At 39.8% G+C, this 72,089-nt stretch overlaps 2 protein-coding genes and 1 long non-coding RNA gene across 3 annotated transcripts; 2 read left to right on the top strand and 1 right to left on the bottom strand.

Moving 5' to 3' along the window:
• Nucleotides 1-9,808: 9,808 nt before the first annotated feature.
• On the top strand, nucleotides 9,809-44,593 carry tars1 (threonyl-tRNA synthetase 1). Its single transcript, XM_012865628.3, has 19 exons — nucleotides 9,809-9,976; nucleotides 10,594-10,671; nucleotides 12,873-13,063; nucleotides 13,996-14,119; nucleotides 14,928-15,052; nucleotides 16,074-16,191; nucleotides 16,275-16,339; nucleotides 16,551-16,629; nucleotides 16,813-16,959; nucleotides 30,544-30,642; nucleotides 34,983-35,149; nucleotides 35,465-35,627; nucleotides 37,147-37,284; nucleotides 38,914-38,991; nucleotides 39,079-39,179; nucleotides 40,947-41,051; nucleotides 41,281-41,353; nucleotides 43,717-43,831; nucleotides 43,983-44,593. The coding sequence occupies exons 1-19, from the start codon at nucleotides 9,917-9,919 to the stop codon at nucleotides 44,129-44,131; spliced, it is 2,175 nt and encodes a 724-aa protein (XP_012721082.2). The 5' UTR covers nucleotides 9,809-9,916; the 3' UTR covers nucleotides 44,132-44,593.
• LOC118564822 lies at nucleotides 20,840-21,345 on the top strand. Its single transcript, XR_004932052.1, has 2 exons — nucleotides 20,840-21,058; nucleotides 21,163-21,345. It is a non-coding gene; the product is annotated as an uncharacterized LOC118564822 (long non-coding RNA).
• Nucleotides 27,811-28,767, bottom strand: LOC118564821 (protein IQ-DOMAIN 14-like). Its single transcript, XM_036144028.1, has 2 exons — nucleotides 28,513-28,767; nucleotides 27,811-28,452 (listed from the first exon to the last, which is right to left on the bottom strand). The coding sequence occupies exons 1-2, from the start codon at nucleotides 28,734-28,736 to the stop codon at nucleotides 27,834-27,836; spliced, it is 843 nt and encodes a 280-aa protein (XP_035999921.1). The 5' UTR covers nucleotides 28,737-28,767; the 3' UTR covers nucleotides 27,811-27,833.
• Nucleotides 44,594-72,089: the final 27,496 nt, after the last annotated feature.

The following is a 72,089-nucleotide window of genomic DNA, read 5'->3' on the forward strand; positions in this document are numbered from 1 at the left end:
CTAAACATGTCATCACTGGTCAGATCAGGCAGGGGACCAGAGAAAATTACAGAGTCCGACATAGTTTTAGCAAACTCACAAACCGAAGCAACACCAACTTTGGTGACCTCTGATCGGCGTGACCGGGTGTCATTACCGCCAGCGTGAATAACAATTTTGCGGTATTTACGCTTATCCTTAGCCAGTAGTTTTAGGTAGGATTCTATGTCGCCTGTTCTGGCCCCTGGCAGGCATTTAACTATGGTCCCTGGTTTCTTTAGTGCCACATTTCTCATTATGGAGCTGCCAATAATTAAGGTCGGCTCCTCGGCGAGATTGTCGCTCAGAGGGGAAAATTTATTAGAAACGCAGATGGGTTGGTGGTGATCTGGGGTCTGTAATCTAGAGCTATGCTTCCTACGAACTGTCACCCAGCCTGGTTACCAGGCTGGCTGCTACTGCTTTAGGTTCGCTACGTGAAGTTACTCTATGCGGCTCCGCGCTAGCAAAAGAGCGGCTATCAGCTGGTTTTTCAACAGCACGGAGCCGGGTCTCCAATTCTGACACCCTCGCCTCCAAAGCTACAAAAACACTACATTTATTACATGTACCATCATCACTAAAGGAGGCAGAGGAATAACTGAACATCTGACACAGAGAGCAGCAGATAGGAGACTTAGTCAGAGCCGGAGAAGCCATTATGAGGCTAAGGCTTGGCTAGCGCTAGGCTAACGCTAGGCTAAAGCTAGGCTAACGCCCTATTATCACGCCAAAGAACAAACCGTGTGAAACACGAGGAGTTCCCAAACGTGATGAGCAGCCACAGACAATGTTTTAAAAGTGCTTATGTTTGGAAACAGATGTTACAGCAAAGAGGTTTAAAGATAAAAAGCGAGAGAGCCTGGAGCAAAGCTCCGTCGTTCACACAGCAACAACAGGAAGTGACGCAATACGCCTTACCGCAAACAGGAAGTCAATGCGAGGAAGAGTTTCATGTTCAAAAGAAACTAAGAATAATAATTAATTTGTGATTAAGGCATAAAGTATTCAGTTCAATTACATTTATTTCGATTTTATTTTTTTTATATAGTACCAATTCACAATATATGTCATCTCAAGGCACTTTGCGAAGTTAATGCTATTGAATCACTGACAAATTGGTTAAAGGTTTTCTATCTAAGGAAATCCAGCAGATTGCATCAGTTCATTGACTCATTCATTTATTCATGCATTTACTCCTTGATGAGCATGCAGCCACAGTGGACAGTCGCTTGCATTGTGTCGTTGACTTTGCAATAATCTGTAGACTTAATAATTTGGATTAAATTCATTTTGATTGGCCTTTAAACATTTTACCTGACAACCCAAACTGTGTACTGAAGGCCTTAGGCTTAAGAAGAAGCTCACAATGGTAGAAAGTTTGACGTTAGCATTGGCACTGTGGCTAAACTAGCTAAAGCAGGAAAAAAAATTTAATTCTGGCTTCAACAGCAAACCATCCTCGATTCACAAATCTTTTAACTAAATTTTGCTTAGTGAAGATATTCATTCAGGAGGTGGATCGGCGGGTCAACTGGTGCAGTCAGAACCGCCTGGAGATTAAACTGCTCCAGATTAAGATGACAGTGGACTTCAGAAGAACAGCGCCCACATTGCCTCCCCTCATCCTTCCTCAACAACACGGTGGATCACTTCAGATTCCTAGGAACCACCTTTTTTCAGGACCCGAGCTTGTCCTCACACATAGACTCTTTAGGAAAGAAGACCCAGCAGAGGCTCTGCCCCCTGCAGCGACTCAAGAAGTACAACCTTCCACAGGAGTGTATTGTTTATTCTGTTTTGTGCACATCCATCACTTTGTGGTTTGGCTCATCCCCAAAACAGGACAGGTTTAAACTACACCAAACAATTAGGGCTGCAAAAAGGATGGTCAGGGCTGATTTTCCTTCCCTTCAGAAATTGTACGGCTCTAGGTTCAGGAAAAGGGCAGCTAACCCCACACTACAGAGGGTGATTTACAAAAGACCAGCAGTCATGGAGATAGATTTTTACTGTTAGGCTTAACACTTAACAGAGTGCACAGATTGATGTCATGCTTGTTTCCACCAATCTTGCCATATCTTCCTAATATGCAGAAATGTCTATAAATACATATTTACAAAGAATCCTCTATTTTAATTTTTTGTATATTTGCACTCAAAATGTTCTTTATTGAGGGGGGGAAAGTGTAACCAAAAGTCAAATAAGTCATTGTTTGTATGCACAAACATGCCAATCAAAGCTGATTCTGATAAACTTTACCATTTTCTGATGAACAGGTTTAGAGAACAAGGGAGAGAAATGGTTGACATCCTAATCAAAAGGTTTAGACAGGATTTGTTACTATAACAGTAGTTTATTGAATAAGAATTGAAGGATGCCTGAATGTAAAATCTACAAACTGATATACTTAAATTAAATCAAGAATCTTTATTGTCATTGTGTGCTGCCATTATGAAATTTTAGTGAGACACGGGTCAGAATGTATATAGATTCCATATAACACGCAGACAAAACAAGATATAATGTTTCCATATAATGTTTTTATCGCACCAAACACACTTCTTGAGAAGCTTAAAGCCTGCAAATAGAAAATATATTTAAGGGTTAACATCCAGTAGTATAACAATCTCCAAAGTTCTTTGTCTAGTCCCATACCGCCCTTAAAATTTTAGCATTTAGTTTCTGTAAACCAGAGTGAGCCGGCACTTCTAGGCAGCGTGAAACGGCTTAATCTAGGTGTGTGGTAAACAGCAATATGCACAAAGTCAAAAGTGTTTAGATTATTGTTGGAAGAAACGTAGCGGCTCAGACAAGAAGCCTGGAGCATGGATCACGCATGTCGGAGCAGATGGTTGTCTGCCTGTTTGGGGTGAGCTATGCACCCTTGTCTCTGACCTGGTGTCATCATTTTCCACCACAGAGGCCAGTTGAAGGCCAAAATTATTTCATACGAGAGTTTGCCTTTGAAAGGCAAACACAGTTGCTGCTTTGGATTGGTCGTAGGAATGCTATTATTTTCTGACTTCTATTACATTTAAAATTGCTCTGAGGCACTTGGCGATCCTGACAAGATATCCTTCACCCTGTGCTTCTTCCTCTGGCAGCCAATCTCGTCGCTTCCTTTTATTTGCTCCATCTCCAGATTTTACATCTTTGTTGCATCATCCATCCATTGTTTTGCAGATACTACCCATGAGTGAAAAATGAGAGAGGTTGTTTTACTAGGAATTCCCCAACATCTACAAATTCCTCTTATTTGAAATATTGCTTCATGTAATGCACACGATATCTGCAAACAATGACTTCACAGACGGTGGTTGAAAAAGGATGTGAACACTGCATAAAATATTCATGATGCATTTGGACCGAATCCCATCATATATTTGCTTCTGTAATTTCCTCTGACTGTTGAGCGAGGAGAGAAGAGCCGGAGCTGCTGCCTGCTGTCTCCAGAGATGCCTGTTGACAAATTCTGCCTGTATCAAAACTTCTGTGAGGGAGGTGACAATGTCAGGTGCTGCATTGTGGGGGAGTGAAAACTGCAGGCTGAAAACACTATCTGAGACCTGCTGTTATTTGGTCTGAAGCTTTTTAGGGCTTCTCTACTGACACCTAATGGCTACAGATATATTGAAGAATATCCAGCATAAAACAGGACGGATTGGGTTGGACAAGGCACATAAATCTTATCCTCAGTGGAGTTGGAATACATCCACTTTTGTGGAGTCTTTCATTGTGTTGCTTATTTATTTATTTCTGCTTCTACTTCTTCAACGTGAATAAACTATTTTACATTTTCTCACACCCTTTTATCCTTTCTGAGTGCTGCTTTATTTATTATTTACCCATGGTATTTTACGTGTTTTTATGATGCATTTTTAAACTGGTGACCTTTTTTTTTCTATTGACGATGCCCTGTTTCCTTTAGATTAATAAAAACAAATACATTTAAAAGTTATGTAAATATGACCTGATTCTCGTTGTTTGCTTGTATTTTTTTAAAACTGGTGTCAGAGCTGGAGCCTTGCATTTCTGAGAGGGTAGTTTTTAAAATACTTATTTTAGTCTTGCATTTCCTTGCATTTCCTTACACACCTCTATTTATTTTATCTGGATTGCATGTCCATTGCTGCAAGGTGAAGGGTGTTAATTTTTTTTCAGTCTTTAATAGAAATATCAAAAGCTTTTCATATTTATTCACCTTGCAAAAAATAACTTTGCAAAACTCATATTTTTAACTGTAATTACCATATTTTTTGGACTATAATAATAATCCTTTTAAAAAATTCTTAAAACCTATTTTCTCAAAAATCGACTGTGCACCTTATAATCCGGTGTGCCTTATGGTCCGAAAAATACAGTATTTATGGCATGTCTACATAAGCTTTGTTCATCCAGCGAAGGAAATTGTTGCCCAGTCTTCCTTGGATAATTCCTCACGTTCAGTCGGGGTAGAGAGCATCTTTGAAAATCAGTTTGCAAGCTGTTCCACATATTCTCAGTTGATTTAGATCTGGATTTTGACTGTTCCTTCTATAACCGCACTCTGCTTTGATTTAAACCACTCCATTGCAGATCTGGCTCAATGATGGGGGTCATTGTCTTTAAGGAAGGTGAACCTCACCCCACTCTAGTCTTTTGCACCTTTTACCAGATTTTTGCACATCTACCCATGAACTTTGAACAGCTTTCTTGTGGCAGCTGAAATAAAACACTCCTAGTAAACCTTGAGTGGGACATCTTATTGCTATCTACAAAAATGCCTCTTACTAATCTGTGCAATATACTGCTCTGACAATCAGTGAGCTATTGACAATCAGTGAATGAAAATGTTTTATACATATTTACATAACCTATGTATGTTTCTTTTTTTATAGTTTCATTTATTGTTATTGACTCACTTTTTGACATTTAGATAGCAGCTATGCACTGTCAGTGTCTTTGTAGTTTGTTTATTTTTGTACAATGGCAATAAGGATTCTGATCTGGATTCTTCGATTCAAATTCCTGTTGCTCCTCTTCCACAAAAGGAAAGATTTGACCTACATGGTGCTGTTTGTTCACCCAATGCCCTCTGAGGATTTCACAGAACAGCTTTTTTTTTTTACACTACAACCAAAATGCTGGTGACTTCTAAAGGCCCTTTGTTGCATCGTATTTTTTTCAGGGCCCCATGATTAAAAGGGGTTGAATAAAAAATTCATTATTTATCTTTGTCCTTTGGATTCAGAGCTGTGTGTAACTGTTTGCTGGTCTATCATATAAAGTTCCAAGACAATACACTAAATTTCTTTACTGTCATTTGCAAAAATGTGAATAAGTTCAGTGAATTAATGTTTGTGCAAATAAATATTTTTAATCGGATTTTATGTAACTATTTTACGTCTGTATTTAGCATTTAAAAGTAAATATTCCTTCAATATTCATAGATCTTTGATCTATTGTTTGTAGTCTAGGTGTGAGATATCAACAGCGCCAGTATTCTAAAGTCTAAAACAGTACCAAGGATTGAAATATGGGGCCTGACTTTTCAAGCGCTTGAAGGTTAATTATTCAAGACTTTCCTCGACTCACAACAAGCCAAGAAACAGCAAGGATAACGTGCCGAGCAGAAGTTGCTTCTGCTTTATTCCCTCGGAGAGTGCCACAAGTTTAAACCAAGTGTTCCGCTTTAATTGAGATGCACAAATTGTCTAGAGTCTGGCGCGTTCGATCACGGCAGAAGGAGATATAGGACAGACATGACCCCGGTTATTCTCCGTACTCAGTGAAGCAATCAACTATATGATTTGAATCAGGAACGAGAATAATCTGTAATATCTTATAGTGATGAATTGTGAGTGTGAACTATTTGCTGGTACATCTGTTTGATGATTAAAAATATGCACTTGCTCTCCACGATGAATGAGCAACACATGAATGCATGTTGGTGTAATTAAAGTTTTGCATAATTAGGTATCCATCATATTAAAAAGCAATTAAAAAACACAAATTGGCTGAAAAAAAAAAACTGCCTTTGCATAAAGACGCAGCATATTAACTGGATTTAGAGAGGAATATGGAGTACAATGCAAACAGCAAAATGACCCAAAAAATGATGTCAATAACAGCAAATCCATTTTGGCAATAATGACATGTTTTTTTTTTCATTTTCCATCATTAGCCGGGAAAATGTGGAGCCAGATATCCACTTTGACCTCGACCAAATTCTCCCTAGTTTTAGATAGTTTGGACTAATTATCAACATTATTCTTGAAAATCAACACTAACAGCTTACAGTATGTATAGTTTCATTTACATATCAAATCAAATTGTTAGTAAAAATCAATGAAAATATCTTGAATATGCTCTTGTCACTGTTTTTGTTTTGCCTGCATAAGAAGGAGTTAACATACAGAAGATCAGTGTGGAAGACTATCAATGTAAAATACAAAGACACGCTTTGCAGACGATGAGACGTCAATTTCCCCATATTTCAGGTCATGTCTACAGCAGGTTACACCCACTCAGTTTGTGAGAGGAAATATAGCTACAGGGAGAATCGATTGAACGACCTTCCACTTGGAAAACAGCTACCTCAAAGAAAGAACCAGGAGGAGGCTTTACTCTAATTCTAATTTTAGAATAACATAAACTTGCTCTTATCGCCGTGTCTTTAGGGGTTTTGTTGGCAGTGGAACGCTTATACACTGTAGGGCCAGATGTGTTTCATTTTGACAGGATAAATTGCTTTTTAGAAGTTTTAGCTATCTGTTAATATCGACATCAGTAATACATAATGTATTCTGTCTTTGACTTTTCATAAAAACAACAATTTTTCTGGTAATCTTTAATCTAAGATGACCAAATTCGTTTTAGCTGGTTGGCAGAATCCTCTGAAATTCATGCAAAAAAAAAAAAAACACTAAGAAGATGAAAGAGTCTCATTGCTAATTGATGCTCATCAGACAGCACACATCACCTTCTCACTCAGGTCTCTATCTACTTATTAACTCAACACTATGATATTAAAAAGATCACCCAGGGTTAAATTAGTGTTGTAAAAGGCAGTAACTACTGATGGTTTGGCACCTCCTGAAGGGAAATGTTCAATATTTCATGCCAGTAAAATAAACAGCAAAATAAAATCATCTCAACACCTCACCACCAACTCATTTTCAGGTGTAAATTTTAGGATTTGTTTTATTTAATCAGTTGGACACTAGCCCACATGCTTTGTTGCAGCAAAGCTGACTTATTTTAGGGAAATTTCAAGACTAATATGTTTACTAGCGAGGTTCCGTGTTTTATAAGATTCACACTCATCAGATCTTCATTTGTGACATGCACTATGCATCTTAAGCAGAGAGCGCAGCAACATAAGATGTTTCCTTAATTCTTACTAAGCTTATATCATCCGACGTGATGCAATGCTGTAGAGTAGTTTGTATATTCTCAGCATGGGAGTGCACATAACAATAATTTTGGCCCTGTTCGAACCATTTTTTAAAATGGAATAGCAAAATAAATATTTTTTTAAAGCATGAAGGGGGTAAGCAAGATGGATTTTTTCATGGCTTCTCTTAGTCCACATGGACTAAAATTACTGTAAACATACAGAATCGAATTTGTGCGTATACCTCCAAATATATTTGTTTTATAAAAGAGCAAATAGAGAAACCTCTTTGATGCCCATCAACTAGCTTCTGCCTCAATTCTGGCTGGAAATTTAACGACGTTCTTCTAGCAGAACAGTTCATTTTAACTGGATGGTTTAAATGACTTAGACCTGACTTTTAAGAATCATCCTTAAACTTTCAGTAGGGTTGAAGTCATGTCCGTGCCACAAGCTCCATTTATGCCTGCTTTACCCAGTCCAACACTAGATTTAAATATGTTTGAGGATAGTTTCTAGGGTTTTAATCTTTCTAACTGTTGATTTAAAGTTAAGTGCAGGCAAATCTCGATCTTTATGATTTCACCAACCTTGTGCAATACTCCAGTACCACTGACCAAGAAACAGCCCTCAAACATGATGCTGCTGTGCTAAACAGTTGCTACACTGTTTTTAGGTGCCTATGCATCACCTTGAAACCCACAAACATACATTTCTAATTTTGGTTAAATACTCTAATCGTTGTCTTGTTACAACCTGAAACGTTGCTGCATTTGCTGGTCCGAGCGAGCTTCTATAGATTTCAGTCTAACTAGGGATGTGTCAGCTTTTGGGCAACGGCTGTTCTCGGCCATCTGCTCAGCACATTTTGATGTTACCCTGACTTTACTGTGGACATTAAAACCAGTTTCCCAGCATCTTCTACGGGCCCTGGTGTTTCATGGGTTATTCCTGAACATTCTGCATATGTTGCTTTCATCTGAAGAGGACAGTTTAGACAGAGTAGTTAAAACTTGGACACATACACCTCTGAGTGGTACTGTAGTAAAAGAAAGAAAAAATATTTCAAATGTTATTTTAATTGTCTTCTCATGTCTCAGTTACAGAGTATATAGTTAATACAAAAAGTGATTTAAACTCACTTTAGATAAGAAAACTAATACTCTTGTTAAGCAAACACTGAAAGGCAGTTTGGATGTTTGTTGTTTAGGCAAGGCAAGGCATGTTTATTTCTATAGCACTTTTTAGTAACAAGACAAGTGCTCTACGTGAACAGAAAAAAACATTACACAGGAAAATATTAAATAGGAACAGAAAAAAAAACATTACAACAAGAAAGTGTTGAGAATTAAAAAATATATCTTAGTAGGGGTGTCTCCCCTCTCTGTTGCTGGGTAGAATAACAGGGCGGTTTATTGCCCTCCCCTCTTTGTGGCCGGGAACAGAAAAAAAAAAAAAAACATTACAACAAGAAAGGAACAAGCATAAAATCACAGTAGTTAATTGTTTCGATTCATAATAAGAAATAAGCTAGGTAAATCTTTTTGGGCGTTTCTGATCTAAAGCAATTTTTTCCAACTTTTGAAAAGCTACAACTAGAATAACTTATTTTGTTTCACTTGGACAAGCTTCATCACTAACATTTCAAAGCTTGATTATTTCTATTCGTATAAAGAAAAACATAGCATTAAGCTAAGTAAATCCTTGACTAGACTTCTTAAAGGTTTTCTGCTAGTGCTTTTGGCAAATTTTAACATAATGCTAAATCACCAAACTTATATGAGTGAGTTTTTAAAAGCCCAACTAACCCCAGAAATAAATTCCAAAATCCAAATGAGTTGAAGAAAAGAAAGAGTTGTGAACTAGAGAAAACAAATAACAAATATAATATAATACAATATGACATAATATATTGTATAGATCATATTTTCACCTCCACGTGCGGTTATAAAATTAAAAGCAAAAAACTTCACAAGATCAAAGGCACAAAAGTAATCTGGCTTTGAATGGTTTAAAACCTTTTCTGTTTCTGATCATTTTCATTTTCCTTTATTTAACCAGATGAAATCTCCATTGAGATCAAGATCTCGTTTGCAAGGGGGACCAGGGCAGAAAGTCCCTCGAAAGGGACATAACAACAACAAAAAAATATCTATCATAGATCTATGGGCTGCCAGTTTCCTGTTTTAGAGTTAAGAGTTTTTATGAGTTCTTCCGTCTGTTTCCACACATTGAACAATCAATGTATTGATTTGTTGGTTTGTTTTCTTGATTGTGACGAAAATATATATTTTTTTTAGTCAGGGAATAATTAAATTATAGTGTTACCTTAAAAAAAAATCTGTTTTTAGGAGGTTGACAGATTTATTAACACGTCTAAGATCCGCCCAGCAGGTAACGTTGCATCAGAATATCCTGGTGACGTCATCAGCCCGCACCCCCGGCTTCGTCGCTGCCTGCATATTGTTCGCTTCTCACAGCACAAGCTTGCCCTGAATGTGGCTTCGATCTTGACTTGTTATGGCCGAGAAGACTGTGGTAGAGAAAATGAGTGAATTGCAAGTGGACGGGAGCAAAAAGGTGAAACTTTAACTTTCATAACGCGCTAAATTCACCTGTTGGAAGCTAACCGGTAGCTAGCCTAGCCTGTAGTAAGTTACATGCTGTCACTGAGCCACCTGCAATGTGGCGCTGACGCTTCCGATTGTCGATCTGTAGGTGGATTTTTATCTGACTCCGGTTTCGCTTTTGCTCTTTAGCTGGCGTCTAAAAATGTACTTTGTGTTTTACTTGTGAATTGCTGGAATCTCTCTTCAGTTACCCCAGAGCAGCCTCTTTTCTCTGTTAAACCAAGCCTTTGGGCCAAACTATGTTAAGATTATGAATAGTTGAATGTTTCGCTGTCATTTGGTGACTTTCTTAACGTGTGACAATCTTTCAACGTTTTGTGGTAATCATTTTCGGTTCGCTGTATAAATCGGCGTTGTGCCCAGTGCATAAATTAGTTTTTTTTTCCATTGAAAACATTTATTGTAGTTTGAGTTACACATCACGGATTTGGCTGACCAGGGCATGATGGACACAATAGTAAGAGTATTTGTATTCGGTAATGATTTTTACTTTAGTTAGAAACGTAGATACGTGTCGTTATATCACTTTCTGCATTGTCATTTTTAACTGCGGTTGTGTTTGGACAGGGGTCAAATGAAAGTGGCAAAGATGGAGGGAAGAAGAAACAGAAAAACGTCTCTGTGGACTCTTCAGGCAAGACTGAGGTAAGCTAAGCATCATACAGGTTAGGATGCTTGATCTGACAGCATAAGAAGTCAATTGTTCTGCATGTGCTTAATTCTTGATCTACTCATTGTTTCGGGGTTACATACTGTCAAAGCTTCATTTCCCCATCATAAAGCACTAATTGTATTTTTATATGAAGTTTAAACGGTGAAATGATTTTTTGCTTATGAGTAGTCAGTATCTTACTTGCAGTAAACAGCAGTCAGAATGATGCAAGTGACTGCCAAGCATGCGATTACTCGTAGAAGGGAATGTTAAGTGCAAAACGACTTTAATTTACTTTACTGTTCAGTCTTAAAACTCAGCATACCTGCTTTGCAGTCTGGATGGTACTGTTAAAAAATGTGAATGTGCTCAATGCTAATTAAGTATGTCTTTTGTCTGCTTTTATATGCATTGAGCTAGCAGTCTGAAAACGGTACCAGCTGAGGCGCAGTTATGATGGCCACTAATTGATGTGACTTTTCTCCGGTAGCAGAATAATTACCTCCTGGTTTAAAAAAATAATAATATGAACAGTATTATTGAAATCTGACATTGTTGAACTACCTGACAAAATATTTTGTGAGATCGGTTTTCATGTTAAAATACATTTACCTGTGAAAAGATTTGTTTTGGAATTATATTGGGTAGTGGATTACAGGTGAGTTGGGTTTCTCTGCTTTGGTAGGTGTGTTTTGACTATTTTGAAGTTGACTGCACTGGTGATGGTCATTGAGTTGTAAAATGTCCTTTTTATCATTCCCATACAGGTTTCATTTGAACTGCCCTGAAGTTTTTAATAATAATAATAATAATAATAATAATAATAATAATAATAATAATAATAATAATACATACATACATACATACATACATACATACATACAATTTTATATAGCACTTTTTTGAACAGTCCCTTTCCAAAAAAAACACAGAAATATATGAAAAATCATACCTGGGGAAAAGCAAGTTTAAATAAGTGGGTTTTGATATGTGATTTGAAGTTGTATTTAATAATACAAACACCCTCCTAACAGTCCTTTACCCCAGTAGCTTTCAGCTTGACTCAGTTTTTTCTGATTCTCCAAATCAATGTTTCCCTGCCTGCTTTCTGTTGCTGTAAGGAATGCGGTGTTCATTACTATTCCAACCAACGTCACACATATTTATTTTATCTCCCATAAACGTGTCCCCTTATACATTAAAAAGTAATTCTACAGAAATCTTCAGGGCAGGAAAAATACACGTGAAAGCATTCAGAAGGATTTTTAATTTTACTTGTATAGTTATGTTTCTGGACGGAGACCGTATTTGATATTTTTAAAACTAATTTAGGAAATCAGGTGTTATTTGATTTAATTGGTTCCACCTTCAGCTCAGCTGCCATATGCCAGGTCTGTTCCAGAAAATCTCTCCAGAGAAACATTTTGAAATTGATCAAAACTACTTAGACTCTCAGCATAATAACAACGTTAACTCACTGGACAAATCTGTGGCAGAGAGCTCTCAGTATGTCTTGGTTTTCTTTTTTTTCTTACTTTTTTTTTTTTTTAGCATAGGGCATTGTTGAGTCATAAATGCGTATAGTTCTGTTTGACACAAGTCAACTTCTTTGTCAGAAAAACCTTTTCAACAAAAGATCATATTTTATACGGCAAGTATTACGATGGCAGGTTGTCTTTCTACATTGTCAGCTTTTAACTATTAAAAATTTGAATTTATTTAATTATTTGGTTCGCAAAGAACGCAGCCTCTTGAGTGTGACATGTAGCCAATTAGAAGGCGCAGTGAAGGAAACCTGGAGAGAAAAAAAAAAAACACAATTCATCTCTATATCATAGTGCAGCAAACACAGAGCGTTGTTTGCATTGTCTCCACTCCTTTAACCAATGGCTTTTTTTCCCCTCTGTTAAAATTAGTCCACAAACTATCGCCATCGTTCTTCCTCGTGGTCCGTGTTTATTGACTCTGAACTCACGTTTGATCTCGAGAGGTTTTGCAAGATTTCCGATCTGACATCGTCGCTTGAGCGGCCACCGTACGCTGCACGAGCAAACCTGTTATATGTACGATGTTTTTTTTCTGTGGCGTCTCTCGAGTCGCGTAAGCCAGCGGGCGGTTTTAAAATCTTGCCCTGTGAACCAGGCCTTATTATCCGCTACCATCCCTTTTACCTACAGCCTTTGTTTCCCTCCAGCTGTCACCGCCACCCCAGTACATCGACGAGCGACTCTCTTTGTATGCAAAGCTGAAAGCTGAGCATGACGCCCTGATTGCAGAGAGAGCTGCGAAGGATAGCAAGCCCATCAAGGTGACCCTGCCTGATGGGAAGGTGGTGGAGGCGGAGTCCTGGAAGACCACGCCGTATCAAGTGGCATGTGGAATCAGGTCAGCGTAATGATGGGTCTGCTGTAATTATGCCGCCATTATAGTTGATTAGAGTGAAGCATATAAAAAGGGGGGTTACCAAAATTTGATTGCCAAAGCTAAACTGTAATGTCTGGTTATTTAACCTGTGGTTGTCGTTGCTCCCTTTAAATGGGGTCACGTCACTGGTGTTATTAAAAGCAGCAATTGTCCTGCCATCCTTTTTGATTGTTCTTTAATAAGTTAATCAAATCATCTGGCCGCAAGAAAAGGATTGACAAAAATCGTAAATGAAACATTTTTGCCCATCTGGTATACTCAGTCTCATCTGGTATTGTCTAAATCATCGTGGTTCAGTATAAAGTGTGCACCTAGAGATCACTGCTTGTAAAATCTTACCAAAGCAAACGTGACTGTTGCATCCAGCTATATTGTGTCTCTGATGTATTTCTAAAACTACCCCACCCCCTAAAAAAGAATAAAAAAATATTGATTAATTTTGTAGTGATTTAAGAAGAACACAGTGAACTGTGTACTGTTGGCTGCTTGTTAATATGCCCTGATGCTGCACAAAATCTAGCACCATAAAACTAAAAACTTGCCACATAGTGGCAACTTCTGTATAAACCGTTTCTACCTGTAAACAGATCTACTTTCTGCAAGGTTTTAGAAGGCTTAACATCACTTATAAAAATCCAGCACTAGATTTCCTGTTGGTATTATGGTTTCATCTGTTCAGTCAAAGGTAATAGATCATTTTTAAATAGGAAATATAACTACTAACAGATAAAGTAACCTTGTGGCCAGGGGAGCTCGAGCTTCCCTTAATAGCTGTCATTATGAACTGAGTTAAAAAAGGGATTTCTACAGCTTTACTAATGCAGCCATTCCCCGGTTTATATGCACGTCTGTACTTTGCCTTGATGTGGAATATTTTATGTTTTACGGCGCAGCCAAGGCCTCGCTGACAACACGGTGATTGCCAAAGTAAACAACAGCGTTTGGGACCTTGACAGACCTTTGGAGGATGACTGCAGCCTTCAGTTACTCAAGTTTGATGATGAGGATGCTCAAGCTGTAAGTTTAAATCATCCCCACTCTCATTTTTTGGAAAACTTAAGGAAATGATGCAGATTGGAATTCTGCATATGCTGTTCTGTGATGGTGACAATATATTTTAGATCATTGCAACCCTTTGGGGATAATTTGGATTTATTTCAGTCTTATTTGTTGATATCTTGCTAACTTTTTTTCTGCTTGGTAAGTGTAATAGGATTTATCTTACAATTATGGTGGTGGATGATTCTAAGGATAAAATCACAGTTTGGGCAATACCCATAAATAATAAACACTAAATTACCAGTGAGTATTAGGACATTTGTTTAGTGGTGTAAGAAATGTTGCTCATGGTTTATTTTTGCATTGTAATTTGAAAAAAGTTGCTGTCTTTTTTGACTATTAAATATAAAAAAAAATGCCTGTCAGTAAAAAATTTAGGGGAAAAAGGAAATACAGTATTAAATCATTATTAGAAATGAAAACATGAAGTTAAAAATACTTTTTATAATGTATATTGCACTTATAGTTAAGTGTAAGTTATGCATTAGAATATTATCTTAATAGTACTCAGCAGCAGAATAACATTCAAATGATATTTTGTCAGTCCAGTCAGACAAAGCCCGTCGTCATTCAGAAGTGACTTTAAAAACTTTAGGATTTAACATTATGCTGTTCTCTAATAAAACCTTTTTTACGATGTGAAGAAATTCGATTAGAAAAATAAATATGTAATTTAACAACTGATTATCAGTTTGGTTTTGCTTTCATATGTTTATTAGTAATACCGACATCTCTAAAATTGCTGATATTTTCTGACAACTTTTAGGTTTACTGGCATTCCAGCGCCCACATCCTTGGAGAAGCCATGGAGCGGGTCTACGGAGGCTGCCTCTGCTACGGTCCTCCGATTGAGAACGGCTTCTACTACGATATGTTTCTGGAGAACAATGAGTGAGTTGCTCAGGTGTTGGGTTCAGTTTTGTCTCACAGCTTTGCTCTAAGGATGTATTGTTAGGGCGTGACGTGTGTCTGGCAGTTTTTAACAGGACCGGTGACTAACATACCTCAACAATCCCGGTCGTTTGTTGGGTGGCTTAGGTTGTCGAGCTGGATTTTACTTGGGTGTGGGTTTGCTGTTGTTTTTCTAATATGTACTCTGAGATGGTTGTTGTTGAGTAAGTTATTAAATCATAAATATATTAATTGTTTCAGTTAAGCTTCAACAACTTTTCTATTAAACAACTTCCTTGACTTTTATTTGCTTAAGCGGATTTTCTCCCTGCTTTAAGCTTAAGGAAAGTTTAAATATTGTCCAAATGATTCCACAACCTCCATAATGAAGTTTATGCTAATGGTCTTCCTGGAGACAATTGGTGCTCGGGTATTTATGCATTGCTGAAGGTCTAAAGCCAGTGACATGAAGTGTGTGTTCTTTTTTTTTTTTTTTTTTTTTTGTTCAGGTTATTAATTTGTTGGTGGAAAATTCTCTTTCTTTCACAGTGAGGGTTTTTATGCACTCTGGAAAAGTATAAAAGTTTATTTCACTATTTTCCACATCTGGAATTGTGTTGAAACTGGTCTGGACTTTTATTTTTCATCAAACAATCTAATCATTAATATGATATATATATATATATATATATATATATATATATATATATATATATATATATATATATATATATATATATATATATATATATATATATATATATATATATATATATATGAGCCTGATTAGTGTGCAAATGTTTGCTGAAAAATTAAGTGAAACGTCTGTATTCATACACAGAATTAACCAAATTAGGAAAATTGTTCCCTCAAAATGTAGAATTTTAAATATTTCTAAATTTGCATAGCTGACTTTCTTTCTTTCTTTCTTTCTTTCTAAATGCTATATTACTTTTAAGTGAGATAACTAAGTAGGGAAAAAAACATTTGTGTTTATCAATCAATATCTTTTTTTAAACAGGGGCGTATCAAGCAATGACTTTCCCTGTCTGGAGAGCCTCTGCAAGAAAATCATCAAGGAGAAGCAGCCGTTTGAAAGGCTGGAAATCAAGAAGGAAACTCTCCTGGATATGTTTAAGGTGGGGGTAACACACGAATAGATACACAAGTAGCTACAAAAGAAAAATCCAAACACTCAGAAATCCTGCTGTGACCTTTACAGTACAACAAGTTTAAGTGCCGCATTCTGAATGAGAAAGTCACCACCCCCACCACCACCGTTTACAGGTGAGTCCAAAGCTGGAATATGCCAGTATTCTGCTTAGTTTTTCTAATTTTCTTTATTTTTTTTACAAATATTTTTGTCTTTTGTGTGCGGTTGACTTAAGCTTTTATGGGTTTAATTTATGATAAAAGAAAAAAATTAGTGTTCATATTCATTTTTTTCTACTCTTAATGAAATTATACAACAGTATCCACAAATGTCTCATAATTTCAGATGTGGTCCATTAATTGATCTGTGTCGGGGTCCTCATGTGAGACACACTGGAAAGATCAAAGCCCTTAAAATCCATAAGGTTAGTCGCCAACTTTTAAATAAAGAAAAAAAAACTTTGCCTGACATTATGTGTCGGTACCAAACTATATTTAGTTTGTTCCAACTCTGAGAACAGAGTTACTCTCTGTGTCTCGCTCTCATGGGACTGGATGGACTCTAGAGACTCTGAAAGTTTTCTCTTCTCCCGTTTTGGCCGTGCTAGAATTCGTCTACCTACTGGGAGGGAAAGGCAGACATGGAAACCCTCCAGAGGATCTACGGGATCTCCTTTCCTGACCCCAAAATGCTCAAAGAGTGGGAGAAGTTTCAGGAGGAAGCCAAGAACAGAGATCACCGCAAACTGGGCCGGGTAGGAACCAAATTATAAAAGCAGTGTCAAAAAGCCTTAAGTGATTTTGTATTCTACAGGGTTTCATGGATTAAATAAATAACTGTTATTTATGGGTCTGCTGCTGTTTCAGCCACTTGAAACACAGGTAGAATAGTCTTAAATGAAAGGGTTTGTTTCACCAGATAAACCCTTTAAAAATGTTGTTTTTTTAATAAAAATACAAACCTTCCTGGTAGTTTTTAGACATTATTTGAATAAAGGGTAGTTTTGATTACACTGCTGCTGGTATTCAGCAGACTTTAATTTGCTTTTCTTACTTTATGGATCAGTTCACGAGCAACTACATTTTTGATGCAGTAAAATTTGCCCTTTTGTTGACGGCAGCAGAAAACGGGTTGTTATTTTTAGCTCTATTAAGCAATTGTTGCAACAGGGTGCGTCCTTGTTTCTGTCCGCTCCTTGTAATTACGCGTGTGAAAAAAAATATGTAACATCCTTCAATCAAACTCAAAACCACGCCTATATTTCACACCTGTCAAAAAGTGACAGCCGGAAGTCCCGCCTTCCACTTCCGGCGGAAGTCCCGCCTTCCTTAACCGGATGTTACGTCACGTCCTTAACCGGAAACCCCACCTTCTACTGTAACCGGATGTTACGTCAAATCCTTAACCGGAAGCCCTACCTTCTACTGTAACCGGATGTTCCGCTTTCTACCTCCAGGGGTCGCTGTCCCGGCCCTCGGGAAAAAAAAAAAAAAAAAAAAAAAAAAAAACTGCCCCCCTACATCCGGAGTTCACCCACCCACCCCCGCATCCGGAGTTCACCCCCACCCCCACAGCCGGAGTTCACACCCACCCCCCACATCCGGAGTTCACACCCACCCCCCACATCCGGAGTTCACACGCACCGCCTTCACCCCAGCCCCGGTTGTCATAATATCAGGCCCTCTCTCAAGCCTCAATAGTGATTGAATCCTTTTCAACATGGCGTCAGGAAGAACCAGCATTGAACCCATCATTGCTGAGACACCCGTCACTATCTGGCATGATCAGAGCGATTTTTGGCAAGCTCAGCATACCCCTCACAAGGCTACGCTGTTTTTATGCAGAACTCAGATGCCTCCGAGCCAGCGTCTGCAAGAACAATGGTCTTTGGAGCCCTATGGAGCCCGCGGTAAATGGGGGTACGTCTTCAAATATGAAACCGGGGAAATGTACCTCTTTCAATTGGATGATGAAGGTGACGAGCTGCATACTATCAACTCCTTGGGCATGCTGACATCAAACGATTGGGCTGTTCTGAAACTCGTCATGCTTCGCAAACTAGCCCCTGAAGAAGCGAATCCAGCAGCAGGCCCTTCAGTGAGACGAAAAACTAGCTTCATCCGACTAAACCCCCAAGAACCTATTCCAGCAGGGCCCTCTGTGAGACAACAAGTCGAGGATGGAATCAAGGATTCACCCCCCGCTAAACGGCCACGTCAACAAGTCGAGGATGGAATCAAGGATTCACCCCCCGCCAAACGGAGCAAACAGCCACGTCAACAAGTCGAGGATGGAATCAAGGATTCACCCCCCGCTAAACGGCCACGTCAACAAGTCGAGGATGGAATCAAGGATTCACCCCCCGCCAAACGGAGCAAACAGCCACGTCAACAAGTCGAGGATGGAATCAAGGATTCACCCCCCGCCAAACGGAGCAAACGGCTCGCGCCGCTCTGCTAATAACAGCAGCAAGATAGTTTTTTTTTTTTCTTTACTTTCTCGCTCTAAGCAGTCGGTAAGCTCTTAACTTAAACAAAAACAAGCATTTACAGAGCGGACCAGCTTTAAGGCACATCTAAAAAGCAGAGAAACCCGATCTTAACTTAAAAGCATTTTACAGAGCGGACCAGCTTTAAGGCACATCTAAAAAGCAGAGAAACCCGATCTTAACTTAAAAGCATTTACAGAGCGGACCAGCTTTAAGGCACATCTAAAAAGCAGAGAAACCCGATCTTAACTTAAAAGCATTTTACAGAGCGGAGCAGATTCTACGCGGCACAGCTAAAAAGCAGAGAAATCCGACAGCTCTCCGCAAGACGCTGAATTGAATGTGAGCGGTTCAGCTGGTCTGTTAGGGGAGGAGTTTTGCTCCGCTAGCCCGCACCGCTAGTTCCAGACACCGCTGCATCTTTTGCAATCCACATCAGATCAGAGTTTTATTCGATCAGACTTTCGAGACGGCGTGGTCAGTTTAAACCCAGCATGATCCTTCCTGTCTGTAGAATTCAAAGGATGGTTTTCCGCCCCACACAGAGCAAGTGTTGTAACAAGCACCGTTATGTAACAAGCACCGTTTCGGGTGGCGAGACGGGCGGGGACCGTGACGTGAAAGGATTGCGCCTTTTCCAATCAACATTGCCAGGAAGCGCCTTATTCAGACAAATTTTAAACCCAGCGGGACACATCCTGCCGTCTGTAGAATTCAAGGGATGTTATGCCGCCCTGCGCCGTGCAAGGTGCTATTTCAAACACCTATACGGGGGATGAGACTAGGCGGGGTCGTGACGAAGCAATCTGTAAACAATGCTGAGGAGATGGTCGATTATGCTAGTGTACAGCTGTCGCGACATCCTGGCCTAGTAAACATGTCGCTGGCGGGGTTTAACGATCGGACGATGTGGCTATTGTTTCGGCTACCTGGGGGTACCTGCGTGAATCCCGCCCTCAATTCAAACCTTTGCTATAAGGCGTCCGGTGGACACCCCTTTCACAGACACAGGCGGCTTAAACGTGCATCATGTCCGGAGGTCGTTCTTCATCTGTTGCAGCCCAGGTCCTTAATGCGGGATTGACGTCGACCCAGGAGTTCAACGAGATTTTCGCTGGTAAGTTACTGCTTTAATTTTATCTTTAGCCGCTTTTTAAGGTGTTTTTAACAGAGTTTTATTCTCTGCTGGATGGGCTTTGTGTGTTATAACTACAGGCCTCTGCTGTTTTTAGAGTTTTAGCACAAATTCAGGTGTGAAAGGCTGTGTTTAGCACAAGGGGCTAGCACTTTTATTGTTCAAGTTACCTGTTTTTATTGCTATGTGTTTCATTGTTTGCTGGATGGGCTTTGTGTGTTTTTTAAGCGGGCAACTACAGGCCTCTGCTGTTTTTAGAGTTTTAGCACAAATTCAGGGGTGAAAGGCTGTGTTTAGCACAAGGGGCTAGCACTTTTATTCTTCAAGTTACCTGTTTTTATTGCTATGTGTTTCATTGTTTGCTGGATGGGCTTTGTGTGTTTTAAGCGGGCAACTACAGGCCTCTGCTGTTTTTAGAGTTTTAGCACAAATTCAGGGGTGAAAGGCTGTGTTTAGCACAAGGGGCTAGCACTTTTATTGTTCAAGTTACCTGTTTTTATTGCTATGTGTTTCATTGTTTGCTGGATGGGCTTTGTGTGTTTTTTAAGCGGGCAACTACAGGCCTCTGCTGTTTTTAGAGTTTTAGCACAAATTCAGGGGTGAAAGGCTGTGTTTAGCACAAGGGGCTAGCACTTTTATTCTTCAAGTTACCTGTTTTTATTGCTATGTGTTTCATTGTTTGCTGGATGGGCTTTGTGTGTTTTTTAAGCGGGCAACTACAGGCCTCTGCTGTTTTTAGAGTTTTAGCACAAATTCAGGGGTGAAAGGCTGTGTTTAGCATAAGGGGCTAGCACTTTTATTGTTCAAGTTACCTGTTTTTATTGCTATGTGTTTCATTGTTTGGTGGATGGGCTTTGTGTGTTTTTTAAGCGGGCAACTACAGGCCTCTGCTGTTTTTAGAGTTTTAGCACAAATTCAGGGGTGAAAGGCTGTGTTTAGCATAAGGGGCTAGCACTTTTATTGTTCAAGTTACCTGTTTTTATTGCTATGTGTTTCATTGTTTGGTGGATGGGCTTTGTGTGTTATAAGAGGGCAACTACAGGCCTCTGCTGTTTTTAGAGTTTTAGTCTGAATTCTGAGGTAAGGCTTTGAATAGCAGTTTCAGTCATTGTGGCCTGCTTGCAGAAGTATATATCTTCCATTGCTGTTATTACAATATATTTTATTTATTTGTTTCAGCGCCAACAACTGCTGAACTACAAGACCTAGATTTTACACTAACGGATATTGGTAAGATGTGATTCAGCCTTGTATTAAAGTATATTTTTATTAAAATCACAGTCTTTAAAATAATAATACTATCTTTCAACCATTGTTATTTTTCTGTATTCCAGATCTTACCGACAAAGGGTTAATTGACGAGCGTTACGGTTGTCCGAACCAGCCAAATCAGAATGACTTCCACAAAGAGCTAGCGGTGACACAGCCTGGATCAAGCAGAACGCAAACGTCCCGCGCTGAAAGATTGTGTCCGAAGCCATTCAACCCAAGTGTGTTCCACGGAGAGCTAGCGGTGACACAGCCTGGATCGAGCAGAGCACAAACGCCCCGTGAAGCAAGATTGTGTCCGAAGCCAGTCAAACCGTGTGTGTTCCGCAAAGAGCCAGCGGTGACACAACCTGGATCGAGCACAACGCAAACGCCCCGTAAAGGAAGATTGAGTTTAGCTAAAAGGAGGCTCCCAGCAGAAATAGCTGCTCAGAACACATCAACACCAAAGCGGCAGAGGACTGAAGAACATAACGGGTCAGTTGTTGTAATAAGTTCTCCAGAGACATCAGAGCACCACGATCGCTTCCCCGAGGAAGCTCCCCGGCTCACCACGTCACACGGCCTCCCTCGAAACGTTAATCAGGGGACAACGCTTCCTGCAGCACGTAAGTTAACTATTATAAGTCTCAAACTAACTCTGATGGTACATTTTCTGAATTAGTCCGGCTCATTTAGTGTATTTATTCATTTACCCACAGTAACACCCCACCGTGACATTGTTGCTCAAGCACTCTTTACGGCTGGAATACAGCCTCATCCCGATACATTTGGCCAGACGGACGGTAAGCATGCAAGTGTTCTATGCTATATGTTATTATTATTTATTTATCATTTCTTCTTCTTCATGTATTACCTTGTTTAAAAAAGGTTGTCTCTCCCTGCTTACTATTTCTACAGTAACAATTCAGTCTGTACACCAGAATAATGACGCCGAGCTAATAGCAGCAGCAGCAGAAGCGGAAACAGCAGCATCAGAAGCATCAGCACATGATCGGTCTCGTCCTGCCTCATCTGCTCAGCACCCTGGTGAGTTTGTGGTGCTGTTGGTAACACATTGGCAGTGAAACGGTAGGGTTGCAGTTCTAAACTGCAGCCCTTGTAACCCTTAGCCTATTTTTATTTATTCTTTTCTGTCATCTTTTTCTTTTCGTGTATTACCCCCGTTTTAAAACTCTGTCACCGTCTGCTTATTTTAATTTGTAGTAGCACAGGTCATCCGCCGTGACGCAGGAAAACACAAGAAGAGGCGGAGTCTCAGAAGCCTGTGTTCGTCAGTCCTGAGAGTTCAGCAAAACTTCAAGCAGTTAATCATCAAAGCGGATGCGACTGGTCCAATTATTGATGGTACATCTTAAGTTCAATGCTTTCAAAGAATTTGTTTGTAATATAATACTTTTTTTTTTTATTCAATACTCATTATGTACGATAAAATTAATTATATATTTTTTTTCATTCTTTTATTACAGCCGCTGCATGGGCAGTAACGCATATGCCAGTTGCTACGGGACGTCAAGCTGCCCTCTACCGCCGGAAAACTGCTGCGCTTCTGAATTACTGCGAGACTCTGATGGTTGAACTGGTTGACCCGACGATGCCAGTACCGTTAACCAGCTAAGTTGTAACCTGTTTTAAAAAAAAAAAAAAAAAAAAAAAAAAAATGGAAAGTCAACAAATCAGAGAGGCTCTGGATGGAATTGTTGAGGCTGTAAATCAACTTCGGAATCTCCCTGTTCAGCATGCAACCGAATCTGTAAATCTTACCCCAGGATCTCCTGTCAGACTTCAGGGGCAGACTGATCCGGATTGGGATTCTGAGCGGTTTCTATGGTTAGAACAAACCGTTGGCGAGCTAAATGATTCTTTCTCTCAATCAATCACGTGTTTGAACGACTCGCTAGAATTTCAACAACGAGTTACAAATGTTTTAAGTGATATCACCCAAATGGTTAACGACCTCCGGAATATACCGGTTCAGCAGGGTTTGGGGTTTGCGGATTTAAATCCAGGTAATTCACCAGATAGACAGCAGGGTCATACACACTCGGGTTCGAATTATGAGCGTTTATCATCACTAGAACAAGCTATCCATCAATTAAATGTTTCTGTCTCTCAAACATTTACCTCCAATCCTACAAGCCTTCAGTTCCCGCAGCAGCAGCAAGGTGGTCATTTAAATCAAAGTGAAAGAGGTGAAAATGATCGGTCTGGTTCTTCGCATACTGTTTTGCAGAATCCCTCATCCAGTTCCCCTCAACAGCCATGCTCGAGCCCATCTGTCGTTCCCACGTCTAACCCAGAGGATCAGCCAAGCACGAGTCAGTCTCAGCCAGCTGTTAACCCCGGCATTCAACGGGAGCGATTTAATGTAACAGAAATAAGACGTCCTTTCAGCGTGACAGCTTCACGACCCGGTGAAATTCCTAACCCCGCCGAATTTTACACACAGGTTTATCATCTTCTCACAGAGCTGGCGGACTCTGTTACACGTTCAGCATCACGCAATGATGTTGTACAGCTTGAATTAAGCGGCGAAGGGTTTTCCCGTCATACAGTGGTTCAGGTAAATGATGACGGTGATTCAGTTCTGCCTGCATTTCTGGAATTTTTAGACGAGTTAACACAGTCTAATGAAGAATTGCCAGGACCTGAAAACTTGGAAATAGTACTTCAGATTGTACGAAACCCTCACGGCGGTGCTAAACGTAAGGCGACAAAGACGTTGGACTGTGAGCTGATTCATAAAAAAAGACGTCACCTCTATATTGTTGAAAATGCTTCTAATCAGCTCTGCTTTGCTGCCAGTCTAGCACATCTCTGTAACCCCGCTTTTACAGACGCCCAAGCCATGCATCAAGCCTCGCTGTGGCAACGGACAGCCGGCCTCACTGAGCAAACTCCTGTGACTTTCAGCGACGTGCATAAATTTGAAGAGATAGTCAATAGGAAAATTGTTGTTTTCTTTAAAGACGACAAGGAGGCAGTGCTTCGTAAATTTCAGACAGGCTTTTCAGATCGTTCAAATCCCCTTTTCCTGCTTTTGTTCAAAAGTCATTATTATGGAATAAAGAGTCTCACAGGTTTCACAGGCTCGAGGCACATTTGTGGGTACTGCTTTAGCGGTTACGACAACATTGGCACGCATAGCTGTAAGGGTCACTGCTCGGTATGCCTCGACTCAAATTGTACTCTCCAGCAATACAGCCCTGTGCAGTGCATAGATTGTAAACGAATCTGTCGTAATTCCATCTGCTTAGCTAAACACAGAGAACCCACACTGAGACCTAAACTTGGTAAGCTCGTAAGTAACTGTGACACGACAAAGTTCTGCCCTGTGTGTAAACAGCTTTATTTTGTAGCCGCAGGTGGACAGAGCAAGCCCCACGATTGTTCAACAAAGTGCACGGTCTGTCGTCAGAAAGTGCCTCACGGTGCAGATGTCACGTTAAACGATCATCTGTGCTATATTCAACCGACCCTGACTGATGCGCAACTCCGCGATAAGCTAGTTTTTTATGATTTTGAAACTTTTACAGATCAAACTGGAAAACATATCCCGTATCTTGTAAGCACAAAAACCTTGGCTGGGGATGTTTGGTGTTCTTATGGTTTGAACTGCGTCAGGGATTTTCTGCTTCATTTTAGAAAACCTCGGTTCAGAGGTCATTCTTTTCTTGCCCACAACAGTCGTGGGTTTGACTCATACTTGATTCTAAGTGAGATGGTTAAACTCGGCATCAAACCGTTCTTGATCACACAGGGGAGTAAAATCCTTTGTTTTACTGAGCCTGATTACAGTCTTAAATTTATAGACAGTCTATCGTTCCTTACAATGAAACTCAGTCAAATGCCAAAAGCGTTAGGTTTTACTGATCACTGTAAGGGTTTTTTCCCTCACTTGTTCTCCTCTGAGAAGACATTGAACTACATCGGCCCGCTCCCTCCACCCAGCTTCTACGCTGTGGAGCATATGAGCCCTGCTGAGCAGGAGCGTTTTTCCGTTTGGTACAACGAGGCCTCTAAGCATCCCTTTGACTTTAAAAAAGAAGCTCTCTATTATTGTCAGAATGATGTGGAAATTCTCTTCAGGGCTTGTGTGAAATTCAGAGAAGAGTTCTTTAAAGAGACAAACGTCGATCCTTTTAAAAGCATCACCATAGCAGCAGCCTGTATGAATGTTTTCACAGCAAATTTTCTTCCGCCCGACACACTAGCCATACCTTCCCCTGTGGATTATCGGCGTCAGTGCAAGACTTTTTCAGACGCCTCCATTCAATGGCTGGAGTGGGTAGCTGCTGAACGGGGCATTTTCATTCAACATGCTCTTAACCGAGGTGAAATGAAACTGGGGCCGTATTATGTGGACGGATACGCGGAGGTCCGAGGCGTTCGAACTGTATTTGAGTTTAATGGTTGCTTTTACCATGGTTGTCCTGAATGTTTTCCAGCCGACCAGACGTGCCCGCTCAGAGGAGTCTGCTATGAAAGGTTCCATGCAGCTACCATCGAGAGAGCCAGGGTATTGCAGTCGGTTTACGGGGTGCGCCTGGAGGTTATGTGGGAGCATAGCTGGGATTTAATGAAGGCGTCACACTCTGGTCTCAAAAGGTTTCTGGACTGTTTCAGTGCCCCGGCACCTCTTTGCCCGCGGAACGCTCTGTTTGGGGGTAGAACCAGTGCCCTCAGGCTGAGGTACACTGCGGGGGTCGAAGAATCTGTGCATTATGTAGACTTCACATCTCTGTATCCGTTTGTGAATGCTAGCTGCAGCTATCCACTAGGCCATCCCGAAATCATATGCAAAGATTTCGACGATCCCCGTAGCTACTTTGGACTTATCAGAGCGACCGTGTACCCGCCTCGTGGTCTGTTTTTTCCCGTTTTGCCGTACAGGACCGCTACCGGTAAACTGGTGTTCACACTGTGCCGGGCTTGCGCTGAGTTGAACTACCAGACGGGCCCTTGTACCCACTCTGACCAAGAGAGAGCGCTAACAGGTGTATGGGTAAGTGTGGAATTCAACAAGGCTCTTGAGCTGGGATATAGGCTTGCTAAAATCACTGAGGTCTGGCATTTTGAAAAACAGAGCAGTTCAATCTTTAAACCATATATCCACACTTTTTTGAAGGGTAAACAGGAAGCTTCAGGTTTTCCCGCTGAAGCTACGGATGAGGAAAGTCGTTTGAAATATGTGGCAGACTACAAACGTGAGCAGGGCATCCAACTAGATGTACGTAAGATTGAGGTGAATCCGGCTAAAAGACAAGTTGCTAAATTGTGTCTGAACAGTTTTTGGGGCAAATTTGCACAGAGAAATGATTTGGCTCAGACAAGCATTGTGAGCGAGCCCGAAGAGTTTTTTAACTTCCTTTTTTCAGGTAAATACGCAGTCAGCTACTTTCACTTCCTGAATGATGAAATGTGCATGGTTCAGTGGAAATACAGCAAGCGTTGTATTTCTCCACCCAACAAGGTGAATAACGTCTTCATTGCAGCCTTTACAACTGCTCATGCTCGTCTGAAATTGTACACCTGTCTTGAACAACTTCAGGACCGCGTTCTGTACATTGACACCGACAGTCTGATCTATGTGGTTAAACCGGGTCAGACCTCCCTCAAGCTCGGTAACCTTCTGGGGGACTTGACTGATGAATTATCAGGTGATTTTATACAAGAGTATGTCTCCGCAGGCCCAAAGAGCTACGCTTACCAGACCAGACACCGAAAACAAGTGGTGATGAAGTTTAAAGGCATCACACAGACTCATCAGTGCAGTGAGAGGGTGAATTTTGACAGCGTGAAAGACCTGGTAGAAGGTTATCTGCAAGGTTCTACAGGGGATGTTTTACAGGCTCCACAGCACACCATCAGAAGGAATAAAAGGAGCTTCCAGCTTCAAAATGCAGCATTTCAGAAAAAGGTGCGCGTCGTTTATGATAAAAGAAGGCTTTTTCCTGATGGGACAACCCTTCCATTTGGCTATTAAAAGGTTAACTGTGGGGGAAGAAAAAAAATGTCTCTCTCCCATGAAACACAGGAGGTTGAATTCGATCCTAGATTCAAAACCCCTTTTTCACTTCTAATAGCAGGGCCGAGTGGCTGTGGAAAATCTTTTTTTGTTAAAACTGTTTTGCAGAATTGTAACCATGTTATGGATATTGTTCCTGTAAATATTGTTTGGATTTACACCTGTTTTCAAAGTATGTATTCTGAATTGCAGAAAATGAATAAAAAGATTAAATTCATCGAAGGACTACCTGATTCTTTTGATGATGAAAATCTGTTTCCTCCTGATCAAAATCATTTGGTTATTTTAGATGATGTAATTTTCCAGGCTTCGGACCATCCGGAAGTGGTGAAAATTTTCACTCAATATAGGCATCATAAAAACGCAGCAGAGCGGCGCGGAGACTGGGATGTATGGAGAGTTGGATGTGCCATAACGGAGACTTGCTGTATGGAGGGACAAATGTGCCTAAATACTGCAGTATGAAATACTGCAATGTGAAAGTTTTATATTCAGAGTAAAACACACACACACACACACACACACACACACGGATAAAACAAGAGTTGTCAAAAAGCATTCCATCATACCGTTTAGTTATAAGAAAACCCCAGAAAAACACATTTCCTGACCATCGATATATTGCATAAATTAATTACATAATTAAAATGATTTAAAAAACATATAATGATAATTGATAAGACATGAGAAAACATGTATGCATTGGTTTCAAGACCCTCGCCAGTAGTCTGTGATGGCATCAAGCTGTTCTTTTAGTTCACAGTTTTCTTCAACCAGCCGATCATACCCGCCATATATTGTATTAAATACACGCTTCACCATCGTTAATTCATACAGATACGCTTGTATGACAGCATTAACAGCCTCGTTGTCATGATGGATGTTGCGAGCGGCTAGAAACTGTTGAACTGCATCCATGAAACGTTCGTTATAAAGTACTCGCAATATACCATAGTAGTTATGTTCGTAGAGCTCGTTCTCAAGCAGCTTCAAGCGTCCATGCCCTTTTTGACTAGGACGGTTATTAACGCTTCCGTAACACATTTCGTGCATGTATTGTCTGATCGCAGCGGTCAAAAGGCGATACAGCACAGTTTTCACCGCTTTGATGAAACCGAAGCGAATCCACCCATCGTTTTCATCTGCGCCGCTCTCATCGTCTGGCAGGGTGTCCGCAGGTGGCGACGGGGGTGCCGAGGCCGATTCCCTCTGACTCTCAAGGGCTTGCGTGTCCGCAGGTGGCGACGGGGGTGCCGAGGCCGATTCCCTCTGACTCTCAAGGGCTTGCGTGTCCGCAGGTGGCGACGGGGGTGCCGAGGCCGATTCCCTCTGACTCTCAAGGGCTTGCGTGTCCGCAGGTGGCGACGGGGGTGCCGAGGCCGATTCCCTCTGACTCTCAAGGGCTTGCTCCATCGGGGGTGTCGGATCTCCGTGGCCACAGGGCAGGTCTTGGGAAAGCGGCGGGGAGGCAGGAAGATTCACCACTGGTGAATCTTCATCCACGGTCGCCATCTGAGGTAGCGAGGGAGTAAACACGGAATTGTCACTCCTTAAAACAAAGATCTCTTGGTATAGGTCGAGGCCTTCAGGGCGAGATCCGGACCACTTCATGGTGTTTCTCTTGGTGAGGCTGCGGTTGAACGAGAGGGGTACAGCTCCGGGGGCAATTTGTCGTCGTCCAGGGACCCGTGCTATTTATATACAGAGAAGGGCGTGGTTAACGTTGAAGGGGTGGTATTGGCAGTTGTGAGGGGTGGGTCTAAAATGCAAGCGCTTTCTTGACCCCCAAAATGTCCTTCCAGTTGCGACAATCGCGAAAAAGCGTTGAAATCTGGTCTGATATTGCAATCATCTTATCACGCCAGGCATCAAAGGGAATGGCTAGCAATGTCCTGAAGACTCCACATTGAGAATTATAATAATCCAGCATGAACATAACAGTCTGTGTTTTATCTTGAGCCTTTTTGAGACTTGCACGGAAAAACCATCGACCGCTAACCCCCGTCTTCGACTGCCAAGTAGCTGAGAAGATCCTATTTCCTGAATCATTGTCAATTTCATTCAGGTCGGTCAGCACTCGTTTGCAGCGCTTAGCGGAGGGTGAATCATTGATTCCTTCCTCGACTTGTTGACGTGGCCGTTTGCTCCGTTTGGCGGGGGGTGAATCCTTGATTCCATCCTCGACTTGTTGACGTGGCTGTTTGCTCCGTTTGGCGGGGGGTGAATCCTTGATTCCATCCTCGACTTGTTGACGTGGCCGTTTAGCGGGGGGTGAATCCTTGATTCCATCCTCGACTTGTTGTCTCACAGAGGGCCCTGCTGGAATAGGTTCTTGGGGGTTTAGTCGGATGAAGCTAGTTTTTCGTCTCACTGAAGGGCCTGCTGCTGGATTCGCTTCTTCAGGGGCTAGTTTGCGAAGCATGACGAGTTTCAGAACAGCCCAATCGTTTGATGTCAGCATGCCCAAGGAGTTGATAGTATGCAGCTCGTCACCTTCATCATCCAATTGAAAGAGGTACATTTCCCCGGTTTCATATTTGAAGACGTACCCCCATTTACCGCGGGCTCCATAGGGCTCCAAAGACCATTGTTCTTGCAGACGCTGGCTCGGAGGCATCTGAGTTCTGCATAAAAACAGCGTAGCCTTGTGAGGGGTATGCTGAGCTTGCCAAAAATCGCTCTGATCATGCCAGATAGTGACGGGTGTCTCAGCAATGATGGGTTCAATGCTGGTTCTTCCTGACGCCATGTTGAAAAGGATTCAATCACTATTGAGGCTTGAGAGAGGGCCTGATATTATGACAACCGGGGCTGGGGTGAAGGCGGTGCGTGTGAACTCCGGATGTGGGGGGTGGGTGTGAACTCCGGATGTGGGGGGTGGGTGTGAACTCCGGCTGTGGGGGTGGGGGTGAACTCCGGATGCGGGGGTGGGTGGGTGAACTCCGGATGTAGGGGGGCAGTTTTTTTTTTTTTTTTTTTTTTTTTTTTCCCGAGGGCCGGGACAGCGACCCCTGGAGGTAGAAAGCGGAACATCCGGTTACAGTAGAAGGTAGGGCTTCCGGTTAAGGATTTGACGTAACATCCGGTTACAGTAGAAGGTGGGGTTTCCGGTTAAGGACGTGACGTAACATCCGGTTAAGGAAGGCGGGACTTCCGCCGGAAGTGGAAGGCGGGACTTCCGGCTGTCACTTTTTGACAGGTGTGAAATATAGGCGTGGTTTTGAGTTTGATTGAAGGATGTTACATATTTTTTTCGTGTGGAAAGGCAAGCCGAACAGGAGCACAGATGCAGACCAGAATTTGGATATAATGAGCTGTTGCATCATGTTAAAGAGAAACCAGTTTTGACCCTAGTGTTACCCATTTGAAATTTTCCATTACTCTTACCAACCTTTTTTGTTTTTTATATTTTATTCAGGAGCAGGAACTGTTCTTCTTCCACGAACTAAGTCCAGGGAGCTGCTTCTTCCTGCCTAAAGGGGCCTTCATCTACAGCACGCTGATTGAGTTCATCAGAGTGAGTTGAAGCCGACAGGCCAACAACGGATAATTGCTTTGATCTCGCTCCAAGCTTTGAGAGGAGAAGTCCGGGATACGAGGCAGAAAGTTTAGTTTGCAGGGAAGCCTGAAAAGAATACGATGATCAGACTGAGCAGGACTCACAAAAGTAGAAAACCCAGAAGCACAACAAGCTTAACATTTAACACCACTTTCTTTCTCTTATCTCTATAGCTGATACTTTGTTTTACAGAGCTGTTAATGTTCTTTAGATGATGAGCATTAAAAATAAGTAATTTAAATAATTGTTTTTTTTTTATATAGCTTGCAAATCAATGAATTTAGGCTTCTTTAAATAATTGATGCATAATAATGGGTTGCATTGTTAAAGTGAAAATATAGAAGCGTTTCTTTGCATGTGGATATATTTTACTCTTTAACTGTGCAGATGTTGGCATATAAGTGCATCTCAATAAGTTAGGTTTATTATTTATTTCCAGAAACGTAATTCAAAAACAGACTTGTATATTGTGCAGGTTAATTAAACACCAAAGGATGCATTTCAGGCGATTCGCTTTTCTGTTACTTTTTATGATTGTGGTTTGTAGCTCATGAAAGGCCAAAATTATTATTTTTTTTAAAAATTGCATATTACTTAAAAGTGATACACATTTTATTTTAAGAAACATGTCAGGCTGCTCAAAACGTCCATGTGCTGCACGGTTTATAGACGCAATGCTCTGAGTGCGTTCTGTGGCTCTGCTGAGGTGTTAAGGAAGCCCAAGTGGTCTCAATAGCAGCCTTCATGTCATTTCTATTTTTGAGTCTGGTGTCTTTTTCTCTTCTTCCTGACAAAACATCACAAACTACCTGGGATTTTAGGTCACAGTGATACCACGGCCACTGAACTCCATGTTTGTCTTTTTGTGCTGCAGTGAAAAGAAAAGCTGTATCTAAAGTCGGCAGTCTTTCTCCAGTATTGATTAGAGCAGAACATAAAACTTCTGTATTAAACTTTATTGGCCCGATGTAATATTCAATTTTTCTTTTTTCAGCTTTTCGTGAGCCGTTAACAGTAATCATTCAAATTAACAGAAATAAACTCAAAATATTTCACTCTGTGTATAATTAATCCATATAATTGGATTTTTAAACTTTTGTTTTTTTATTAAATCACTTAGAAACAGTGATTTAATTATAGATTATATTCTAAATGATTGAGATGCACATGCAACCTGTGAATCGCAGTAATACAATGATATAATGATATAGAAACTCATTTGTGCTTAAAGTTGGATTCTTCAAAATTTTACTGACCTGAACAGTTGTCTTATATTGTTACTCAGAAGCAAAAATTTCTGACTTACAACTGAGAAAAATCTACCAGAAGAGCCCCGCAGACCTGATTTCCACTCAGAAAGTCAGACTTTTCTCACCAGGCCCGACATCAACATGCAGTTTAGCTTCCAGCGTTTTACGGGATCTGCTTCATGTTCTGCTCAGGTAACAAGCAGAATCGTCAAATTAAACGTTTTCGCTGGTTCCCTTTGTGCTTTTAAAACTGTAGCCAAAAGAAATCTATAATTTGTTTAGCTGCTGTTCCTAAGCAACTTCCCATTTCAGTTCAGATATAATCCCTGCGTCCTGCCTTTTCAGACAGGCTCAAACAAACCTTGTCTGTCAAATGCAACAGCCCCAGAAGTGAACTAACCCATTGTGAAATAAATCGAAACATGTAAATCAGATGCATTTGCCGACATTGAAGAAAAGCTCTTTCCCTCTATTATAAAGGGTGAGAAATTGCTTTTCAAATCTTGGTTTTCAGAGTGTACACTCAAACTAACTAAAAAAAAAAAAAAAAACCTTGGAAGCAATTTCTCTTTAATGTGACAAAATGGATTTTTGACTGAGGAGATTTTGAGAAATGAAATTGGGTTTTAAAAAGACGCCTTGTCTGCTCAAGCTCCTAAAAAAAGACCTCTGGCAAATATAGCAATCAGCCACTCAAATACTTCAACTGTGAAACATTTCCTACCAGTTGCACAAGATTTTATTGTGAAAACTCTTTTGTGAGGTTTGGATCTATGAAACCAAAGTAGAGGGAACAAGCCGAAGTTGATAAACGCATGAAAACAAGATTCAACCTGAAGTATACCTTCTCCCATGTTTTTTTTTTTTTTTTTTTTTTTTTTTTTATGGATCAGATTCTAAGGGCTAAAGCACTGTTTTAAAAACAAAACATCAAAAAACAGCCATTTTTAATACAGTCACCTATTTTTTATCCTCCACCATCATTTGCTCCTCTACTAAAGGTATATACACAGACGCCTAAAATAAACGTCTGTAATAAGGAATTAGGGACCCCACAATGCCACTGTTGGCTGGCGTTTTTCCTACAGTGACATGTTTACATTTCTAACAGTTTTTAAGCTTTTTAATTAATTCAATTCAATTCAATTTTATTTATATTGCGCCAATTCATGAAACATGTCATCTCGAGGCACTTTACAAAGTAAAATCAATCATATTATACAGATTGGTCAAAAATGTCCTATATAAGGAAACCAGTTGATTGCATCAAAGTCCCGACAAGCAGCATTCACTCCTGGGGAACCGTAGAGCCACAGGAAGAGTCGTCTGCATTGTCCATGGCTTTGCAGCAATCCCTCATACTGAGCAAGCATGAAGCGACAGTGGAAAGAAAAACCACCCATTAGCGGGAAGGAAAAACCTCCAGCAGAAACAGGCTCAGTATGAACGGTCATCTGCCTCGACCGACTGGGGTCACAGAAGACAGAGCAGAGACACAACAAGACAGACAAACAAGCACAGAAGCACACATTGATCTAGTAATCTGTTCTACATTAGATGGTAATAGCGGGTGATCTGTCTTCCCTGGATGATGTCACAGTTAACAGAACGTCAGACCAGGTGTACCTACTATGAAGAAAAAGAGGGAGAACAATTTTAGTGATCAGGTGTGTTGCACTCATGCTGTTCACTGAAGGTTCAGCATGGCCAAGAACTCCTGTGAGGATCTGGAAAAAAAATAAGCTGTTGCTGCTCTAAATAAAGATGACTGGAGCTGTGAGACGGTGGCCAAGAGAGCGCTTAACAGGACATGTTTCCCCTCAGAACAGGCCTCTTTCCTTGGAGGACCAAAGCAGTTCAGGGCGTGTGCTCAGCGTCACGTCCAGAGGTTGTCTTTTGAAAATAGACGTATGAGTGCTGCCGTCATAGTTATAGAGGTTTTATTGGGTAGGGTGGGGTCAACCTGTCAGTGCTCAGACCATACTGCATCAAATTGGTGGCTGTCATCACATTAAAAAAAAGCCTCTTCTATAGATGAAGCACAAGAAACCCTACAGACACTTTTCTGAAAACAAGTAGACTAAGGACCTGGATCTCTGGAACCATGTGCTGTGCTCTGATGACAGCAAGATAAACCTATTTGGATAAGATGCATTCAAGCGCGTGGCGGCGACCAGGTGAGGAGTACAAAGCAGAAGGTCTCTTAAAATCGCCAACCGCGTGACGTCATGGAGGGAGTAGAGGAGGACCCACGCTGGCAAGCTGTGAAGCTCTAGTGAACTCTGTGGCCAAAGGAGTTAGAGTAGCACTGGAAAATAATGGCGGCCACATCAAATGGTGACACATTCTCATTTAGAGGTGTACTCACTTTTGTTGCCAGCGGTTTAACCCTTAATAGTGACGTTTTGAGTTCTGTATACCGTTCACCAAGCTGCACGCTGACCTCATTGAATTGTTTCAAATCGTCATTTCCTCATTGTCGTCCTGTGAAAAGATAGAAAATATCGACAAATATGTGAGAGTAGGGCTGGACGATATAGGAAAAAAGGCATATTGATTGAAATAGAAATCATATTGGTCGATATCAATAATTATCAACAAATTCAAAACATATATTTTAAGTGCAGCTCTGACCATTTTATGCTGTTGCTTAGCAACCTATTTTGTATATACAAAACACACAACCACGGAATCCAAACTCAACTCTTTATTCAACCAACTTTTTTATCAAAATTGCAGGTTTTTTAAAAAAAAAGAAAAAAGAACACATGCGCTCTGAATTCTTTGAAGGGGGCGGAGCATTCCTGGATCTGCGTTTGTGATTGGTTGGGAGGATGTAGTGACTGTAGTACTAACCTATATGCCTAGAAGGTATAAGGAAGGGAAACTGTTATTCTATATAACTTTTTATTGACCCTTTTTTTTCTATCATCGATATACGTCTATCGGTCGATATATATATATTGTTATTAAAATGTCGTCCAGCCCAGTGTGAGGGTTGTACTCTAGTGAGATCTTGTAAGGAACGGCTTGGTGTGTCTTTTGCAGAGTGAATACAGGAAGAGGGGTTTCCAGGAAGTGGTGACTCCCAACATCTACAACAGCAAACTGTGGATTACTTCGGGCCACTGGCAGCACTACAGCGACAACATGTTCTCTTTCGAGGCCGAGAAGGAGACCTTCGCGCTCAAACCGATGAACTGCCCCGGTCACTGGTGAGACTTTTTTTCAACAAGAAACCGTATCATTTTTGTCCGTCAGTGCACATGAACATAAATGGTGAATTAAAACACCCTAAAAACCATCCGACATACCAGTTTGTGTTTCTCCTGCGTGACACGAAGTACCTTCCTCATGCAAAACGTTTAGCTTTATGCTTCGCCCTGGATCTCCTTATCAACTCTTGAATATATTTGTTCACAGTCGCTCTGAGTCAGTAAAGCAATTTTACAGCATTGTAAGAACTTTAGATTGAACTCTCTTTGTTTCCATGCTGTTTTTTTCCCCCCCTCCCCTCTGCTTGGTACCAGCCTGATGTTTGATCACCGTCCTCGCTCCTGGAGAGAGCTGCCCCTCCGCATGGCCGACTTTGGCGTCTTGCACAGAAATGAGCTGTCAGGAGCCCTGACTGGCCTCACACGGGTCCGCCGCTTCCAGCAGGACGACGCGCATATCTTCTGCTCCATAGACCAGGTGAGGACTCTTGCAGAGACACACATTTCCAGAGGAAGAAAAAAAAAAAGCTCTGTGGCTAATTTGCTCAGGAAGACGTTGCCCGGGGCAATGTCTGTTGAGGTTAAAGAGTACAAGTAAGACAATTAAAAAAAAAAAAAAAAAAAAACATCATCTGAAATGATTTCAATTTCAAAAGACCTCGATTCAGGTCATGCAATGTTGATGAGTGTGCAGGGTTTGCATAGGGAATAGAAACATGTTCCTGGTTCTGCTGCTTTTCATCTTCAATGTCTTTTGTCAGTACTAGAAGTGCAGTTCTGTTTTCATTACAACACTGCTGCATTTCAAACATTAGCTGGTAACAGCTGCGGATAAAGATTTCGTGTTTTTAATAGTTAACATGAGTCAACTTTCCAGGGGAACACAATATAAAAGGAAAAAAAAAAACAATTAGGCAAAAATAATGGGGGTAAAAGCGCAGTGTTTATTTGCAAGATTCAGTAGAGCAGCCTCTCTGGCACAGTCGCCGTGTTATTAGTGATGGATGGTTTGTCGTATTTACATATAAAAACTCCAGATCCTTCTGCTCCACGATTAGCAGTTTGCAACTGCCGTTGTTTGCCGTGAAGCACTGCCAGTATCAATTAAAGAAACCAGACGTTTGGAAAATTGAAGCAGATTTGTTTATTAGTGGGTTCAAATGTGAAGTCGCTGCAATATGCAGCCAGTTTGCTGCTGATTGGGTCTTCCCCTTCCTGCGCTGCCAGAAGATCGGATGCGTCGTTAATGTGTTAAACTTTAATATGGGAATTGTTTCCATTTTAATCCTTCTCATTATCCGCAGCAGCTGGAAAACAAGGTTTATTCAAATTCAAAACAAGCAAAGTTAAAGTTGTTCATTTTTAACAGACGTTTTTTTTTTTGTTTTTTTTAAACGGGAATGAAATTCAGATATTAAAAAAAAGAACCAGACGTGTTGTCAATGGGCTAGGGCTGATCAATATTATAAAAAAATATGCAATATTATAACAAATGAACCATTAAAATGTGTTAGTGTTTCTGCTTTGGGTAAATAATGAGTGAAAGAAAAATGAAACAAAAATTTTCATACCCTAACACAAATTTAGACTTTTGGCACACTTTGTTTTGTTATTGAAAAAAAGCACAGTTGTAGTATCTTAATGACTATATAAATAAAAAAATTTAATAAAAAAAAAAGTTTAATATTGTAAGAAGAAATTTATTCTGGATAAGAAGAGGCTTAATATACGGTACTTAAACATAATTACCATTAATTGAAGGTTAAGTAGGTCTTTGCACCATGCATATTGCATACAGTAATATTGAGATATATCGTGTCAACATATTTTAGGCATAAAAACGCACAAGCAAAGACATAAAAGCTCATTAAACAATAAAAACCATACAGATAAATGAGAACAAGGCTAAATATAAAAACCGTTCATGCTGGCATAAAGGTGTGGTTTGACTAAATGAATGTATTGCACTATTAATGTTCCCGTTATTGTGAACTCAGATTGAGGAGGAGATTAAGGGCTGCCTGGACTTCCTGCGGACGGTGTACGACGTGTTTGGCTTCAGTTTCAAACTCAACCTTTCTACGAGACCAGAGAAGTTCCTCGGTGAGCCGGAGATCTGGAACCAGGCCGAAAAGGTAACTTCTGTTTCTGTCAGTGTACCGGGAAAATATAAACGCCACTAAGATGCTGCTAGGAAGTATTGGCAGGACTGAAGCTCCAGCAACTGTAGAGCAAGTTTAGAAGCCTTAAATATAAACATGTCTTTTCTTAGAGCGGCCTAAAGTAAATCATTTTAATAACACGTTGTTGCTTTAGCTGCCTGTGCTTTCGGATCAAGTTGATTTACCAAAAACCGGCACAGTTTCAGCGATTATTTTTACATCTTAATGCCATAATATGCTCAGCTTGTATTTAAAGCGAGCACGGAGAAACAGGATGAGTTGAATTGAGTCGTGATGGCTGTTGAGTCCTAGGATTACCTCAGGACAGACCGGCCCTCGGACTACTTGAAAGTCTGAGAGAATCGTTTGGCATCTGGGTTAAATGACAGCGGATAAAACAAACGCTGTGTTTTCAGCTGCATTTGGGATTGGGTGAAGGACATTAAATGGTTGGTTTTGTTAGGATTTACCGGCAGGCTTTAAGTGGGTGAAAAGAGGCTCATTGGCGGGAACAGAGCCTGACTTTGAGTTTTAGTTGTTTTTACGGCTGACTGACCCGTCAGCATGTGATCCTCACACCTGATATCCGCTCCAACTTTTCTTTCAATGCTGGGAAGTATCATCTGGATTTCTATCAATGATTTCACAATTAATGTCAATGTTATTGACACATTTATATTTTTTACTTCCCCTTTAAATCCATTATTTTTTTTGTGTTTTAGGCTTGTTAATCACTGTGCTGTACTTTGTGGTTTGATTAAGGTCTATCTTAGCAATACATGTTAACTTTTTTTTTTTTTTTTTACTGACTGCTGGGCTTCAGTATTCTGTTATTTTCCCTGATATGTCTGCTTTCAGAAAAGCGGCAGTAATGATTTAATTTTATAATCCATAAATCAAGCTGCAACCTTTTATGTATACAGTACATGTCTCAATAAATTAGAATATCAAAGATGATTTAATTTCAGTTTCAGTTTAAGCACTGAAAGTTACTGATTTATTGTTCGAAGCATGATGCTTTTTAAGGATTTACCGCTGCTAATTCTTATGAAAAACGGTAAATGCTACAGTTCTACGCCAGGTTCTGATGTGGCTGTGCGCGCAGGCTTTTCTAGCACTTAGTCGCACACCTTGTAAATCTTCACACGCTTGAATCGGCTTTGGTTTACAATCCTCTTACTGCTGCGGTTATCCCTGTTACTTATGCATCTTTTTCTAATGCACTTTTCTCTCCCATTCAACCTTTCACTAATATGGTCGGATGCAGCACTGTGAACAGTCAGCCTCTTTAGCTATGAGCTGTTGTGGCTTACCTCTCCCAGTTTATGGCATCAATAGTTGTCTGTGGGACAACTGTCCAGTCAACGGTCTTTACCATGATTGTTTTGTCCATAACATAATATTTCTGTATTTAAAACGCTTTTTTCCCCCCTGATTTATAGCTCAGACGCAACCTTAACAAAACATGGAGGCATCAACATTTTTCGGCTGGGTGATTTGTCCCAGATGAACTTTCCTGCTTTGCTCAGCACGGCTGTTTACCTGTATATTGCTCAACCATGAATGTTGTTGTAAAGCAATATTGATCGTTTGTCTTTGTAGCAACTGGAGAACAGCTTAAATGAGTTTGGGGAGAAATGGGTTCTCAACCCAGGCGACGGAGCTTTTTACGGACCCAAGGTGAGCGGGGCCCTGAAGCATTGATTTAGTTCAGCTGTAAATCAGCCGGAGGGAGGCCGGCTGATCACATGTGTTTTCTGTCTGCAGATTGACATTCAGATCAAGGATGCCATCGGTCGATACCACCAGTGCGCCACCATACAGCTGGATTTCCAGCTACCCATCCGCTTTAATCTCTCCTTCGTCGGGTAATGGTTCTGCTGCTTTTTACTACTGTTAGCCAAAACAAAATGATGTGCTGACAACCCGTCACCTAACTCCATACCCATGTAAAGTTTAACTAAGAAGTTTGTTTCTGCTGGAAAGTGACAGCCATCTCCCAGGGATTATAAAGCGGTGTAAACGGTTCTGAACCTCAGGTCTTTGAGTTTAAAGGCCTCTTTGACATCAATTACCTCCATGAATTGGATTCATGTTTGGTATCTGGCTGGGCCCTTCCAAAATGTCAAAATAAGTTTACTTGAAATACAAATCTGCAAGGATATGAATAATTTAGGCTTAACTTAGCTTTATCATTTCTTTCTAAGGATACCAGACTCGACACATACAGCTAAATTAACTCGCGTCTTGCTCCTGCTGACGATGTCATTCACAGGGTTTGTTAAAATGCTGAGCCAGCAGTGATATTTTGATAATTTAGCTCAAAACACATTTCATTGTGTTTCAGTTAATTGTGTGTGGGAAAAGTTTTGCTCCTGGTTCCTAAATTTAAGCGCTGTGTGTTTTGTGACATCACACAGTCAGAGCTGAGCTGCAGCAGCTAATAAGGTCTCTCTTTCAATGAGAACAACATTATGAATGGGACATTAGGGGTGAATTTTGTTCCAATATTGTTGCAAGCAAACACCTTTTGTAATTGGAAATCTCTCTCTCTCCCTCTCTCTCTCTCTCTCTATCTATCTATCTATCTATCTATTATTTATTTATTTATTTTCCATATTTAATTTTTCAAATTTTTGTTTTCAATTCATTTATTTTTCAATATTTGATATTTTCTAATTTAATTTTTTTCAAATTTCTCTTTTTCAGATTGAGATTTACAAATTGCGTTCTTTTCAAATTGCATTTCATTTTACAGATCAGATTCTATTCACTCCTGCAGTGAGGAGCAATGACGCATTTATCGGTCTGCATGGACGTTAGCAACATTTTTATTGGTCAAGAGCGACAAGTGATGAGAATGTGATCTGTAAAACGTAATCTAAAGAATTGAAATTTGAAAGAATAGAAAATATAAAATCTGTTAAAAAAGAAATTTCTTTTGAAATGAATAATTTTTTTTTATTTTGAAACAAAATCTTCGAAAACACCAAAGTAACTCTCAAAAGCTTTTTTTTTAAGTTTTGCAATATTTCATTTCTGGATTGCATTTTTTTTTTTTTTTTTCAAATTTCCATTTACAAAATGTGTTCTTTGCTTGCAACGTTAATGGAACAAAATTTACTCCATAGGGAAAAACACTCTTATATCTTAAAAGAAAACCTCCATTGCTTAGATCAACAAAATGCTCTGGGCTTTTATGGAGTTTGCAAGCCGTGCATAAAAAAAAAAAAAAAAAAAAATCAGTGTGCTGGAGATACAGCTGATGTAAAATCAGACAATACTTGCAATTGAGTTTAGTCAGAGTCTTTATACCACTAGTTTGCCAAAGGTCTTTACCGAGACCCATTTATCAGATCAAGACTTTCTTTGCCAACACTTGTAAGGTATGCTACCCACATCTGCTCATACCTCCAATCACGATAGGAAGTTCAAAATGCTGTAATCTGACACAGATTCTAATTTCTTCTATGGAATATATCAATTATAGTAGATTCCTTATATACAATATTTAGTAGGAAATCATCTCAAGTATCAGACATTATATCAACAGCATATTTCGACTGCCCTTACATACCCACACATGATGTATATCTTAAGTTTTTGTTTGCTGTTTTCTTTCATTTGTTTTGCAGTCATGACGGGGATGACCACAAGAGACCGGTGATCATCCACCGAGCCATTCTGGGATCAGTGGAGAGGATGATCGCTATTCTGACTGAGAACTATGGAGGCAAATGGTTTGTAAACAATCATATTTCATGAAAAGTAGGGCTTTTCCAATAGATGCTTGTTTTTATCGCAGCCGTTTTTAGTTGTGACGATTATTTCCCGAATACTTTGAAAGAACCGAAACGTATTCCCTTTGTGGGCCTGCAGATCTTTTCTGAACCTTCTTCCATGCTGTGTTTGCCCTGCTGCTGCTCCAGAAGTCAAATAAATGCAGAAACGTTCTGTTCCTCTCCTCAGGCCGCTTTGGCTTTCTCCCACTCAAGTGATGGTTGTACCCGTGGGACCGACCTGTGAAGAGTATGCTGAGAAAGTAAGCACTCGCCCCGGCTATATTAAAACAGTGACACATTTCAGGGATAGTAAGTTCCTCTGAAGTTGTCAAGTATTTAAATTAACCACCAAGCTGAAGCCGTTTGTCTTTTCTGTCTTATCACGGGTGTGCGTCTTGTTGCTGGCTGCGGTCTTTCTGCACCAGTATCAGAAAATGAGTTGGGAGTCTCACTATAGGGTTTGGGGGCTTAAAACAACCGTGTCAGCTTTTTTTTCTCATAAATTTAGAGTACTGCATTTCAGTGGACTGTATATAAACACTGCTAATTTAAAGTCATTTACACATTTTAGGAAGGATGCATGGTATCATTGATTGATTGAAAGAAGGATTGATGGGAAAAAAACTCTGAAAATAATTGATTAAAGGAGGGGAAGGAGGATGGATTGCTAGAAAAAAGGTGGGAAAGATTGACTTAAAGGAAATAAAGAGAGGATTCATAGATTGTTGAAAGGAAGTGAAGTAAGAAAGGAGAGAGGGATTTGTGGATGGACGCATGAAAGCAAGCAGTGAGGTGAAAAAAATGGAAAGTTGTTTGGAAAATGAAAGGAAGGAACAGTTATTGGAGAGGATTTATTAACAGATTGGAAAAAGGAAGGAATGGTTGATTGGAAAAGGAGCGGATTTGGGGATCGATTTTAAGAGAGGAATTATTAGCCAGGTTTGATGGATGAAAGATTTATTAAAGGAAGAATTGATTGGATAAGGAAGGAAAGAGTGGTTGATTGGAAAGGATGGATTGATTGGAATAAGGAAGCAATGAAGACTCGTTTTGAAAAAGGGAACGAATGGAGGGTTGATTGGAGAAGTAATTATCTAACGAAATGTTGATGGGTGGAAGATTAATTAAAGCAATGGTTGATTGGAGGAAGTAATAAAAGGAAATGTTGATGGATTTTTTTTTTTTTTTTTTTTAAGCTAAGGGTTGATTTGAAGAAGGAAGTGTTGATCAGACAGTTGATTGCAGAGAGGAAGTGTTGACTGGTGGCGGGATTTATTAAAGGAAAAATAGAGAAAAGGAAGGATGGTATGAAAGACGTACGGAGGGAAGGAAAGGATTGTGACTTGATCTGACAAGTTCGCTGTGCATCTCTGTCACTAAATAATCCAGAGAAATATTTAGTAAAACTAAAGCCTGTTTTACAGCTCAGGAGATTTCTTCTTTTTTTTTTTTTTTTTAGTTGCAACAATTTTGTTTTCTAAGGGTTTCTTTTTGCTGTTCTGCTCTTAAAAATATTGTCGCTTGCTCTTAGCAGAGAAACACATTCTGCTGCATTTCTGCTTAAGTGACAGAATTTCAGTGCTGACATTTTCCCCCCACAGAAAAATAACTGTTTTCTGCACAGTTTGGTAGAAACTTGCTGTGTACCCTGCATCTGGATTCTGCAGCAACAGACAGCAAAATGGATTTGTGCACTAAGTTCTGGGTCCACGTCTGGGCCGACTCAGTTGGATATAAAAGCTTTAATAAGGATTTTGAGCTTTGCTCGCTCTTTGTAAACCCACTTTTATTCTTCTGAACTCAACTGTGTATTTCTGGTCCTATTTAAATTTGGAGTTTATTATAAAATGGGATATGTTATTTCAGACGGAAGCAAGGGAGGAGCAGCTACAAAGAAAATGTTTACATATGCATGTTTTACAGCATGAGTGTTTACATATTTTGTCCTTTGGGCCAAAACTGCCTGGTCAAAAGTAATCTAGGGCCAAAAAGTATATATAAACAAAAAAATACCCAAAAATTATACAGTGCATTTTGTTTTGCCTGCTCCACAAAATATTAAAATGCAATATGTTAACTAAAGAAATTATTCAGGTTTTCTGTATGAAGGAATGTGTAAATCATTGTAGATGCAAAACTTACAAAGGGTTTTTGCACATTTTGCATATTAAAAGATGGTCATGCAGTTTGCTAATTCTTTTTCGGCTCAATTTTGGGGGAAAGATGTCTGTCCTCAGCAGTAAGAACAGGATTTCGGTCTCCTTTTCTTAGAAAAACGCTATTTGCATTTAGCCGATTTGAATAAATAAATCAGAAGCTGATTTTGATGCCCAAACCTTGTTAGAATTACAAGAGAAGCCGAAAACCGCTAAAGCCGAAACTGCTTCCAAGACGTGCTAATGCCTGCTGGGAATGAGGCTGTTTACACTTCTGTAATAATTAAGTTTCAGGGTAATATGTGTGTTACTGATGCAGAAAGCAGCTTCATTATTTAATGAGTATACTTTTTGGGCAAATGTTGTCACCACAACTAACAGATTGTAATTGAATAGATGCACCGTGTATAAATGATGAAGATCTGATGGTAAAAATAAGATCTCTGTCACTTTGGTTAACTTCGTAGGTCAAGAAGGAATTCCACAACAGCGGGTTCATGACGGATGTGGATCTGGACCCCGGCTGCACTCTGAACAAAAAGATCCGAAACGCTCAGCTGGCACAGTACAACTTCATCCTGGGTCAGTGGAAACACATCTTTACTCGTGTCTTATCTGGGTTGTTGTTTTTTATTTATTCCTCCTCCGTCCATCTAGATATTGATTTTTCTTTTCCTCTCCTTGTGTTTTTTTTTTTATTTTATTTTTTTATGATCCGTCTTGTCGGAGAAAGTGGTGGGAGAGAAGGAGAAGACGAGCAACACCGTGAACGTACGCACCCGAGACAACAAAGTCCACGGCGAGCGCAGTGTGGAGGAGTGCATCGAGCGCCTCAAACAGCTGAAGGCTTCCAGGAGCAGAAACGCCGAGGAGGAGTTCTGAGCTCTTTCAGACACCTCCTCTCCACAGGACCTCTGTTAAATTCAGATGCTATGTGTTTCAGATCAACGTTTTTAAGAGGGATATAAACACCTGCAAAACTCTTTGTGCTTTTGCAGAAATCAGGTTTTCTTGTACCGACGCAAAGATATTCGTTTTTCTGTTGTCTTCCATCTGCTGACTGGGTATCCAAGCGCAGCTAAAGCCAATGCAATGAAGTGTAACGGTCTTTTATTTTGGTTTTCGGGTGTAACACGGCGAGGTCTTTAAAAAGCTCAGCAGAACAAGTGTGTAAGTGAATAAACTGCTTCCTTAAACTCTAGTTTCCATGTTACAAGCTGATTGAAACTAAGGGGAGACGTTTTATTTTATATGTTCTTCCACAATCTTCTTGTCGCTCATCGCTTCTTCGGGGAGATGTAAATGAAATACCATTTTGATAATTAAACAATCTATTCATAATGATCCTGTGCTGCTTTTTGAGAGACATGTAAAAGAATAATCCTCAGAACTAAATTTTAGGTCTCAAAGACAGCTTTATATTCTGTGGGGGTCCAGAGCAACTGTTCTGTTTGTTTTTTTGTCAGGAGAAAACCAACAGGACCTTTTTAATAAGTGGATAAGACATGGTTTAGTCACCCTAAACTGGACCACTGTCTTTTTTATTTTTTCCCTTTATTTTCCTGTGGGTTGAGTTTTAAGTTACCTCTTTAGATTTACTATGACAACTCAACTGATTTTTCTTTTCTGAGACTAACAAAATATTAAAGATAATACAGATAAATGGCAGATAATATAGCAAAAATCAAGCAATGTTTAAAATGGAAGTACAAAACCAATAGAGATTCTGGTAGGTTCCAACATTTTCTTCATAAAGATCCACCAGGTGATCATGACTTGGTCAAACTGATTAGATACTGATGGTCTCTAATTTTGTAATGGTAACTTTCCTCTGTCATACCATGGAAATAAGCAGACTATTTTCAACATTTTTCTTAATCCACAGACTGGATTTATGTGTATTTTGGAAAATTATAACATTGAAAAGTAGATTTGTTTCACTGATTTTAATTAAAAAAATAGAGAAACTAGATTTACAATGCCAAGGGATGCAGTATTGAGTATTTCTGTTTAGATAATGACTTGATCCAAAAAAAAGTCCAATCAAAATGTCTGACTGTTTGAACTGAGAAAGCTTCTTGGATGGTAAGCTAAATGTCTTCAGCTTCAGAATAGAAGTCCATATGTTTTATATTTTAACCTTTCTTTTTTGGATGGATCATGACCTGATCACTGAGATTATTCACCAACATAAGGGCATGCAACAACAAAACCTCAACATTAATTTCTCTGAAAATTGGAATGTTACAATCCGTAAAAGTAATATTTATTTCAGAAATGTTAGCCAGCTGCAATGTGTGTATGTGCTGTATGAGCTCAATACTTGGAAGGGGATCCTTTTTGCATGGATTATGTCACCAATGCAGCGTGATAAGGAGGTGGTCAGCCTGGGGTCCTGCTGAGGGCCTGGCTGTGGTGCAGGTTCTCTATATGGTTTTGGTCAGGCCAGTTTTCTTACTAATTCAGTGAATTTAGTGATTTTAGTTAAATAAATATAGATGTAGTGAGATCCCCCACATCATCACGAACTGCTTGGCCTCAAGCTTGGTTTCTTTGCCTGTCTATTCCTCCAGACTTTGAAACCTTGATTTCCAAATAATGGGAGGAAATGTTCTTTCATCTAAGAAGAGGTCTTTGGACCTCTGAGCAACAGTCCAGTCCCTTTTCACCGAGGCAAGATGCTTCTAACGATGTCTCTGCTTCTGGAGTAGCTTAACATGATGGATGTGACTGTTATGCATGTATTAGATAAATGTGTGTGTCGCAGGATAAAGACCCGCATCCAGTCCACACCCGGTCAATTTCGTGCTTGTACTCCTTGTTTTTTTTTATCAGTTTTTCCTTCCACTAAATGTTCCATTAATATGCTTTGACACAGAGCTCTGCGCTTCTTTAGCAGTGACTTTTTGTATCCTCGTCTGCTGAACAACTGTCTAGTCACTTTGCACCATGATCGTATAGGCCATAGCATTTCTGAATCCAAAATCTATTTTTATTGGCATTATGTAATACTAATTTCTGTTACTTCTAAGAAACTGGAGTTTTGGGTTTTTGCTAGCTACATGCCATGATCATCAAGATAAGCAGAAATAAACATTAGTAGGCCTAAATAGTTCGAGACTGAACTACTGAAATAAATCCTTATCTACGCCCTGGACAGGCTGCCGGTCCATCATAGGACAACATGGAGACACCGAAGGGCAATTTAGAGATTAATGAACCCAACAGTCATTGATTTGGACTTTGTGTCGAAGCCAGAGTACCCAGAGAGAAGCCACGCACGCACAGGGATAACATGCAAATTCCATGCAGAAAGATTCCAGGCCGGGATTTGAACCATGTGGTTCTTGCTGCAAGGCAACAGCGCTACTGAACCCCTGTGCAGACCCTTAAATAAATCAGCCTCTACAATGTTCTGATCTATTGACATGTAGCTGTAAATTCTAAGTGAAACATCATACGGTCTCTTTCTTTTTCGTTTTAAGCTCCAAAATGAGTGCGCTTTTCACCACAGCAATGTGTTCACGGTTATAATACTAGCTGGGGCGTAAACAAATTACCCAATTATATAAGTATAAAAGGTGTGGAAGAGCTCGCACAAATATAAGTGCTTTAACATATTACACCAAACTCATTATTCCTACTACCACCTCCTGCTGCTGCTGCAGTTGTCAGATTACTCTCCCAGCTGAAGCGTCGCCTCAGGAGCTGTGATGAGAAGTCTAACACTGGATGCAGATTACTAACTAATGTGGTCACTTTTTACAATAATCAGCTGTAGCTGTGGAGTAGCTGCTCTTGGTTCATAAATTTGAAGAGTCTTGCCCTTCTTCCTGCCACATGGGTCATCATTAATCGCTCCCCGCATTGTTTGGAAGATAATTGCGTTTAAATAATGCAAACAACTCGCATTAGGAGTGGCGAGGAGGCGCAGAGCCCACACTTAGGGTAAAACATGCTGCGGAAGAAGCCGCAAGCCACCCAAAATCGGAATGCAGGTCGACAAAAACATTTATTATGGCTGCTGTGCGGGATGGACCAAATTATAATATGTTAAAGGTCATCAATTACTCTGGCTAATTTGTACTGCTAAGCAACACGTTGAACAAGTCCACAGTTTTAGTTTCCTGTAAAGAGAATCAAACCTGAATTCATTATTTTTCAATAAGTTACACAAATAAATGCGGAAAGTATTTCTTGGTGTTCCAGTGATGGGTGTTATTATGTTATGATTAGTATTATGTTGTTATTGGATATTTATTTTTGAGGAGTATGTGGGTGTTTAAAATTTCCATAACTGTGTCAGAATATGTTTTTTGTGCAAAATTACACATCTTTATAGAAAACAGACCTGTCAATAAGATGCCTTATTGTTCGTCTATGCATGTTTCTTATTCTTATTGATTGTAAACAAATATATTAAATCTTTTCTATAATATTCTCAAAGAGTTAAAGCAAAACAAAAAAAAAAAAAAAAAATCAAACACACTAAGCAAGTTTAGGACATGTCTGCCTGTGTTTGTGTAAAAGCAACTATTTAGAATCGCTCTTTCCAAATGTGGCCACCAGGGGGAACAGCTGAAACAGGATCCTCTGTGTGGGGATGGAGGGGAATTGTGTTCATGTCAGTGGAGTGTGGGAGAGAAAAACATTTTGATAAGGGGTTAATGAAAAAGTCAGTGGAGTAAGAGAGTGTCAACAGACGGAGCGAGACAGCCAGAAGTCTCTGGGGATCGGGCTGCTCTGCGGAGTCCCAGGCCCTCTCCCTGAATCCCAGCTCCCTCTTGCTCCGTTGGATCCCCCCCCCCCTCCACGCCTGACTGACAGACCTGGCCACATAGGGTTACAATGCTTCACTGAGCTGAGCAAACTTCTCTGCTCCTGTGCAACACGTGTGTTTTAAAGAACCGTTTTACATATTCCCCGTCCTGGCTTGAGTTTTCTCATTGCTATTTTACGTATTTCGCAGTTGCAAACTGTTTTCCCCGGCCACAAATGAACGAAAAGACATTGAGAAACTAATATCACTTTGATTTTCAATATGTAAGTAGTAAAAAGATCCTGAAAGACATTGTCTCTAGAGAAAATCTGCTTCTGAAACTTTTTTTGAAAGAAATGCCTCCATTTTTTTTATTTTGATGGAATTTTGTTAAAATCACACATTGCCTGCCCCACATCAAGATAATCAGTCTAATTTGGTAATCTGGTCAAATTGATTCCCTTTTTCTCTAGTATGTTTTTGTCTTTAGTGAGTGTAACTTTCTTATCACCTTGAGATAACAGTTTTAAAATGAATTTTAAGGTTGATCTTCATCGATCTTGAATCGCTTGGAGCTGATGTAACAAAAAAAGCCCATCTGGCTTGATGCACTTTGGCTTCTGGATGTTACTGTTTTTTTTTTTTTTTATTGTTCAAATCAGTTGTCAACACACTGGTCTATAATTTGTTTTAATGTGTATACAAGATTATCTCTAGATATGATAAAGAAATTAGCGTTACGAGATAGAAAACCTGGAATTACAGTACCCTGTTAAACATTTACTAACCACTCAACATCTTAATCTTGTATTACCTTATATCCAAAAAAAACATCCGTATGATTTATTTGATTTTTATTTGATAACAAAAAACAAACAAACAAAAAAAAGTAATGCAATGTAAAGTGGAAGGAAAATTATCTTTCTTTTCTTGAAAAAAGAAATCTGAAAAATGCAGTAGGGAATCTCCCAGAGTCGAAACTTTGTTGTCCCACCTTTTACTTCAATTTCAGCTCCAAGCCTTGTGGGAGGCTTGTAGCAGTTTTGCAGATCTACAGACTGAAAATTTTGCCCGTTCTTCTGTGCAAAGCACATGAATATGTAGTTTTTAGGTTTTGTTAAATGTTTTCCATTGGGTTTAGGTCTGGACTGTGACTGGGCCACTGTAACTTCAGTAGATCTTTACATTGTAGCTCTGCATTTTCACTCCACCTCTTGCCCCTGATCAGTTTCCTTCCTCTTTGCTGAAAAAAACAACTACAAACATCCAGACAACACGATGCTGCCACCACCACGTTTAACAGTGGTAATGGTGGATTTAGGAAGATGTACAGAGTTAGTTTTCCTTCACAAATGACAGTGGACGTGTTGTCTAAGAAATTTAGAATAAAACATAGTTTGCTGTGTCCCTGACATGGTGTGTGGCAAGCTGCAATCAAGATCTCTAATGACTTTTTTCTTGCCACTTCACTTCATTTTAGATCTAAGTCCGCTGTCTCTAATTGCATTTTCCCTGATGAATTAAGTATGTAATAAAAAAATCAACATCATGTCCAGAGTTGTTCATCCTGAGCCTTTTGGCAGCTCCTCTGATGAATGCTCTCCTTTCCAAGCCCTCCACTTTAGCCAGTCTTTTTGGCATTTTGCTGTACTTGTTAATTTTTAGGATGGATGATGTTATTCTGGAAGATTGTTTAAAACTACACTTGTTAAAACTTTTCCACACCTTCCCCGTCCTGACCTGTCTGCCGGGCTCCATGATGTTCTTTGTTGGCTGAAGTTCTCTCTTCTTGAGGGTACTTTTGCAGTAAAACTGTGGTTAAACCAAAATATCCTGTTTTTTTTTTTCCCTGAATACATTCAGTTTGGTGAGAATCCCACCACTGATATCAATGCTCTGAATTTTAAATTTAGAGTCAGTTTAAGAAATCAGTTTGTTGAATTTCAATTCAACAAACAAGCTGATTCAGTAGTCAAATCAAGCTCTTACCAACTTCCTCTTTGAGCCTTTTTTAAACCTTGAGAAGACTACAAGTGCTTTTATCAGCTCAAGAATCAACCACTCTTTGTGTTTTCGCTCAGTCGGCCCTCAAAAGGCTTCTGCTGGTCCAAAATGCATCTTTTAGCCGACACCTCCAGACGAGAGCACATCGTCCCTTCCATGTCCTCCCTCCATTGGCTGTTTGTTTGTTTTAGAATCGATTTGAAACTTTTGTTTTTAAAGATCTTAATAGGCTGGCCACAAATCAATTATGATATATTGAGTTTCTGAGTGCATGGGAGATCCCTGAGGTCATTGTCCCCGCTCTTCTTGAAGGTTCTAAGAACTAACTACTTCTCATTGGCGGTACCCACACTCTGGTACCAGCTTCTTCATGGATCTCCGCTTAATACATGATGTGGGCCTTTTTAAATCCAAACTTAAAGCTTTTTTATTCAGTAAAGCCACTATGTAGGAATAAGTAGAGGCCCTGTTGCCCACTATTTCAGAATTCTTAATCAGTTTTATATAAATTGTATGTTTTTGAATGATTTTCATGATTGTATTGTAAAGCACATTGGCTGTCTGGTTAGCTGCTGTAAAAGCCTATATAAATGAAATAACAATCCTCTGAGGCCTTCACAGAACAACCGGATTAATACTGGGAGTAAAGCGCACACACAGATGGACTTTTGGTGGCAAGTCGTTGCACTGGATCTTATTTAAGGTTACTAGATTGACTGGGGGCTGAATACGTATGCATGCCACACTTTTCAGATTGTTACCAACAAATTATGTTTTAAACCGTCTATCCTATCCCTTGCACTTCGCAGTTTTCCCCTACATTAAAACTCGCAGACATGCAGATGTTTGCGGTTTCAATGTGACAAGGTGTGAAAACGTTCAAGCAGCTGAAATATCTTTGCAGCGTACTCAGTGCGGCTGCTTTAAAAGAGGTTTCATTAAGTAAACTGAAATGATGCCATGAAAATGTCATTTTAGGCAAGGCTTTTAGATTTCATATAAACCAGCTTCGTGTTCAATTAAATTTTGGCTGTTCGGTATAATTTTTTTGTTATTTATAGTGCCGTCAGTCCAGTTTTATTCTGCCATCTGTTCCGAGTCTGTTCTTCTAATGTTGACACGTATTGGCAAGAAAAAAAAAAGAAAGCTAATTTCCGATCAAGGATACAAATGAACGCCCTTTCCTTGGACGCATGACTGCTCCTATAAACTACATCACCACGTCTTTTCCTATCTGTTTTAAAAAAGATGTTGGTCTTTGTCACTGTATTTGTTTTCTGTCGTCTCCATGACAACTGTCAGCAGCCACTGCAGTCATATCCTCAGCCTGTATGATGTATGTAAAGGATTTTTTCCGCCGTTACTTGTTTTTTCCTCCAGAGTGACAGCCAAAAAGCCCCCCACCCCCTCCCCCTGTGCCCCTCCGCCCCCCCAGTGACACGCCAATTTTGCAACCTACACCCTGGCCTTTCATCCTGCAGCCGTGTTGCTTCTGGGCCAAAACGAATGCATACTTGACTCGTTACCAAGCGTTCTCTGCTCCAACACACCTCTCTGTCTCTGGAAAAAAGAAAAAAGTAAAAAAAAAAAAAAGTAAAAAGAAAAAAAGCAAAAAAAAAAAAAACGCCTATCATCCATGCACACACATACACACCCTCCTCCTTACCCATAACCCCACGGCATAAATGCAACAAAACCCCAAATTATGGTCAGCCGCTCATGAAGTTAGTTTTGCTTGGGAAAACCAACGCTGCCGGCTTCAATATCATAATGTCACCAAATTATATGGTTCTAATTAGGAACTGTTTGATCACGCTTTCTGGCAGCTGGGACGCTAGCGTGTGACCTAAGCGGGCTTTTCTTTTTCTCATCTCGGAAATATGACCCCTGTTTCTGACCCGGCATAATTAAGGGAACCACCTTGCACCACGGAGAGACCTCCGCCACCAGTCACACCCTGCGTGCAGCCAACAGCAACAATTCAGCGTGGATGTCTGGGACGTAGAGTCTGAAGGATATGCAAACACGAAGCAGCTGCATGTCACAGCTCCAGTGTTAGTTGTACAGCAGCGAAGATCCAAACAAACATTCCAGAGAGCGTCGGACCTCTGGCAGCGGTTCAGCTGGCAGATGTTTGGCACTTTTATCCAACACTTTACTTTCTGTTATAGTTTCAATCCTTGAGTTGCTTTTACTGTTTTAATCGCCGAAACAATCCATATATCAGTTGAAAAAAAACAAGAACAATTAAACTTTTAAACATAGCTTGCATATGAACTGAGCTTTATGGCTGCAGGCAATGTTCAAGTTTTCTGCATGTTTTGCATGCAAGAATCATATATTTTTTTAAAGCATAGAGACATGTTTCTGCAGATATAATCCTTAAAAAGGGTGGAAATTAATGGGTGTTAAGGGTATAGCACCCCTGTGGAAATTCAAGGATGTAACAGCTTTACTACATCATGCTTTTCTAAGCCTTCCAAGGTCAACTGTAGGCATATGTATGATGAAATGTTGCTTTTGGCACTACAGGGTACTCATTTGTTATGGAATATTAATTGTTTTCATGAGCTTTTTTTCCAACCCGATAGAAAGATGTTTGCCTTCACTGCAACGCCGCCTCTACCCATGTGGGGTCGCCCTAGAGCCACTGCAGGATGGCATCAAATAAGAATAGATGCTGTCGCTGTGAAGATTAGGTGCTAAAAGAGCCAATTTTTCTCAAATTGATCACGCTCAGCCTCACATCGCTGCTCGTTGGACGTGTTGTTTACTGGGCAGGGGTGCCGCGGTCAGGTAGGTACTTCCTGGAGGGGGCGGGTAATCAACGCTCGTAGTAGAACAGTAATTAAACACTCGTTTTTCATGGGAAGGAGGGGCTTTTGCTCAGAGAGCAGAACTCACAAGGATTACGCAGACATGCATGAATCAAACCGAATATCATGGCATAATTTTGATGAGAGAATAGCATCATAATGTAACAAAAAGGTTAAAAAGGGTTGCTATCGCATGATATAGGCCCTTTAAGGCCATGAACTAGCTCTCCGTATCCCTGAGTTTGAGTTGGTAACAGTTTCGTTTCTCCTATTTACAGCATATCTACTTCAACTAAACGGTGTGTTCACAAAAAGTGGAACTGCACAAAGACCTTTGCAGAGACCCCTTATGACCCGACTGAGAGCTACAGGTGAAATAATTTACATCACACAGGCTTTATGTGAGAGCAGACTGGAGAGCGGACTGGGATGTAGGAATCAGACCATTAGAGCACCTGACCCATCACAGAAAACAGATCAAAAGGATCTTGTCATTTTTTCATGAGCTGATGCGCAAACAAAAATATTATGACAGTAGTTCTGTTGAATCCAGATCCAGATTTCTACTAATCTTGTTTGCCTTGTGTAACTGTTATGCCAAATAGTCATGTAGTGACTGTTGCTGAGGATTTTACTGCAATACTATTGATTAAAAGCCATTGTGTTGAAAAAGAAAATATCCCCCGAAGCATCGAGAATTATAATTCCAACGTTTGAATGATCATTTCAGGTAATAGTCATCAATGTTAAAAAAAACAAAAAACAAATCTTAAAAGTGTGTCCGGCATGTGTATTCAGTCCCAGGCCAGGCATGGAAATCACTGATGAGAGCTTCTTTCATAAAACAGAGGCAACAGGAAAGTCACTGTTGACAGAAAGGCATAAGAAGTCTCTTTTGCAGCAGAACACAAGCCATGTAGAGGGAAGCTGAAAGAAGCTGCTCTAGAACTGAAGGTTTTGGCCCATGTGAAACATGCTTGTTCCAAACATTATCATCCTTAGCGTAACATCTCTGCAGTGAACACCATGATGCTGTGGGACCCTTACCTTCAGAAAGGACAGGGAAGCAAGTCAGAGTTTATGGATCGACTAAACTAAACAAATGGGGATACAAACCTGGTAGAGGCTGCAAAAGACTTACAACAGGGGCAAAGGTTAACCTTCCTGGATCGATCCTGAACTTAATCACAGAGCTAGAGAGGAGTTGTAGATCAAAGAATCATCATGTGTTAAAATGGCCCACTCCAAGTCTGGATCTAAATTTGACTGAGAATTGCTAGCAAGCTTAAAAAATGCTTAGCCCTCAAGTCTGACTGAGCTTGGGCTATTTTAAAAAAAAAAGACCAAAAACTTTGGTCTTTCTTTGATGTGCAAAGATGGTGGAGAAATGGCCCCTCCTAAGAAAAACAACACAATAACTTATGGACGAATAAAACTGAATGCAAACTTTTTAGACTTTTAGACTATTTGAATTTTGAAACCTTGGATACATTTCCCACTAATTGACAATTACACACTACTTTGCACTGGTCTATCACACAAGATCTCAATAAAAAAAAAAAAAAAAAACGAAGTCTGTGGTCGACAAAATGTAGAATCCTTCAAGGGTTATGAAAATTTTCAGATGCAGTGTAAATGTGCTTCACAGTCGCTGTTTGTAGCTCCTGGGACGCTGATGACTACAGTGTCATTGATAAACCTACAGTTTCATTCTGGACAAGCTAAACTAAGAGGATGCAGTTTTTTTTTTTTTTTGCACTTTTCTTTTTCCGTTTTGAAAATTTTTGCCAAAACACAAATCAAGGAAAGTCACAGCAGCATTCACAGAGTTAAATCAGCAAAAACAAAAACAAATTGACTTCAAATTGGATTTCACTCTTAATTCATTAGAACAGAACATTCCCTACAAAGTTGTTGGAACAAATGTAATTTTACCATTTAAAAAAAAAATCAAGTGTGACATTCTTGAGCTGCTGCTGCTGTAGTAAAAACGATCAGCTCTTGACTCAGTGTCTTTTTGACAAATCTGAGTTCTAATCGTTACAAAAGGCACCTTCACCATGACGGTAGCAGCTTTTCTTTTTTCGTTTGCTAACATAATCCTCGTGTGGCTGAATACTGTAAATCACCCACACGCACAACCCGCCCTGCTTCCATTCCTGTGTTTGTTGAAGTTGGCTCAGAGCAGCAGTTCTGCATCAGTCTCACAGCCTCATTACAACCAAGCAAGAAAACCCCATTACCTGCTCTGCCCACGGGGAGCAACACCTTTTTCTCCGTCAAGCGGGCTATAGGTTCTGTGGTCCATGTTTTACATTACGTTTTACTGCGCTAGCTGATGCAGAATAAATCCCCTCTCATGTTGTTGGCTTGATTTTCAACATCAGCATGAAAGGATTCACACATTTCTTTTTTTCTGTGTCCATCCATTATATTGTGCATTAGGCGATCTTATCAGAGAAGCCATTTTTTTTATTCTCCTGGTAATACTTTCCCTTAAAAAAAATTGTGCTATGATTCATAGGAAGTATTTTGCACTGTCAGTAATAAATTCCTGCTTTCTCACCTTGCTCTAAACTAAACACAGTCTCTTCCTTATATGCAGCCGTCCAGATGTTTAGGCTGGAAGTTCTCCACAGAAGAGGCCCCAGCGCTCTGCAAGGTTCTTATTTATCTAAATGCGACTTTTCTTTTTAAGGTTTTTTTTTTTTTTTTCTTTCTCCTGTTCTCCTCTCAGGGGTGGTTTACTTTAGCCCCAAAGTAGGAGGTGCAAAAAGGCTCGCCTTTGCCAGCATACCCACAATTCACCAGCGGTTGACGGAGCTGATGAAGTTGAAGCTGACAGCTGCATAAATCACCGGCTTGTGGTGCTAATAGGTGGCAGCATAAAATCTAAAGAGGGACCACCCATGCTGCGGGGACGGAGCAGGAGCATCAAGTCATATCTGCCGTGCGGTACAGTACAGAAGCGCTTAACCCCCCCCCCCCCCCCTCCACCGCTGCCCGGGCTGCTTCAGTCCAAGGGGCTCTCTAAGCAACACAGGAAAGGCCCGTCTGGCATCCGCGTAGCAGTGATTCATATTTGGCACTTTCATAAAGGTTCCGAGCTGCAGGAGATTTTTTCGGGCCCATTGTCGAACGTTTCTCTCTCAGTCGCCCCTTTTGGAAAAACCTATAAACATTTCAAGGGCAATCACGAAACAGAGCCCGCGCTTTTCACTTCTTTCATATAAAGATCTCGGTCCATTTTTTTTTTTCCACGGTGAAGGAAAAGGACAACACATTCTCCATTATCCCCTGAATTTTTTCCTTTCTTTATATATTTTCCTAGTGTGAATAGAAAAGTGCTTGAGCTCACTCAGGCTCGGAGGATCCGCTAAGAGAGGTGTGCGAGCGGCTGTTTGCAAGGCTTCTCTGTTTTGTGCAATGGGAGATGAAACGCAAGCACAACATAAGGCGGGGGGGGGGGGGCCCTCACTGAACAAAGAACAACAAAACACAAGCATGAGTGAGGGGCCCATAAAGTTAAGCCACGTAAAATGAATACAGACCCAGAAACCCTATGATTGTTACATATGGCCCAAATATCCCAGCAGAGTAATGCGTAAATAAAATAGCACTCATCTGGAATGGTGTTTCTCATGTTTTACTCGATCAGAAAGACGTTCCTCACGATTTTGCAACTTAACCCTTCACGCTCAGGGCGCATTTGCCCCGAAAGACGACTGAAATCCTTTGAACATTTGAACATTTCGAAATAACTTCAAACTTCTATGTTATTCAGGTGTTATTTTGCAGACTAACGTAGATAATTGTGAAGTAGAAGGAAAATGATACACAGGTTTCAAACATCGGGGGCATGCATTTGTATTCAGCCCCTCCGCAGAACCCCCCTTTTGCTGCGGTTACAGCTGTAAGTAGTCGGTAGTTATGTTTACATGCACATATGTAACCGGAATAAAGGGCCGATCGAAATAAAAATGCGTCACGTAAACACGACAATCGGAATATTGTGACCGGAGGAAGCTAAATCGGAATGAAAACCTGTTCCGAATGAGATGGGTGGTTTAATGCCGATCGTTAATCCAAACAGCTTCCATCTAAAGACCTGTTCTGATCTTGTCATTTGAATTGGGGCAGACTAACCTGACTGCTCACATTCAATTAAATTCAGTTCAATTCAATTTTATTTATATAGCACCAATTCATCAAACAGGTCATCTCAAGGCACATTCCAAAATCAAATTCAATCAGATTATACAGATTGGGTCAGATTATACAGATTGATAAAAAAAATGTCCAATCTAAGGGAACCCAGATGATTGTATCAAAGTCTTGACAAGCAGCATTCACTCCTGGAGAAGCGTAGAGCCACAGGGAAAGTCGTCTGCATTGTCCATGGCTTTGCAGCAATCCCTCATACTGAGCAAGCATGAAGCGACAGTGGAAAGAAAATCTCCCCATTAACGGGAAGGAAAACCTCCAGCAGAACCAGGCTCAGTATGAACGGTCATCTGCCTCGACCGACTGGGGGTTAGAGAAGACAGAGCAGAGACACAACAAGAGAGACAAAAAAGCACAGAAGCACACATTGATCCAGTAATCTGTTCTACATTAGATGGTAGTAGCAGGTGATCTGTCTTCCCTGGATGATGTCACAGCTAACAGAACGCCAGACCAGGTGTACCTGCTATGAAGAAAAAAAGAGAGAGAACAAAAAGTTAAAAGCTGAAATGACGACAAGCAATGCAAATTGGAGAACAGTAGGAGAACTCAGCAGAGTGAGAGAAATAGACCCTGATGTCCTCCAGTAGCCTAAGCCTATAGCAGCATAACAGGTACCTCAGGGTAACATAAGCCACTCTAACTATAAGCTTTGTCAAAAAGGAAGGTTTTAAGCTTATGCCCTATATCAATCATCATCATCATCATCATCATCATCATCATCATCATCATCATCATCATCATCATCATCATCCTCAGCAACAACTTTACTTCAGACACAAATTAGTCCATATTAAAAACAGACAAACAGAACAACAACAATAAAACACACCAAAAAGTGAATGTTGAATATATGTTCAATATAACCTGTTTGTGCCATATGAGGCTAGACGGCATGCCGGGGAAGCAAAATATTAATTTCCTGCCAACAGCATGTGTTGCTGAGCCTGTAGCTTAATTAGGGAGTGCAGTAATGTCTCAGCTGTTCTTAGAACCTGGAGCGGCTTCATTCTGGGCGCTCAGAAGACACAGAACAAACACACTTCTGTGTTTGTTTCTTTTTTTTTTCCAGGCCAGATGGAAATACAACTTATGTGGGGTTTTGTTTGGAAAGTTTGACAACTCTGTGCTTGTTAGACTGCTTCTATTTTGAATAAAGCCTGGTGCATGCAAACCTACGCCATGATTGATTGATTTTTCTGCCCGTATAAGCAATTTATTGCGGTTATTTTGCCCTTTTTCAATCCGAACACATTTCAATCCCATCAAGGAATTTTGCCAACGTAAACACAGTTTGTGTATCCGGTCTTAGAGACTGTACAGAAAGGGGCATTTCAAATTCTTCTTTGTAAAAAATATTCGGAAAACAAATTATGCTTTAAAGACATTGCATTTCTCGATGTATGTTTAGGATTGAGGATGATGTGTTCAATTGCATATTTAGTGTTGGATTTTAGCCACACATATTTTGCATGTAAACGAAATTTCTTTCACCAATCCTCTCATGTGAGCGCCGTCTTTCACACATTTGTCGTGTTCCTTATGTGGTTGTGGAAAATGGCAAACAGAACTTTATATGGCTGTCTTTTTACAGTGGCTTCCTATACCCATGTCCTTTAACTTCACAGCTATGTGCACTTTTGCGTTTGTTGCTATCACATAAAAAAATCCTATAAAATATGCTGATGTTAGTGGTTGATGTTAGTGGTTTTTTTAAGGCACTGTACATCATTTCATTAGATATTTCTACCTTTGAGAACATTACACATCAGGTCTGGGTTTTTGACATTTTAACAAAGGGTTAACTAGCAAAATAAAAACATTGTCTAAGTCATTGATAATGGGTGTAAAAAAAAATGTTCAACAATTTTGCTATAATGAAGTTAGCAGAAAGGAAAACACTGACAGCGCTATGCTCCTTTAACAGAAACAACTTGTATGATTCGCCATTACTGACAGACATTTCAGCTTCTGCCTCTTTGGTCCTGATGCACTTAAACTGCTACAAGGTGTCCTTTACGGCCCAAAAATGGCTTGAGGTCATCTGTCATTAAACTAAAGTGTGCCACAAAATGAGTCTGGGCTGTGTTTGCTCCAGACGATAAAAGCTGCGTATTTTTTTTTTTCTTTCCTTTTAGTCTTTTTTTAATGGTACCTGTCTTCACTCTCTCGGAACGTCCAGGTGGGCTGTCAGAGGGAAAGGAAAACACATTATGGTGATTTTTATGTTGTTGTTGAAGGAGAAAGCTCCCGTGAACTTTGCATTTTAGGGTAATACAATCAATTAGCCAAAGTCTCAGCCTTTCTAAAACTGAACTTTAGTTGGATGAATACTATTTAGTATGATGTTAATTACAGTAATATTGGAATTATTTTTGATAAACAATAAAAAGACCTTACATTTTTTCTCTGTAAAATGTAATGAAGATGCGATTTGTACTGTTTGTCCGGTTAAAATCTCAGATATTTAGTTTTGTGTTCTCCTGACTATTCCAAAAAGTGAAAAAACAAAACAAGTGAACTTTATTAAGAAATTTGAAGACGTTTCGCTTCCCATCCAGAAAGCGTTCTCAATTCAAATGTCTGGAGTAGTGTGGAGTTCCAAGCTTTATATTATTGCCCAAAAAGGCAATAATGCAAATTAAACCGAGACCTCCACACTACTCCAGACATTTGAATTGAGAAAGCTTTCTGGATGGGAAGCAAAACGTCTTCAAATTTCTTAAAAAAGTTCAGTTGTTTAACTTTTTTGGAATAGTCATGACCTGGATGACTGAGAATCTTCACCAACTTCTCCTGACTATTGAACTGAGAGTAAACACCATGGTTAGATCACATGAGCTGTCTGAGGCCTTCAAAAAGAAAGTTCCACCACCTTATGAGTCCAATAAGGGGTTTAAAAAATAGTCTTACAACTGGAAGAAATTACGAACAACAGCAAGTATGCCCAGATCTGGTTGATCAAGCAAATTTACCCTGAAGGCAGGCTGCAAGATGGAGAGAAAAGCTTCCAGAGTCTGTGAAATATTTTCTACATATTTTCCTTGCTGCCGCTGATATGGAAGCACATGCCTCTCCAGTCAGATAGAAACTGGGCAAGTTTAACATTCATAGGAGCTGTGCAGCAAGGAAAGTTTTGCTCTTGAAAAACATGAAGGCCAAATGGATGTTTGCCAGAAATAATGCAGAAACAATAATATTCTCAGTCCAGAAGACAGCGTGCTTGGTGTAAACCTGCTACAATATTCCAGAAAAAGCACCTCATACCTACTGTGAAGCAAGGAGTTGGACATTTCAGAGTTCAGGGATGCTTTGGTGCTGCAGGACGTGACCAGCATCCACCACGAATCTCATCGTGTACCAGAGGGTGCTCGAGGACAAATCTGAAAGAACCTGTAAAAAATAACCGAGAGAAACAGACCTGCTACATGACAATGAAAGAAAACTTACCGGTGAAGAAACCGGTGGATTGACTGAGACTGCATAATCTGTATATTCAAGAAACTCAAATAAAATAAAATATCTCACCACTCAAAGTAAAGAATCCAACTTGAATATCTTTGATTATAAGGATAATAAAATAGAGTTAATCAAACATGTTCAAGTTGGATTCTTTACTTTGAGCGGTGAGATATTTTATTTTATTTGAGTATTATGAGGATAATAAAAGAAAGTTAAGTTGAGAAAAGTGTTGGTGAAGATTCTCAGTCATCCAGGTCATGATAATTCCAAAAAAAAAGGTTTAAAAAATAAAACAACTGGACTTCTATTCTGAAACTGAAGACATTTCACTTAAAAGTCTTCAGCTTCAAAATAGCAGTACAGTTGTTTTATTTTTTTAAAACTTTTTTTTTTTTTCTGGATTTATCACTGAAAAGTGAAACTTTTCACAGCCAGCCCTGATAATAAGTAAGGACGTGAAAGGAGTCTAAATAAACCGGGATTTTCACGTTAATACTCTTTGACGTGACGTCCCACCCAACCCTGACATCATGCAGTGTAGACCTGAAGAGACCAGCACTGACTGTGGCTCTATTTCTTCATGCCGTCATGGGAGAAGGTGGCTGCAGCGTTAAACAAAAGAGCCCTTTGTCCCTCCGTCCACATCTGTCCGGGCTCACCTCCCTTAATAACCGAGGTTAGTCTCTGGAATTGACAGCATAAATATTAAACTGTCAGATTCTGTCTGCTGGCAGCACGTTGCAGTGTGAGTCACCTCTGAGGTCAGAGGAAAACAACTCTCGTTCTGTTGCGCGGGGCGCAGCAGAGACGAAGCACAGAAAGCACCTTAACGTTCGTTTCCCCTTTGTACCTGCGAAAGCCTCGTCCTTTACAGAGTTCTAGCTTTCAGTATTTGCTGATGCTTCTTTGCCACTGTTGCGTGCAACAAGTGGATTTTACGTCTTCTTTCCAGTTTAGCTCCGATTGGAGGCCTTCTGAGGCCTTCCTCTTCTTCTCATAAACTTTTAAGACTGCTTGCTTCTTGCAACCCTCAGCCATTTTCGAAGTATACGGTGAGAGCAGCGGAGCTACAATGAACGGCTGAAACGGAAGCTCACTGGATACAGAAACACTGGGAGTAAGGGGGCACAGTAAGGAGCACGCACATTGGTGTTAGGTGAGCTCATCACAATGAGAACCGTGTGAGACAACCAATGGATAAGATGATACCCCGAAAGAATATCGTCCACTTTAGGGCTGGACGATATAGAAAAAAAAACCATGTTGATAAAATAGTAATCATATTGATCAATATCGATAATTATCAAAAATTCAAAACATATATTTCAAGTGCAGCCCTGGCCATATTATGCTGTTGCTAAATCACCTGTTTTTAGATAAAGAACACACAAACATTGAATTTAAACTCAACCCTTTATTCAACCAACTTTTTACCAAACTGCAAGTTTTTAAAAAAGAAAAAAATAACTCTCTGAACTCTTTGAAAGGGGCAGAGCTTGGTGACGGAGCGTTCCTGTGTCTACATTTGTGATTGGCTGGGAGGATTTAATTACTGTTGTATTAACCAACATGGCAGACTAGAATACAAAAGAAAAGAAAACTGGTCTTCTATAGAAGTTTTCATTTACCCTTTGTTTTCTATTGTCTCACACCACTATTAATTTATATATTGTTATTGAATTAGCTTTTGGCTCAAGTCCACCCTACCTTTAAACCATCATGAATGAATTGAGTTAGGTAAACTTGATTAAATTATTTATTAACAATCAAAGCAATTCATTTAAATTGTTTCAATATTTTATTTTCAGAGTGTATATATTATTAGTATAAATTCAGCTATTCTGTGAAGGCCAAGCAAAGGCAGAGCAAAGCAGCAGACAGCTCAGGGCTGAATTTGGAGATTAAAGCAAATTTAAGTTTTAAAACAAGCTCTATCATCTCAAGCAGAACTGTTCACATCATCATCCCAAAAAATGCAAACAGTATAGCTGACTAGGCATGGGCCTGTGTGAGATGTTCATGTGCCGATAACCCTGAGTGAAAATATCACAATTGCAATAAGAGATAAGAAATATCTTTATTGTTCCACAATGGGGGACATTTGGGGATTAACAATAACCATCCATCCATTTTCCGACACGCTTATCCCTGCTGGGGTCCCGAGGGATGCTGGTGCCTATCTCCAGCTGTCAATGGGCGAGAGGTAGGGTACACCCTGGACAGGTCGCCAGTCTGGATTTACAATCTATATATATAAAAAAAAAATTAAAGTAAAAATTATATAGCATGATCTATTATGTTTTAAAACAGAAATGCATCAATTATCAAGAGTCAAGAAACTTTATTGTCATTATGTGTTACCATTACGGACATTTTTGATGAGGCAGACAGAATGCACACAAATGCACATGCAGACACAAGACAAAATCTCTCCAGGGTCGGCTTAGCTCAGTGGTTACTTCAACCTGAAAGTTGCAAACCCCTGGTGCAATAACCCTGGATTCGGTTATCAATTCAGTCATTTATTTATTTTTAAACATCAGAGCGGTGCTGTAGCTTAGCTGGTCAAAGCGCCTGTCTTGTAAACAGGAGATCCTCGGTTCAAATTCCAGTAGGACCTAAAATTTGTGCTTACCTTTTAATAGGAAGGGATTAGCAAACCATTGAAAGGACATTTGTCAAATTGTTTTGGGAGTGGTGGTTTGTATTTAAGTTCCGTATTTCTGTTCCTTTGCGTTGTACTGTTTCCTTGCTCCTGTTTTCGTGCCCTGTTCGATTACCTTTGTGTATTCGGTGAGTTATCTCCATTAAAATATTATCATTTTCAACATGCGCCTTTCTTCGTCTGGTTGCCGCTTTGGTCCTTCACTGCAAATCATGATAGTTTTATGTTTTTAAATAAAATATAATGGGAGAGGGCTGTCTGGGTTTTTCTCCTGGACCCGTTGCCCTCGTGACCCGTTCTTAGATAAGCAGAAGACAATGAATGGATCGTTTTTGTTTAGTGTAAAAAGAGTTCAAATCTCCAAAATTTTCTCTGACGTGTAATTTTTGTAAACACTGAGCAAGAGCTGTTTAATTGTGTTCAACTGAAAAGGGTTAGGATCACATGATGGTGAGAAATAATAATACAGTTTGTCTTCAGTGAACAAAATAAATAAAATAAAATTGGGTGTCTTAAATCCCACAAGGGAACAAATAAACCCATCTTTAGTATTTGTTACACACTAGTAATGGGGAATAATGATCATAAGAACTGGGAAATGGAAGGATTAGAAATCCTTTTCTGCTGCAGTCACCCCACCTGATCCCGAGCACCTTTGGATAATCTCCTGATGAAAAGTGAAGCTGCAGAGTTTGGGTAGTGCAAGAATGTTTTCATGCAGCCGTTTTGGAGGAGACACACGGTTAGCTTTAATGATTTTCCAGACAAAGCCTGGGATTGTGTCTAAGGAAATGTTGTGTGAGCAAATCTATCACCGATGATCTTTTCAGATGTGGATGATACCTTGGGATAGAGAAATACAGCTGTCCTGATGGGCATAAAACCTAAACAAACTCCGCTGACAAGATGGAGAGCTGAGCAAACAGAAGATTAGACGGGGGATGAAAGAAAGTGGAAACTGCTTCAGTCAGCTGCTGCCAACACGTTGTGCTTTTTTATTTCTGTATCCTGTAGATTTAGGAACTTGAACTAAGTAGAATCTGGAGTCTAACTTAATTCAGAAAAATCTGCTTTTCTTCTCCATCCATTTACTTTCCGTCTTTGTTCGCACCGTTTGGATAGATGAAATATAAAACTATTTTTTTCTTGGAATTTTGAAGATTTTTCATCATAGGAAGGTAGGTGTGCGGGGGATTTATGTATTTGTCAGGGTAAAATAGTTTGATAGTAATTATTTGTTCTGACATTTGATGAAAACAACGTTTTTCCCTTGACTTGTGATTTGGGACTGATGACTATATGATTAATTGTTAGCACATTAACAGTTTTGGAAGCAGATTCTTCTATTTTGTGATCTTAATTGATTAATCGATTACATTCCACTTTAAATTTAGGATTTTTTTTATATATCTATTACATTTAAACATGGATTCAATGCTTAGGTTATTATTCAAGAATGGTTGTGCAGAAGTTCACAGCAGAAACCAAAAGTTGAAACCATTATATATTTTTATCAAACAGCTTTTGTGACATATTTAATTCAACATACAAAAGCTGTTGTGAGCTGCTTTAAGTTATTTTGAAAGCTGATAAAGTGTAATATTTACCCCATTAGAAAATACAACCAGCTTAACATTTATTGATTTTTGAATTATTCAGAGTATTTTTACTTAGTCATTGTACCATATAATAATAATAATAATAATAATAATAATAATAATAATAATAATAATAATAATAATAATAATATTAACATAACATAGTTCATACCTGTTTATCCTCAACTTTTTATCCTTACTGCACTATGAAGGATAGATGGTTTTCTTCTCCTCACCTTGAATCTGAGGATTTTAAATATTATTTGTAACCCATGCACTAAATGTGTATTTAAACCTTTTATTTTTTCAGTTCTAAAACAGTATGGTCTGCTCTACACTGCAACAAAATAAGTGAGGTACAATGTAAAGAGCAGATGAGATAAAAAAAAGTCTCATTTCTGAGGACAGGACATGCTTTTATTTTGATAAGTCAGAAGACTTTTTGTAATGATGCAGTTAGCTTAACAGCTGGAGGAAAACATGTATAAGGAATAAGTGATTTTTCTTTTAAAATGACCCAGAGTGAGTTTAATACAGCATTGAGCTGGAGACGCATCAATGTGGTCAATATTGTGAAGCTAAAGCTAACATGAACAAATTGTTAGAAACCATTGAAAGCCCGACGTTTTTTATGCCACAGGAGGTAAACAAATGGTTGAACAAATTTTTGAGATGCGAACATAAATTCTGCATCATTGAAGGTCCTCGTGATTTACAAGGAGTTCAGCTTTACGCCTTTAAACCACAGTTTGACTCGGATGGTTTCCCATTGTCAGAGACAAATGTCATATTCTGCTTGCCTCACTTGAAATAGTTATTCGCCTGTACAGCCACACAGTGATGTTGTTGTTTTCTTCATGGTTCCCCTGGGTGGTGATGTCTATTGTGTAGGCAAGCGGTTTTCAGCCTGGTTCTCAGAGTCCGCTGTCCTTCGTGTTTTAGATGTTTCTATGCGCCAACATAGCTTAGAAGATCTGATAGTCAGTCATTCTAGTCTGCCACAAATCATTTCCATTGTTTTTCACTGTTGCCAGATTCTCCTCAGACCCACTAAGCGTTCTCACATCCACCTCAAGTATTTTTGCTGTAGCTGTACACAAGCAAAACTCCTCTGAGGAATGAATTTGATAAGAAAAATAAACTGCTAAAAAAGGAGGAAAAACTAGGAAATTACGACTAGACGTACTGAAAAGAACTCCGATCGTGTGCCTTTTGCCGTACACGATGTCACCAGAGGCTTATGCCAGTAGAAGCTTGTTTTTTTGGTGGAAATAACAATTTGCAACCAAACAGCAAGACAAGCAGGAGGCTGAGTGTAAAGTGTTGTTTTATAGGGGGCTGACTTTATCGAAAGCAAGTTTGATTCTTTTCACAGAGAACTGGCTATCAACTTTAAGCAGCTGGCTGGAAATTTAATTTGAGACATTTTTCAATCACTGATGCCCTCCATGGGCTGATGGACAACGCAGACGCCAAACTGGCTTATCTCCTGAGGAGCTCAGGTGCCTTTTTAATGTTCGAGCCATTCATTGGCTCTCCTGTGGACTCCTCCTCTTTCTTTAGGTGACAAAAGCTGCTTTCGTGTTGTTTGGTTAGTTACGCTGTAACCCCCTCGTCCACGGCTCCATCACACAGCGGCCAAACACAAACGAACAAACAGAGCCGGTTGCTAAACAACCGCAGTAGGCATCCTCCAAGATGAGCAGCGCAGCCTCTGGTCTTGAGGACCCCTGGCTGTGCCATGGGCTGGCTGTGCCCTGCCTGCAGAGAAGTGTGACAGAGGGACCTGTCAGCTCTGCTGCCTTGCCCAAGGACATGCTGTCACCACAGTATAATAGAAGCAGACTGAGTGGCCCCTGGCCTGCACAAACACCACGGCCCCTGCTGAACAATTAGAAAGAGCTTTGCAACAAAGAGGGGCCAAAAAAAAAAATCCATGTTAAATTAGGCATTTAATTCAGCCCTTGGTCACAAGGGCAAGGTAATAAGAGGGAAATCAGGAAAACACACTACGAGGACAAGTAGAGACCGACCGTCGCATAACCCGACAGAGGCAAGCTAGATGAACACAAAGATCCAAAAAGAGATTAATAAATGAAATCCAGTTTTGCAGCAGCAGAATCACAAACTTCCAAAATCTGATGTGAACTCTAAACTGGAAACACGGCTATGAGGAGACGGATAATTGCATTTGTCACGGATCTAGGGCTTAAAATTCCTCCGCGCACATCAGAGAGCGAAGCGGGATTTTCATAATGTCCATTCCTGTTCCTGTCGGTCACTGCTTTCTGTGAAATGAAAAACAATTTAGAAGAACAAAGCTGGAATCAATTACTAACTACAGAATTAGAATAACTATTGTCCAGTTTTATATTAATAACCATCAGTCTAGTGTAAATGAAATGAATGTCCATAACTCAAAATGTCTTTGGCTATGACTCATCAATACATTTTATTTTATCTAAAGGACAACACAACGCCTTTCGGGGCATTTTAGATTGTATGAAGAGGACATTTATTTAAATTTTTATAGTATTTGTTGAACGAATATAGATAAAAGACTAAACATACTAAAAAAAGGTGAAAATTCCAAATTAGAAATAGATATTTACTTGTTACCCTAAAAGTCTAACTTTTAAAACACATAAACCACAAACAAGTAAACTACTCTGTCTCTGAGAGTTGTCCTGACAGATGGAGGGGAGGGGCTGGTTTTCCATGTGAAAAAAAATATTGAAAACCCTAAAACTTGTCAGGAAATCTGTTTAATTTGATCGAATGGGGATTTGAAAAAAAAATGTTTGGAAGTGGAAAAAACAAAAGCACTCAAGGTTTCCGAAACTGTTATGACATCCATCCTAAACTGGGACAGAACTTTCTCTGGACCTGTGGGTTTCTGCTCTGTGGTTTGTCTGCCTTTACCCCTCTTTAGCTGGAGGAAAAGTTACTTCAGCTCCCAGAGACGATCGCTCTGCCAAGGAAGTCACTTGGACTGGCTTTGGGATGTCTGGAGGCTTCTCGAGTCAAGTCTGAGCAAAGGATGTGTTTTTTTCGGATGGAAAAAAAAGCACATTTCTAAGATGATCACTGATCTTTATTAAAAATAAACCAAGTTAGTGCAGCGTATATTGTTAAACAAACCATTATCACAACTGCAGTCTACAAGGCGATCGTTCCTGGGTTGACCTGTTTGAGTCTGGCATTTATAGAGGATGAAAGTTTCCACATCTCTTAAAGTCAGTTTTGCATTTAGTCGGGCATACACTTCCACATCAGTCAGGGATGATCAACCAAGCAAAAGCGGAGTTGAGACATTTTATTCCGCCAATTAGTTGTGGCGAGCCTTCTGCAGTCCATTTAGGAAGTTTAATATTTTCCTTCGTTTTACTAAAACACTGCTTGCTGAGAGTTGCTTTGCAGCATATGGATGTTCCAAACATATGAAATCGTTTCACAGGACAAAAGCAGTTTTCATACCGAGAACCTTGACAAGCTATGATGAATAATAGTCCATGATGGGTTATTTTAAATATGAGAAAAATAAAATGGGCAACCTTATTCATCTCTTGTTGTGGCTCTTATATTAGTCCAAGCTAGCTGGATGTGGTTTCGATTAAAAATAACAACATTATTACAGTTTTTGAAACATAATGTAGGAAATTAGCTTTCCATTTGAAAAAGAAAGGATGTTTTAGCTTAAGTAAGAGTTTATTGAGACTAATGTAATTCCACAGGCTATTTGAGTGTCTGGAGGGGGATGATTAAAGTCCAAAAGGTTACTTTATGCAGAATTATTATTATTGTAATACCAAAGCCTGAATGAACTGAAAAAAGGTGCACTGTTAAGCAATAGTGGGCCACTTAACCTGCTCAACCATAAGTCAGTCATATCAGTCAGTGGCACTCATCAGAACGGCCCAATTGTGTTGTGCAGTCAGGCCCAACGTCTGTGAAATAAAAGCACAAAATATGAGTCGACGTGGAAATCTGGCATTAGTTAAACATTCTTTCCCTCTTTTCATAGGTTTGAAACCATCATTTATAAACTCTTATTTTGCACTTCTTGTTGTTTTTAAGTATTAATTAAAGCTCTAAAGTATTAGAGAGGGCTTAGGCAGAAAAGGAGAGCAGCTCCGGCAGCGCTTGTTCAACATGAGATAATTACAAGGGAGGGAAAACCTCGGCGGAGTCAAAGGAAGAATGAAAGGATTGCCTGTAATCCTTGAATAAATTCTAATTGCAGTAAGATGTTTAACAGAAGAGAGCCCTTTACTCTTCTTTATTCAGGCCCCCGTGAGTTGGGAAGTTTCAGTAGATTACCCTAAAAAAAGATCGGAAGAGAGAACTGGGAAGCCGTGGGGGTGCACCTACTATAACAAAATGCCAAATTATCCTGAGGGAGTTTACTTTGACTCAGAGAAGAAGAGCCTTAGCTTATGTTTCTTCTAATATGCTAGTAGATCCACATTGTTCACACACCTTGAACCTCTACATTACAACTATAAACTTATATGTATCTTGTTGGGATTTTATTTGATAGACCAACACAAAGTGGTGCATAATTGTTAAGTGAAAGGAAAATGATACCTGGTGTCCCGATTTTCCCCCTCCCAGTGAATAACTTGAAGAATATCCTCTCACAGCAATTACATCTGCAAGTCCTTTGAGGTCTGTCCTGAACAGCTTTGCATGTCTAGAGATTTAATTTATGCCCATTATTCTTTGGAAAATATAGCTCAATCTCAGCCAGATTGGATGGACGGCGTCTGTGAATACCTCATTTGATTCATTACCACAGATTCTAACACGGATTCAGGTGAGGGCCATTCTAATACATAAAATATACTTTGATCCAAACTAGTCCATCCTAGCCCTGGCTGTATGTTCAGATCTTTGTCCTGCTGAAAGGAGAACTTCTACTCCATTCTCAGGTGTGTTGTAGCCTGTAACGGGATTTCTTTTTCAGTTTCCCCGTGTTTAAATGTAATTATTGATTTCTCAAACTTTAGCTTTGCCTTCGGAATAAAGCACCCCCATAGTATGATGCTGCCACCTACTCGGCATGTTTTGTGCAAGTTAGAGTTACTTTTCTGCCACATATAGCATGTTTACTATTGATTTCATCTGACTTGAAAACCTTCATCTAAATATAGTTGTTCCGCCCTTTTGGATTATTACAAACTGCAAACAGAACTCAGAACTTGTAATGGTTTCCTTCTCGCCACTCCTCCAACAAACTCTTGTTTCTTGCTACATATTTTCCTTCCTGAGCTCCACAGCTCCAGCAAACCTACCATGGACCTCTTGGCTTCTATAATTCATGGTCTCCTTTCATGGCCTGGTTTAGTTGGACATGTCTTGGTAGGTTTTTTAGGTCATAAACTTTCCATTTTCAGAAGACTATTTTGTGTCTCCGCTCTTTCTTCTTTAACCTCCAGTCAGTCGTGGCAGATGAACGTTCATACTGAGCCTGGTTCTGGTTCTGCTGGAGGTGTCCTTCCCTGTTAAAGGGGAGTTTTCCTCTCCACTGTCGCTTCATGCATGTTCAGTATTAGTGTTGCGCAGATGCCATTTTTTGGCCCCGATACCAATACCCGATACCTGGCTGTGCAGTATCAGCCGATACCGATACCGATACCATACCGATACCATTACTTTGAAATTTGTGTGTGTGTATGTATGAAGAAAAGCATACTACTTGGATGTAAAATAATTGGTATCATGGCTTTGTCAAGCTGCTACCTTATTAAAGCAGGAAACAGACTAATACAAAGTGAATCCCGTAGAACTAGTGAGTGTCGGGAGAGAGAAGGCTGCATTCAAGTGACATACAAACATCAAAATGGTATCTGTGACCTATTTGTTGGTACTTGCCGATATCGATACCACCATTTTAGTGCGGTATCGGCGCCCGGCCGATACTGGTATCGGTATCGGTGCAACACTATTCAGTATGAGGGATTGCTGCAAAGCCATCAACAATGCAGACGACTGTCCACTGTGTCTCCACACTCTTTCAGGAGGAGTGAATGCTGCTTGTCTAGACTTGATACAATCTGCTGGGTTTCTTTAGATAGGAAACTTTTTGACCAATCTGTCTTTACAATATGATTGAATTTGACTTTGTAAAGTGCCTTGAGATGACATGTGTTGTGAATTGGCACTATACAAATACAATTTAATTGAAATAGATTGAACAGTAGTCCCCCGCCTCTCGCCCAGTGAACGCTGGAGATAGGCACCAGCAACCCCGCGACCCCATGGGGGACTAAGCGAATTAGAAAATTGATGGATGGATGGATGAACAGTAGTCTCTGAAATGTTCAAAGCTTGGAATAATAATTTTTTTTTTAAACTTCTCAACTTTATCCCTGCCCTTTCTGATGTGTTTTTTTGTTTTAATTACATACTCTTTTTTTAGGAATTAGGGTATTTCTGAGGGTAATTGTTAGTATTATGATGATGATTATTATTATTATTGTTATTATTATTATTATTATTATTATTATTATTATTATTATCATTATTATTATTATTATTATTATTATTATTATTATATTGTAGTTTGGGTATCAGAATATAAAGTTAACTAAATATAAATGCATGCCACACTTTTCAGGAAAACATTTTAAAAACACTGTACCATTTTCCTTCTACTTCAACATTTTGCATTACTTTGTGTTATCCATTTACATAAATTACAAATAAAATAGCACACGGATGTTTGTAAAAGTAAAGGGTAGATAATATAAATATAATATGAATATAGTAATTTAAACATAGCCTATCATGCAAAATCCACTTTTTTTAGCCCTTTGGCTAAAATTTGGAGTCTCTTGGAATGCAGAAAATGTGTGTGTAGTCTTTCCAGGTGGTGCATAAATATATTTATATTCTGTTTGGGGAATATTTTTCAAGCCACTCTCTGTTTTCTAATGTGTTTTTTGAACAGTTACGTCACAGTATTTGTTGCCGTCTAACAAATCTACCATTTTTATTTCTCAGAGCGATTTTGTAGTGAAAATGTATTGTGGGATGTATTAATCCACACAGTTCATTACACAGTCCCCCAGCACACTACAAAAATGGCCGAACGAGGTGTAGTGGAACACTTTGTGACCAGGAGGAGGGAGGATTGTGAAGTGTCTGTTTTGCACTTGAAGAGACAGAACCAAAACAAGTTGCTCTAAGAACAGGGGTAGAAGAGGATCTGTGGGGCAACAATAACGAGGAATTCAGGCCAGAGCATTGCAGTTCCACTTTATATATAATCTTTGTATATATATGGGTCAGATTATGTATATAATTTGTA

Source organism: Fundulus heteroclitus, chromosome 12 (assembly GCF_011125445.2).
Source record: "Fundulus heteroclitus isolate FHET01 chromosome 12, MU-UCD_Fhet_4.1, whole genome shotgun sequence".
NCBI classification, from domain to species: domain Eukaryota; kingdom Metazoa; phylum Chordata; class Actinopteri; order Cyprinodontiformes; family Fundulidae; genus Fundulus; species Fundulus heteroclitus.

Bases quoted from the DNA above. Each gene is read 5' to 3' on its own strand.
- tars1 (XM_012865628.3), top strand. From the start codon at position 9,917: ATGGCCGAGAAGACTGTGGTAGAGAAAATGAGTGAATTGCAAGTGGAC. The intron at 16,960-30,543 runs GTAGGAACCAAA...TATTTTATTCAG, and splicing joins ATCACCGCAAACTGGGCCGG to GAGCAGGAACTGTTCTTCTT. The intron at 41,052-41,280 runs GTTTGTAAACAA...TCCTCTCCTCAG, and splicing joins GAGAACTATGGAGGCAAATG to GCCGCTTTGGCTTTCTCCCA.
- LOC118564821 (XM_036144028.1), bottom strand. From the start codon at position 28,736: ATGAAGTGGTCCGGATCTCGCCCTGAAGGCCTCGACCTATACCAAGAG. The intron at 28,453-28,512 runs GGAATCGGCCTC...TGAGAGTCAGAG, and splicing joins CAAGCCCTTGAGAGTCAGAG to GGAATCGGCCTCGGCACCCC.